The 69,137-nt window shown below is 50.1% G+C and overlaps 3 protein-coding genes across 7 annotated transcripts in view; 2 read left to right on the forward strand and 1 right to left on the reverse strand.

Moving 5' to 3' along the window:
- Positions 1-287: 287 nt before the first annotated feature.
- MMGT1 (membrane magnesium transporter 1) lies at positions 288-5,367 on the reverse strand. The gene is made up of 4 exons (XM_076346936.1): positions 5,272-5,367; positions 4,539-4,591; positions 3,494-3,597; positions 288-2,538 (listed from the first exon to the last, which is right to left on the reverse strand). The coding sequence occupies exons 1-4, from the start codon at positions 5,351-5,353 to the stop codon at positions 2,376-2,378; spliced, it is 402 nt and encodes a 133-aa protein (XP_076203051.1). The 5' UTR covers positions 5,354-5,367; the 3' UTR covers positions 288-2,375.
- Positions 5,368-6,831: 1,464 nt separating this feature from the next.
- Positions 6,832-32,575, forward strand: SLC9A6 (solute carrier family 9 member A6). The gene is made up of 16 exons (XM_076346937.1): positions 6,832-7,123; positions 13,562-13,761; positions 14,143-14,220; positions 14,895-14,971; positions 15,924-16,036; positions 18,391-18,496; positions 22,131-22,272; positions 22,500-22,605; positions 22,828-22,916; positions 23,139-23,252; positions 24,852-24,963; positions 25,426-25,579; positions 25,759-25,789; positions 27,041-27,120; positions 28,025-28,130; positions 29,158-32,575. Exons 1-16 carry the CDS (start codon positions 6,847-6,849, stop codon positions 29,431-29,433), a joined length of 2,061 nt encoding a protein of 686 aa, XP_076203052.1. The 5' UTR covers positions 6,832-6,846; the 3' UTR covers positions 29,434-32,575.
- A 15,060-nt stretch (positions 32,576-47,635) lies between these two features.
- FHL1 (four and a half LIM domains 1) overlaps positions 47,636-69,137 on the forward strand; it is a 33,750-nt gene continuing 12,248 nt past the window's right edge. For 2 of the 5 annotated variants that reach the window (XM_076346939.1, XM_076346941.1), the window contains exon 1: positions 68,426-68,600. In XM_076346939.1, the coding sequence (XP_076203054.1) occupies positions 68,579-68,600 (22 nt within the window). In that variant the 5' untranslated portion in view covers positions 68,426-68,578. Of the gene's footprint in view, positions 47,706-68,297; positions 68,393-68,425; positions 68,601-69,137 lie in introns of those variants that run through there. The other 3 variants (XM_076346940.1, XM_076346943.1, XM_076346942.1) reach the window with 3 other exon arrangements.

The following is a 69,137-nucleotide window of genomic DNA, read 5'->3' on the forward strand; positions in this document are numbered from 1 at the left end:
AGCTCTGCCAGATACATTGACTAGGAATCTCAAAGACAGGCAGATCCCCAGCAGGCTGGTAACATTTCCCTCCTAAATGTTTTGTTTAGCTACTTGTAGCATGCTATTTTGATTCCCCCTACTGATCTTATCTCATGGCCAGGCACGCACTTTCACACAGAGCTGCCGTCATTAAGGCAATCACTTCTTGTCAATGCTAGGCCGTCACTTTTAAACGTTCAGTCATCAGGGATTTGCTGCAGCAGGCTCCAGGATGGTCAGAAATAAACAAATTAACTCCCAAACACTTTAAGGATATCGATTTTTATTGGACATTGCGAGATCAATAAGAAAAAATAATTTGTACAGCTTTGTGATATAACCATTGCTGCTGAAAGAGTAAGGCTACTTGTCACGAGAAGAGACCCGATGCAGCTAACAGGGTGTTCCTGGCAGGACCTGCTCTGAGAAGCAGGTGATGTTCTCCGCTCACCCTGTCCCACAGCAGCACCTTCCGCCTCGGGCAGGTCCACGTAGCCTTACGGTAGCACAAATGGGGCTTCTTAGACACTAAGGGTGAGCAGCCCTGCTCTAAGAGACCCTCTGCAAATGGCTCACTGCCAACCACAGTTGCAGTATCAGTCTGGTACAGTGGTTACTGACCTTCTGCCTTGCTTCTCCCTCCCTCTGCTAATTCCGTCTTTCCTCTGCGCCTCACAAGGTCACCTGGCCGATGTTCAGCCATTTCCTCCATGCAGCGACTGCCGCACAGCAGCCCTCTTCCCCAAGGAAAGAGCTCTGTCCGCAATAGAGAGCTGACTTACTATTTTTGAGGCCTTTGGTGACAGCAGCTGGCATGAGCTGATTTGTGACACCAGCTAGGGGGGAACCAGGACACTTTAGGAAGTAATCCAGCAGCTCAGACGCTTTCAGCTGGCAGAGTAACCCTTTCTAACGAAACCCAGATGCTTAAGAGTGATTGTAGAGCAGCAGCTACGGATATTGCTCTAGCACTGGGGCACCCACTCCATAGGACGGGCAGAGCTAGAAAAAGAGGCTTCGGTTTACATAGTATTTTTGCTAAGCTTTTTGCCTTTGACAGTTCTTAAGAGTTTAAAAAAAACCAGATGCTAGGACAAAAGGCTGAGTTTCCACGGCGGCAGTGAGACATCCTCAGACTAGGCAAAATTCTAGTTGGCCCCATCAGTATCTCGAACTACCATCCCTTTGCTATGTCAGGTAGGTGAAATGCCAGACCGTGAGAAATTTTAGCATTGATTCAGCCCCTAAGGGGAGATCAGAATTTAGACGTCAGTAAGAGTTACGGACTGTATCATCATGAAATCAAGACAGTAATCTTAAATCAACGAAGGGCTCAGCTGGAAAAAAGAAATCAAATTGAAATGCTCTGTCGGCAGAAAAGGGGGTAGTTGTACCATGACCGGTTGATTACCTGTACTGTGCTAGTGCCAGCAAACAGACCTAGCTGCTGGACCCTACCCCTGGACCACTGACAGAAGGGGTATTTCTTACTGACAGCAAAATACTTCTCATAGAAGATGACTCGGGAACTCGTGTCTGGTGCCAACACAGCACTCGGCCATCTGATGAACATTCCCGTATTCACAACCAAAGAGAACATAAATACAGTGGGTAAACAAGCTGAGCATGGCAGATTATCTACGTGATCAGACGTGAGCTGCCTCCCCCCCCACAGGCACCAAATGTACAACCACATCCCAGGCAACTTGGGGCAACACAGGGCAGTTTACATTTAAACGAAGGAGGGCAACAAGGATATAACGTGATAATGAAAAACTAGGGAAAAAAAAAACCAACCAAACCCTTCACACAACTATTTTTCAGCATCGTAAAAAAATAAAAATGAAAGCAATCTTTTTGACTTCCCGTGCCTACACCATGCAGGTCTCCTAGGCATTCTAGGAGTAGGAGACGCTGCCCCTTTTTCTGCTGTTAAGTGATGCAGTGCACACAGTATTTCTGAAGGAGTTCCATAAACTGTAGTGCAAGCAAACTGAGAAAATAAATAGCACTCGAACATTCTCTCTTGTCAAAGAACATTAACTGCAGTAAAAACTAGCTTGCTTTTTGTTTTAACTGAAGTTAACTCAGCTGCAACTTGCTTTAATATATGAAAATTTGAAGATGTGTTTCACAGCATAACTGTAGAATAATTTACACTGCATTGCCAATTCACAATTCAGTCATTTTCATTAACAGTGTACAAAGAAGGTCCTTAGTTTATATATATATATACTTTATAAAGTCTGGAAGATCAATATAAATACTGCTCCAGAAATTAAAAAAGTGTTTACATCCCCGACTTGAATATTACATCTCAGTGTCCTGGATTATTATTATAATCTGTAAAAGTCTTAGCGGCGCAGAGGTTCAAGTTTTCGAAATTTCAGTGACGAGCTGGATGACAAAGCATCTTGGTTTGAAGAAGAATTCACTGTGTCTGGGGACTGGAACAATACTCTACCACGATGATTAAATACATAAAAAGACGGATGGTTCCTTAATGTGTCAAACGTCCTTCAAAATAAATGTAAAAAGTCGACGTTAATACTCTCTTAGAGCAGGGGTTTTAGAAGAGTCAGTCTAGGGTATACCAACTTTTACAGACACGGAAATACAAGTTTTGAATCCAAAACTCTTGCTCGTTTTATAAGTTTCCTAAACTGAAACACAGAGGAAATACAAAGCCAAGCGTGAAAAATACCGACTGCTCAATACGCAGAGGCTGTCCACCCCACAGACAAACTTCACCTTCCTTCCTTGAGCTTAGGGGCAGGCCTGTGGATTACTGCATGCACACGTACCAAATGTGCCGGCCTTGGTTCAGCTGTCACTCCTGTTAATACCTTGACGCTGTTTACTGTCAGCTTTCTGTGCCTGAAGCTAAGGGTTTTAGGTAAACGCTATGAAATACAACAATGTCAACTTGTTTACTTTCCATATTCCCCTGTGCTTTTTCGAAATGGCCAGAGGGGCTGCGTCTGCCCATCCAATTTCATATCCTTTTCAAAATCTCGATTCAAAATCCCTTATTTTCTTAAAGTCTGTCAGATATTCTGCCTTGAGTAGTTCAGTGTGAGGCTCAAATAATTCAGACTCCTGTAGAGAAGCAAAGACAAGCAGGGCGAGCCAAGCATACTGCCCCGTAGTCTATGAGACCATCTCAGGACAGCAGTTTGTGACTGCTGAGCTCTTACTTCCCATGTAGACATTTCATTCCTCTACCAACTCTGCACAGCAGGATTTTGGATGAGGAAAAGCAAGAAGTTTATTTAATTTGTTCTGGTTACCTAACTCTCTCTGAAATCCAAGACATTCTTGGCTTTCCCAGGTGTGGCTGTCCCTCTCAGTGTTATTGTCTACAACGTGCATTTGAGAAGAACTGAGCTAAAGAGCGAGCTATTTCACAGTGTGCAGTTTGTATAGAGAGTAGCAGATACAGGTGTTTATGAAAAGAAGAAATAAAACATACTTATTTTTTAGTTCTGAAGTGGCATCCATGTCTTTAAATTCTCCTGCGATATGTACTATCCCATAGCAGGTAACTGCAAAGGCTAACAGAGTCTGAAGAACTATCTGTAACAGAGGGAAGCACAATGCAACACACTCATTACTTCATGTTCTTAATATTTACCAGAGAATCTCATCTTTCAAACAGTGTCTCTTGTGCCTTTCATCCAGTGACAGTAAGCGCTTTAGAGAGGTGGGCAATTCAGCAGTAGGGAAACTGAGGCATGGGAGGATTAAATACGCCGCCTACTTAGCATGGCAAAACGGTGGCAGAGCTGAGAAGAGCTTCAGCTGCCTGACAACCGGTCTGCGTTGCACGAATTGAATTGATTCACGCGGCTCCTCAGCAAGATCCTTGGAACAAAACACTGTGTTCTTGTGCACTTAAGGATCTAATACGCTCTCTGAGAAAGGAGTTGGCTGCCAACACATGCCGTGCAGCGGTGGCAGCTGCTGCTCGGTCCAAACGCCGTGCCTGGCTGTCGTGGGTATTTGACCTCCTCACCCTTCCGGTTAAGCAAAAATGGAACAGATAATAGTCGAAGTGGAATTTAAAAACCAAGCAAATAAAACAAATAACCCCCCCCCCCCCTTCCTGAAGCAGGTTGTGCTGGGATCAAATGGGCACGCAGCCACACTGGATAAACAAATGTCAGCCAACAAAAGCCAGAGGGAGGAGGATGTTTATGCTGCAAAGAAGGAGATGAACGCAAAAGCTCTCTGAGCTCCGTTCAGGGAATTCCTGGAGAAGACGCTTCAGGGTAGTTCTAAAGAAGGAGAGGGAGGTCTGGACCTGGGGTTTGCTCTCTCTGACCGATAAAGACACCGCAGAAGTTGGGGTAGAAAATACGGTTCTTTTTTGACAGAGGGAGCTCAAATGAAAGCGCAATTTAAAAACTACTTTACCCTTTATTCTTGCCTATCACATTAAGAAAAGAGCAACTGAGAGAGACTAAACTATCCACAGAGCCTTACACCTTTCAAACGCTATAAAACCTCAAACTTACATCTATGGGCAATGTTTCATCTTCCTTTTCTGTTAATCTCATATAAGAGCGATCTGCAAAACAGAAACACACGCACGCATCAAACACTCTGTGTGAGCAAATAAACAGAAGAGCAATACAAAACCCCACAGGAACTCGCTGTAGGTCCTAGACGCGCGTCAGTCCCGATCATCCCCCGGCAGCTGGGCTGCTCCTGGTCTTGCTTTGAGTCTCTGCTCCCCCAGGGCACGGCTGACCCCGAACCCCGGGCAGCCCCCGTCACCACCTCCTCTCCCCGCGGCCAGGAGGGCTGGATGGCGGCAGCGAGGACGGCAGACGCAAGGAACGAAGTCGCGATCGAAGTCGCGATCGGCGGCCGGCAGCCCTCCCTCCCTCCCTCCCTCCCTTCCTCCTTCCCTTCCTCCCTCCCCTCCCCGCCCCGGCTGCTGCGGCGCCTGCACGGGGCGAGCCCCGCGCTCCTCCCGGTAAGCGCCCGGCGAGCGCCAGCCCCGCTCTCCCCGCAGCCCGGCCCGCAGGGGCAGGGTCACCCCGGCCGGCGGGCTTGGCGGCGCCGCGGGGCTCCCCGCGGGGATGGGGATGGTGATGATGATGCCGCCGCGGCCCGGCCCGGCCCCCGCCCCGGAGCTCCCCCGGCGGCCGGGCGGGGGTGACGGGGCCCGGCGGGCCTCCCCGCGCCGCAGCCCCCGCCAGGCGCCGCCGCCGGTCCGGCCCCCCCCGCCGCCCGCTCACTCACGCTGCGCCGCCGAGAAGGCCGCGTGGGCCAGGGCGAAGAGGCCGATCCCCACCAGCCCCTTCCACACCGAGGCGGCCGCCATCGTCGCCGCCGCTCGCCCCGCCGCCGCCGCCAGGGGCGCCCGCCGGCCCCCGGCGCCCGCTGATGGCGTCACGAAGAGGGGCGGTGCCAGGCCGCGCCGGAGGAGGGGCGTGGCTTGCGCGCCGGGGGCGTGGCTTTTTCCGCGGCAGGGGGCGCGGCCGCGCCGCCGCTTTCCCACGCGGGACCGAGGCCATTGAGAAAATCCGCGGGGGGGGAGGGCGGACGCCGGGAGCCGGGCTCGTCCCCGGGGGGACGGCTGAGGGAGAAGCGAACCATCGGCCCCCGGGCCAGGCCCGTTCCCTCCCGGCTGAAAGCAGAGCGTGGGGCCATGGGGGCCCCGGGGTAATTCCCACTTTCCACGTGTTTAACCTCAAAGCCCGAGGAACCCGTGCAAGAAAAAAACGGCGTCAAGGGAGGCACGGCGTGCGCAGGAACAAACGCCCCGACCCCGGGCCGAGAAAGGCCCGGGGCAAAGCAAGGAAACCCGACCTGCCCCGCACGGCCAAGCGTCCTGGGTCTTCCATGCCCCCAAGGCACAAAGATAAGGGGCACAAAAGCAATTCTTTGAGGGTGTTTTCTACAAATCACCTTTAAGCTGATCACTGTGGCATTTATTTCAGCCCTCGCCCCACGGGCTGCACGAATCGCCCCTATTTCTTGGTAAACAGGGTGGGAAGTTTACCCCGGTCCCACCTCGGGTCTGACTGCGGCTCCTGGCACCACCCGCGTGCCTCGGCACGGTGTGAACGCACCGCCGCCCTCCAGGATCCCTCCCCAGCCCCAGCTCTGGGGAGCAGCGTGGGCTGCTGCTGTCCCCACGCGCAGGGCCCCGTCCCCCCAGGAGCCTGGGACAGGGGTGGGCTGCAGCACAGCCCTCCAGAGCACCCCAGCACAACACCCTCATCGGCTCCAACCGCTCCCGTGCGTGGCTGTGCAAAGCCAAGGCCTGTGCAAAACTTCTTCCTTGCAGCAAGTCTGTTTTGGGAATTTTTTTTCCTCTTGCAAACCTCCTTGCACTCCCGCCACCTTCCCCCCTGCAAACCCCTTTTTGCACCCTTGCAACCGGCTTCTTCCCTGGCAACCCCTTTCCCAGCGCTCCTGCAAGCCTTCCCTTGCAGCCCGCTGTCCCCTACACCCCTGCGGCCTGATCCCCCCCCCCTTTGCAAGCTCGCAGCCTCCTTCACAACCAGGCAACCTCTCCTCTTGCAAACCTTTCTCTGCTCGCTTGCAACCCGCTTTCCCCCTTACGAGCTTCCAGGCGCCGCCTTCGCACCCCGCCTCGCCGCCCCCCCACCCGCTCTTCTCCCTTGCTGGTTAAAAAAAAAACCCCAACACCCTTTTCTCCGTCGCAAACCTTTCCCTCAGCCCGGCGGCACCGCTCTCCCGCCCCAGCCCCGTCCCTATCCGGGCTCCCGGCCGCGCTGTCCCCGCCCCGCAGCGCCTGCGCCCAGCGCCGCTTCCTGGTGGCGGCGGGGCCGGGCCGGTACCGGGGCGATGGCGGGGCCGGGGCCGGGGCCGGTGCTGGCGGCGGCGGCGGCGGCGGGGCTGTGGGCGCGGGGGGCGGCGGGCGGGGAGGTGGCGGCGGCGGCGCGTCCCGGGGCGCTGGAGGAGGAGATCGTGTCGGAGAAGGCGGCGGAGGAGAGCCACCGGCAGGACAGCGCCAACCTGCTCGTCTTCATCCTGCTGCTCACCCTCACCATCCTCACCATCTGGCTCTTCAAGCACCGCCGCGCCCGCTTCCTCCACGAGACCGGCCTCGCCATGATCTACGGTGAGGGGCGCGGGCCCCCCCCCCCGCCCGACCCCCCCCGCCGTCCCCGTCCCCCCCCTCCGCGGGAAGCCCGCGCGGCGAGGGAAGAGCGGGAGCGGCAGCGGCAGCGAGCGCCGCCCGCCCTGCCCTGGGCGCTGGGAGCCCCGTCCGAACCAGTCCCGGCCGTGCGCCGGGCCAACGGGAGCGCCTGGGCTGCGCCCAGCCGCCTGCCTTCGTGGCACCGCCGTCCCCTTCGACTCGCGGGGCGTCGCGCTGCCCTTTCTCACTCCCTTCGGGTGACGGCCCGAGGGTGCAGCGAGCGTGGGCGCCGGCAGCGGGGACTGGCATCCCACCGTTACCTTCTCCGGTGCCTAGTGGCCCCTTGCCGAGGGGCTGCGGCAGGGCTCGTTTCGTGGGCATCCGCGTGGGCGAAGGGGTGCGGGGATGCGGGGAAACACGCTGCATCCCCTCCCAGCTGCAGTCGGATGCTCCCGTCTCGCTGGGACGGCCGGGCTGCGTGTCCCGTCCTGGCTCGCCCCATGCTGAGCATTGTCTGGGTGTTGCTGGAGGGAGGGTTGGTTGTTTTCCAAACCCTAGATATTGAGGGCAGCGTTACTCAGAAGTCTCCGGCAGTGAGGAACTGGTTGGGTTTTCCCAGGCAACCTCGCAGGGCGGTTGCAGCACGGGTGAAGCTGGCGGGGTCGGGGGCTACCACATGCCAAGCGGCCTCGAAACCATGTCACCGAGCACCAGCAAGTCCCGCTTACCTGCTCCAGGGCTGAGAGTGGGGACTTGGGGCAGCATAGACCAGGCTTTGCACTGGTCAGGAGCCTTGCATCCCGCACACTGGGGCCGGAGGTTGTGTTTCCACCCTATGTTTAGGGCACCTGAATTTCCAGAAGCTGTCCAAGAAGAGCGGAGAGGCCATTTGGGGAGATGCTCCCACCCTTTGCCGTGCTTAGGGACCTGCAGGGCCAGCAGCCTTACGTCCTGCTGCTCGGGGACCTGTGCACACGAGCTCCTACTTTTGGGGTTCCTCCTCCCGCTGTGACAGGACCTCTTGGTGAGATGCCCCACATATGTTCCCACAAGAAGTGGAGCGAGGCCGTGGGTCAGGGGAGCGGGTCCATAGCTGGTTGGATTTTAACGGTGGCCTGTGATTTACTGAGGTGACGTGGCCTCGTGAAGTGGCCTGAACCATTGTATGAGGACGCCATACGTGGCTCTGCCCAGGTTATTTAGCATGACCTGGAGTTCAACCAAAGTAGGACTGGGAGTTGTGCTGGGGGAGTGATTAACGTGGCCACGGATCCTTATCTAGACAAGATTTGTTGAGTTTAGAATTGAAAAGGTGTCTTCTGCTGAGTGCTGTGGTTAGCGTCTCTTCTCTGTGCTGTTGTGCCCTTGCTGGTTGTGGGTGATGTGTGACCAAGCTTGGTCAGAGCAGCAACATGGCCGAGTCCCCTGCCCAGCAGAAAGCTTTGCTCTGAAGGCTGTGACTTGACCCGTTTGGGCCGTTGGCTTTTGTGATCCTGTTTCAGTTAATCGGAAGTGTCCTTCCAAGTGAAGGGGTGGAGACACTTGCGTCAGCCCAGAGGCACAGAATACTGGTCTGCCTTTTCAGATTCCTGCAAGCCACCGCTGAGGCAGGTGCAGGCATTGCTGGCCTCCTGCCCGGGGCAGGGGTGGTCACCTCCCTGGGACGGGAGCTGTGCTGTGGGAGCACGTGCTTCCAGCACGGAAGGTCTTCCTTCCGCTGCCCCAGAGCTCACCGACACGTGGACTTTCTATTCCCTTCATGCTTTCAAACTTGCCCTTAACCTTTTTCTTCTCCTGGAGTTTTCTTCCTCTTGGTCCTCTGTTCTCCCTGACCCACCTGAGTGCTGCCCTTGTTCTCAGAGGACGACCTGGGTCGTTTCGGTCTCCTGCTGACCCGTAAAATGCATCTTTTCTATCTGCTCTTTTGCAGACTGTGCTTAGAGAATTGCTGGCGAAATTGGTAACGTCACCCATCTGGTCATGCAGAAAATCCCGAGTTTTTCCCTGCTATCAAGGCTTTTGGTATTTGCTTCTCAGGTTGTGACAGCTGCCATAGGAAAAGGGATGTGTAATTTCCCAAGGAGTGGTGAGATGCTGTTGTTTTACAGCGACAACTTAAAAGCTGCAGGGAGCAAAGCAGGTACCACTTCTGCTTCGCTGTCCCCAGCCCCCTGCGATGCTTTCAGCCCCTGCGATGCTTTCAGCCTCGCCTCGGGGAAGTCCGCTGAAAATGTGGAAGTGCTGCAGCAGGCAGGCTGCAAAACAGACCCTGAAATCTGGGCAAGAGAAGCAATTTGTAAAAGCTTGTCTTTTTCTAATTAAAAAAACCCCCCAACAACTAAGTCAAATAAAACTTTTGCATACGCCTCTTCTTGCTGAAATACATGAAAGTTTCCTCGGTGTCTGTGTTTTTACTGTAAGTTGTAAGCTCTTGCTCCGGGTGGATTTGTATCTTACAAATCCCGCTGTCGGCTCAGAGCTGATGTTCAAGAGCTGGGCACAGGCTGGAGTGATTTCATGGTGATAGACAATAGGTGTTTAGTAGCCTCTAAGCTTCATTTCAGTGTTTAAAATGAGGTTCCCACATCCGAGGTAGCCAACATTTAGGATGATTAATTGAACAATCTTATTTCAGTTCTTCTTGGGGTCTGATGGTGGATGTGGCAGGAGCTTCTCTAGAATTTTAGTTTCCTTGTACTTGTTCCCACTTGGCCCCTGGATTGCGTATGTCTAAATTGCTTGTTGTCAGGATGTCTTCAGTTGCTCACTACATTTTTCTTTCCTTTTGGTGTCCAGATTAATGCTCGCCTGGGGAGCCTGTGTGCTTCCATTGTTGTTAAGTGCCTGAGCGGTAATATATTAGTCTTCATTTAAAACCTTACCTTGGAAATGTTCAACAGCACTTGAAAAAAAAAGCCCATGGGCTTTTGTTCTTTTTAATGAAGTTGGGAGAAATGCAATGAAAATAATCTCTTGCACTTTGCATAAAAGAACTCAATTAATTTACCAGCTTCGCCTTTAGCTTCTCTACTCCTTGCAGCTTTCGGCTGGCAGCTCCCTTGGTGTCCGGTTCCCTCTGCTCTGCTCCCTCCCAGGGCTCAGTTTTGTACAACTTTTGGCTGCGAAAGCATGTCGATACTGGCGGAGCGGCTCACGGGTTGCTGCTAGGACGGCCCTTCAAGCACCAAGAGTTTGAACCATTTCCTAAGAGGCTGGACTGACTCCTGGTTAGAACCAGGAGGACCTACGTGGTCCCCTGGGCTTGGTCCAGGCAGTCTGAGCCCAGGACTGGGTTTGGTGTCTGAAAAAACTTGGCATCCGAGTCGGGTTTGTCCCAGGTGCCTCCAGCGAGCATCGTAAGGTGGGGAGGGTTGATTGGAGATCCACCGTTGGGCAGGAGGGGCTGGTGGTGGGGTCGTCTTAATGTTGGCAGAGTAATTGGCTTTAAGCAGAGCGGCAGCATGCTTTCCCTGTAAGTAACTCTGATGGTATCTCTGTGTCGGGAGCCGCTGGCGCCTGGTTCGCACACCAAGAGCTCTTTGTGCGGCTGTGTATTTGCACGTGGGTGTCTTTTCCCATCCAGGTCCAGAGAGCTCTGGGAGCCTCCCAGGCGGTGTGTTACAGGGCAAGATAAAATGCCTGATTTTTGGAGCCCCAAGCACAGAGGTCTTGGCAGATATTGTAGATTTATATGTCCCTTTTTGCTTATCCTATTCCTGGCCAGAGTGAGAATTCGGCTGCGGCCGGCACGTGGGTCCGGGAACAGCTGCCCGGGTGAGCGAGACGGCGAGGACGAGCAGGGGTGCTATCAGATGTAACGCTGCTTTGGGAGGGGGATTAAGAGTGGAGAGGCGGGTGAGTCAGGATCCTTTCTGAATTCCCAGCAGCGATGTCTGTCCATTCCTCCTGCCTCTCATTGCAAAGCGCTGAGCCTGGGCATTTAAAGGGATCGCTGGATGGGTTTCCAGCTGAGAAAAGACAGGCAGCTGCTGGAGGTTTCTGACTCCTGTGTGAAGCTCTAAAATCAACTTCTTTTAAAAAAAAGACTTTTTAAAAGCCACCCCAGGTAGCTCTGGAGGGCTGCAGCACGCGGTGTACCTGGTGCTGCCTGCTCCATATGAGAGGAGGAGCAGTTGCAAGGGTAGAGGGTAAATGAGCTCTCCAGTCTGGCTTTCCTCCCTTTCATTTGAATTCTCACTGTAACTGTTTAAAGCTGCTTAATAGTCATAAGCAGATGTAAATAGCCCTCTGAAGCTCGCTTTATCCCAGTGAAGAGTTTTGGTTGTCTCCCATGGTACCTCAGGGGTCATCATCTTCCGGGTGAAAGGAAACCTGGGTGTTTTGTCCCGATGCTGTGGTGCCATGCACCCCCCTGCCACATGCTCATGTAAATATGTGCTGTGGCATCTCAATGTTCTTGACATCCTTGCTTTCATTTCCATACTTTTATTTCTGGAGCACTGAAAGATCACAGGAACAAAGAGGCGAGCAGAAAAGTAAGCGAAAGGATTCCTCTTTGGTGTCCCCTCTTAGTGATGCTGGTGTGAAAGCAGCTCTCAGATGCTCTGCACAGTGTGACGTTCCCTGAAGCAGCTCTCCTTGCTGGAGCTGACCGTGCCTGGTTGTGCACTGAGAGGGACCTTTTCTGCTGCTGTCGGGGCGATTCTGTGCCAGCGGTGCAGTGCAGGATAAAGCCCAAAGCATGTGGTGAGCACATGGTCAACTGTACATGGCTTAAAAGCATCGGTAGCTTTGCGAGAGCAGCTCAGCTGTGCTGCAGAAGTGCTGTATTTGACCAAGGGCTGGGTTTTGGGTGCAGGTCCCGGGTCTGTCAGATGAGCCATCTGTGTCACTGGTGCGATGGGTTAGCAGCGGTGAGTCTGTTTGCAGCCGATTCTTCTGCCTCTGCTCATGGCCTGGGTGTGTGCTTGTGTGGTCCTGCTGTGCTTGACATCCCCTGGGACGGGAGGTGGGGGCTTTTCTTCTGGCTGTGGGCAAAATGAGCAAATCTCGTTCTGGAAAACTGCTGTCAAGGGAAGAGAAGGCAAAAAATGGGCGGCAGATTGGGAATTGGCTGCAGGGGACGCTGTATGTGCCGGGGTCCTGCTGTCTCCCGCTCAGCTGTGGCAGAGCTCCTGCCCAGGCTCTGCTCCCGTGAGACGGTGGTGGAGGAAGAGTTTGGTGTTCCCTTCGGTCGGGGTTGTGCCCTTCCTGTAGGAAAGCACAGAGCAACATCTTAATTAAGGCAACAGTAAAGAAGCAGGAGCGTCCTGGGAGGCAAATGGAGAAGCCTTCCGAGTGTTGCGGTCTCCGTTTAGTTCCCACATGTCTGACAGCTTTTCATAAATGTGTGGTTCAGAGATGGGGTTAAGATCCAGGATTTCTGTGGCGGCTCAGCGCTGCCTTAATCGAGGAGTTTCCAATCCCTTTTGTGCTGAAGGCTATGTGGAAAGGTGTCTTGTGGGACATCCCTTCTCCCCAGCCTGCAGATGTCAAAAAGCTCTGCCAGGAGAGCACTCGGCACACTGTGCGGATGAGAAGGAGCCGGAGGAGCCTGCACCGTGTGAATGCCATTAATCTGGATGCGAGACCTCAGAGCGCAGCTCATCAGCTGTGCTGCAAACGAAAAGTGCCATATAAATTGCTGACTTGCAAATTAACCCCACGATACTCCTGCGCAGCAGCTGAGCCAGAGGCAGAGTTGGCTCGCGGGGCTGCCCTGGGGCTGCTGCTCGTGGTGCAGAGCTGAAGCTTGCAGGGGGTGAGGAGCAGACCCGGGTGGTTGGCCTGGACTGGGAAACTTTCATGGTTTTTATAAAATGGGGATTGCTGCTGTGTGCTGCGAAAGCTCCCTGGCGAGGGAGGAGGCTGTATGGTGCTGCAGCATCTTATGAAGGATGCTCGCCATCCTCAAAGCGTTCGTGATGGTTGCTTGGTACCTTTTTTGATCCCCTGCAAAAATGAAGGGTTTAATGTATTTCTGTAGCGGCAAAACATGATGTCGTCAGGTTTCCAGGTGCAACGTGCGTAGTTTGGGCACATGTGAGCAGCTCCTTGCCCAGGTCCTCAGCTATGTGCCACCAATGCCGGGGTGCTCGCCCTAAGAAAACCAGTGTGCCCTCATTGGCAGCTGTTTGCTGCACTAGAGCGAGGGTCTGACCGATTGCTGGGTAACTAAAAGCCTTCAGGACCAGTCCATGCCTGGTGTTAGAAAGTCCTCACGAGCGCAGAGCGTTTGCATGGCTCATGGGAGGATGCGGATGGTTTAATACCACTCAGGCAATTATTTGGATGGTGGTTGTGCTCAGCACCTGAGCAGAGAGTCAGGATCCTGGCATGCCTGAATGCTGCATCCGTGCTCAAAGAGATCATCCTGGGAGTTTGCCGTGGCTTGTCTCACCGATGCGCGTCCCTCCCCAGGGGTCCTGGTCGGCGTGGTCCTGCGCTACGGCATCCACGTCCCCAGCGATGTCAACAACGTGACGCTGAGCTGCCAAGTGCAGACCAGTCCCACCACGCTGCTGGTGAATGTCAGCGGAAAGTACTACGAGTACACCCTGAAGGGGGAAATCAGCGCCCAGGAGCTCAATAACGTCCAGGATAATGAGATGCTGAGAAAGGTAAGGGAGTCGGTGATTGGAGAGGTGAGCGATGCTCCCCACTACCTCCATGGGGACGGGTTCTGTATCTGCTGGATTAAGTGATTTTTATTTATTTATTTATTTTTTTAAACTTCGGTCAGATTGTGATCAGCTATAAATTATAAGTTGAACACAATGTAATGAAACTCTAGTTTCAGCTGATCTTTATTTAAGCTGCTTAGACTCTAAGCTGTGTCTCCCCGAGATCCTGGACACATCCTCAGTGTTCACCCGACAGCCTGTCATCTGGCGGGGGTACAGGCTTTCCTCCATATATTTTATATGACATTCTTATTTGTGTTTTGTCTTGCAAAGTCTTAACAAACCATTTTACTGTTGGGTTTTTTTTTTTCTTAACAGGTGACTTTTGATCCTGAAGTATTTTTCAACATTTTGCTTCCTCCAATTATATTTTATGCAGGCTACAGCTTGAAAAGGGTACGTGCCTTTACAGCGCCTACGTTTTTAGTTCCTCTGCCTCCAGAGCATTTTTAATACTTGAGAGTGCTTTAATGCTTGCTCAGCAGGCCAAGGCTGCGGAGCTGAGTATGGTTTTCCCCACTACATGCAGGATTGTAGGAAGCAGGGCTGAGAGAGTGCCCCAATCAGTCTCGTCCGTCCCTCTGCCCCAGGAAGGGTCAGCGACTTCAACCGTTTCTAGCATGGGTTTGCACAGGGGTTTTTAAGGCCAGCTGGGCCATTTCAGCCATCCTGACTTTCAAAACACGTAGGAGGGTGGGAAGGTTTTAGAAAGCAGCAGTTCTCTGAAATGCTGATTTGGAGGGAGAGGAAAATGATCCTGTTTAGCTTGTGGGAGAAGGAAGGAGGAATGCTGCTGGGTCAGGAAATCAGTTCCCAGGGCTTGGAACAGCACCTTATTAAATAACATGGGTACAAGAAAATGATATGTTCATGTTTATCAATGCTGCATTAACATCTGCTGGCCTGGCGGTGTACAGCGTTGTGCTGGGCACCGTTCTGCCATGCTTGTCCAGCTCGTGGCATTTGAGCTAGGTGCAAGCTGCTACAGACATTGCGTGGGTGCCTGTGCAGGCTTGAAATAAATTGTTAGCAAAATATAATTCAGTTGTTTTTTTTTCTCCTCCTTCTAGAGGCACTTCTTCAGAAACTTGGGATCCATCCTAGCATACGCTTTTCTCGGCACTGCAATTTCCTGCCTGGTGATCGGGTGAGTAGTTGGAGCTGGTCTGGTCCTTCCGTGGGGGTTTGAGCCGTGCTCGGAGGCAGTGCTCTGAGCCCGGTTCTGCCGCTGCTAATCCCAGCCCTGAAAGATCACACAGGCTCTCTGCTACCGCTGCTCAGCAGTGGCAAATAATACTATTTACTGTCCAAACTTTCGCTGTGTGGACAGGGTGATTGCCGTCTAATTGCATAGTGCTTTCTCAGCATCCCATATAGAATAGTTATATACACGGCAAGGAAAGTTTCACACTTCTCTGAAGATTGTCTTGAAAAAACAGGCAGTAACTTCAAGTTATTTGAAAGCACAGCCCTAACAAGCGTGAGACGCAGGAGGGGCAGGAGCGTAAACGCATGTCCTTGTCCTTACTTGCTGGAAGCAGGTGCCTAGCGAGCACGGATTGTGTTTCAGATATTTGTCCCTGTGCGCAGAGGGAGCTAGATGATTCCTGTTCTGAACAGTAACACGCAGGCTGGCGCAGGGTGTTTTCCACTGGAGAGTCCGGTGGATTCAAGCAAACTCAGCATCCGCATTATCTGTTCCTCGCTGAAAGTTTCAACCATTTCAAAGTCAGGCCAAGGTCATCCCACTGGAACGTGTTAATGTGAAACGCTGCAAAATGATTGCGAGACCCCGCGAGCCTGGCTGCTGCTTTTCTTTAGTCGTGTTATGCTCATGGAGGAGTTTCGGTCCCGGTTCCTCACCGGTGCTGTGTTTGTGGTCTAGTGCGGCGGGTGCTTTGGTGTGTGTGGTCTGGCACTCGCCTCCGAGACCATGGCACTGGGGTTTCACCAGGCTCAGCTCATCCAGTACAGTTCTTCGGTGTTCCGGCGTTCGGATAACTTTAGGGGTTAATCTGGTGAATTCAGGGGAATCGAGCCCATTTGAATGTCATTTTCATTCACTGCAGAGATGAGTAATTGCCTCTTCTAATCACCAGCTCTGTCGTGTATGGCTGTGTGGCGCTGATGAAAGTCACTGGGCAGCTCGGGGGAGACTTCTACTTCACTGACTGCCTCCTGTTCGGTGCCATCGTATCGGCTACTGACCCAGGTATGTTAGATGGTTATTTTCCCCCTCATTTTACCTATTTGATCTGTTTTGAGTTATGGTGAAGAGGGGAAGAAAGTCTGAACCCTGTGGAAGTTCCCTCTTTCTGAATTTTGGAGTTTATTTGCAACATTCCTAGAGGTCAAATTGTCTCCATGACTTCTTATTTCCTTCCAGTTACATGTAATATACCTTCCAAACCTCTGCTTCCTAAATCTTTGTTTGCAGTGAAGTCCTAGCAGTCTCTCTTTTGACTTCTCTGGGTTTTGGGACAGGTCCACTGTGCTTCTGCCGTCCTGTGCCAACGGCTGATGCAGAACAAGATGTGTAATGTGGGGAGGGTTCAGCTGGTAGTTTTAGTTAGTTTAGCTGATTTCCTTCCGCTTCCATTTGGGTGGGATTTTGGAAGGTGCTAATCTAATTGAAAGTTGATCTTCATGAGCAATACCGGGGACAGTAGTGACAGCTTGATCTGCTGAAGCACTTTGTAAATCAAAACTATGAAAAAAATGCCTTGTCCAACTGAATTTCACTTTGTTCATGAATACTTTTACACAGTAGCTGTTTATTTGCGTATTCCAGCTTCGCCTAAAAACACAACACCACAGAAAGGCCTCTCCTTCCTCCTGCCCTTGCTGAACAGGGCTTGAATTTCTTCCTTTGCAGCCTGGCTGCTACATTTGAGACCAGCGTGGTGGGACTGGGGGTCGGCAGCATTGTCCCCCCTCCCAACATTACAGAAGCTTTGGGGGATCTTTTTAAATGCAGATATTGGTCAGTTTTGCATGGAAGGGAGAGATTGCACGCCTGGATAAGCCTAGTCTTCTGCCCTTTTGAAACAAGTGCCAGTGGCTGTTGTTTCCAGATGAATTGGGACTTTTACCTGCTCATCTTGACAATAAGTCATTTCTGTTTTCAAAGGCAAAATCAGGAGCATTGTTTGTATATGCATATATGCAAGAGTAACGCTGCAGAACATAACCTGCAGCATAACGTGGCAGTAGCCACATCTGTCTGCCAGGTGGAGATGCAAGATGTGCATTCCCCATGAGTTTTTAATGATTTTTTATGTTTGCCTAAGATTTGCCAGGTATTGGTGTGGCTGTTACTGCTGATATTTTTATTTAAAAAAAACCACCTTAAAAAATAAGGTAAAATGATCTCCCAGCTTCTCCAAACGTGTCTTGGGTGGGCATGCATTCAGGCCACCGGTTCCTTTAGCGGGGAGCTCTTCCCATGTGGCTGCGAGGTGGAGCATCCTGCCCGTAACTTAGCCAGGGTGTCGACATCGAGGAGGGGGCACGTTTGCAAAGTGGGCAGCACCTCACAGACATGATGGCGGTGTGGTAGATCTGGTGACAGATGGGCAGAGCCCAGGCAAGGACCGTAGGTAGAAGTAAGGCTTAGAAATGCTGCAGATGAGCTGCCGGCGTTGCGTCTCTTCTTCAGGCTTCGAAATAGGAACAAGAAGATTTCACAGGTAAAAATGGAGCGTTTCCTTGTGCATAAATGGGTTAAACCCCTTCAGTGTGCACAGATTAGTCCCTGAATGCTGTTTTAAAGGACTTTCACAGAAGTTGATTGGAATTAGCTCAGCCCTCTGCAGCAGCCTGAGCTGTGCATGATGCACCACGGGTTACATCTTGCTTGCTTTAGATGTTGTGATGTTTTTGCAAGGCTGATACGTAAAACCTGCTGCGTTTTCATTATCTTCTTGGAGCCGCCGGATTGCGGAAGGGCTTGAGGGTACTCCGATCTCTGCCATGTGGCCATAAATCACAAGAAACCCCCACATGGGGTTTGAGCTGGCTTTTTCCAGTTAGGTTTGAAATGTTAACACATCTGTGCTGGCACTTCCAGTGTGTCAACCTGTGCTGAATTTGAGGATTTCTCTTGGAGTATCAGGGATGGAAGGAAAAGACAGCCATCGTCCTGGACAAGCCCACATCCTCCTGGCCTTTTGCAGGTGGAGGAAGGCTCTCCCTGATGCTCCGAGCTAATGGCATCCCAAAAGCTGGGTGGCTCGTGTCAGCATGGTACCGTGGTCCAGCCCACGAGCTCAGACCCTCAGGAAGCTCAGAGCAGAGTTTGCTCATGTCTGCCAGCGAAAGACTTAATAGACCTAACGCCCAGGATGTGTTTTAGTAAAAGAGGGATGAGGGAAATGATAAAGCAAATCCAAATCTGAAAGGGCAGAAGGAAGACTATCAAAGTGAGCATGGAGGGTGGCTGGCACCATCGCAGCAGAGTGGCACAGACGTGCAGGAAGGCAGATTTCTAAAAAGGGGCGTTTTGTCTTTGATTACACCAAAATAACAGCACCTTTTTGAATGTCTCTCTATTTTTCTATTTGTCAGTGACTGTTCTTGCCATATTCCATGAACTCCAGGTTGATGTTGAGCTGTATGCCCTTCTCTTTGGCGAAAGCGTCCTCAATGATGCCGTTGCCATAGTGCTGTCTTCGTAAGTGTGTTCTGTTTTTATTTTTAATTGTTATGTATGTTACATGTCGGGCGTTGGGGGGAGCCACTCGGCCTTGCTCCTGTAAAATAGGAGCATCGGTGTTTGCAAGAGGAGATTTCAATATTAAGCGTCCCCAAAAGCTGTAGTGACCTTCTGATGCATCTCCTCATTGCAGACCACAGCTTAGGATTGCGGGTTGTCCTTACAACTTCCCCCTGCATGATGGATAGTTTTGTTTTGCTTTTATGGCTGGTTGACCCAGCCAGAAGGAAGTTTTTATGTCCCTCTGAAATGGGAAAAGCATCGTGTCTGCTTTTCAGCCACAGGATCCCACTGAAACCCCTTACTGATGGCTTTGCTCCTGCCTGTCTTTCTTCCCATCCACAAATACCTGCTTTTGTTTAGGTGGAAATAGTTGGTAAAACATCTGTTTCCTTTCTCTCCCCACTTTCCGTGCATCAAGAGGATGGTATTTCTTACAGCTGGAGTTGATACCCTGGACTGAACACATGGGAAAGTTGCTGGCTTTCTAAAGAATGTTTTATATTCTTTAATGTTTTATGTCCTCTGCACGTAGGACATATTTTATCTGGGTTTTCACTGTGTTGTCATCATGGGAATTTGTTTGGAAATATATAATATCTGCAATGGTGACAGGTTAATGTATAGCTAAGACTAATGCAGAAAATATTTCTGGAATACTTGTCACTCCAGCGTGCTGGTTGCGTGGGTTTTGCTGAGGTGGAAGCAGCAAGTAACATATTGTAAGCTGCATATCACCACCCGCATGAGTTGTATTTACGGAATTGAATGTTTCTGTTGATGTTTCTGGAACTGTTTGCATTGCTTGCTCTGGCTTTTATGCTGGATGTGTCGCTGCTGGTGCAAGAGTAAATGCTGCACAGCTGGGTCGTGTTTAAGAAGTGATCCTGAGTGGGGAGGAGACAGGGTCTTCCAGCCTCTGCTGGGAGGTTCTGGGTGGCAGTGGATGGGTTCAGCATCAGAGTAATGACATTTGTGGTGGATCTCTGCACACGTAAGTGCCTGCACCGTGCGCGGTGATTTGCCTCTTGCACTGTTTCAGTACCAGCTTCGTAGCTGTTGCTCTGATTTCCTGCCTTCCTCTTTCCACAAGCTGAGTTCAACCCGCCCCCCTTCCCTGGAATAAGATAATTTGCACCAAAACAGCAGCTCCGAGCTGCAGTCAGCAGTTATTTTGCCGCAAGGCTTTTGTGCAGACCGGCCCAGCAGCTTGCTGACTTCTCAAGGGCTTCTCAGCAGTTAGCCCGTACCCATTTTAAAGCTTGCCGTGGTCTTTGTCTTCGCGGTCACCATAAACAGCGTAGGGCAGCCCTGGTCAGCAGGACGGGTATCGGTTGGTGCAGGTTTCTCAAGGACAGCCTTGAGTCACCTGGGCACAACCACATCTCGGGTGCAAGGAGGAGGTGAGGGCCTCTTGCTCCAGGGAGGAGAGCTCCTCCAAGAGCAGTCCAGAGCTCCTATTTATGGTTCCCCTTTTTTAAATTTAGTTTGGTGTTTGCCTGTGTCACAGCAGAGGTGTAAGTGGGGGAACCGCGTGGGGAGGGTTCTGCTCCCACAAGCAGAAGACCTGCTCCCCAGTTAGGAGATGCAGGGGTGAGTTGGGAAGGTGGGGAACCAGGTGGTTTCTGGGCGGGCGGGCTGTGTTGATGGAGGAGCTGCTGCCTGGGTGACAGCTGGTGGTGGGTGCTGCCTCGCCCCAAGGGGTGAAGGGGGACTCCAGCCGCAGCTGGCCGAGTGTGCGGGTTCGGTGATTGCCCCCAGAAGCGCCGTCGGCTCCTTGCACATGATGAAAGCGAGCGCTGTGGGCACTGTCCCTGCGCCGGGGGAGGACGAGGAGCCAGGGGCTGGCGCTGCCCCGGGCTGGGGCTCCTCCATGGTTTCTGCCAGCAGCTCGGTGCCCCCTGAGGCTCCTCTCCTCCCTGCTTTCAGTCCCGGACAAATGTCCGTTCCCGTGCTTGGGGAGCAGAATCCGTGCCTTTCTGTTCCTGCCGTGTGCCGTCCTGGCCTGGCCTGGCTTGACAGCAGGGAACCGGTTGCAAGATGAAGAGGAATTGAACCCAGAACCGAAAGCCGGTGGGCAGCGAGGTGCCGGGGCTGCGGTTCATGAGCGGGGGGTAAATGCAGCCGCAGGGCCTCTACCTCTTCCGAAGGGAGGTTTCACAGGGGCTAAATGCCACAGGGAGGCCCATGGGCAGGGACAGGGGAAATAAAGCACACAGAAGGCAGTTGGCAATAATGTCTTGTTCGCGATGCAAAAAGCAAAACCAGAAGGAAAACTGTAATGGGTTAAAGCACACAACCGACATCCACACAGTTGGTTATGGAGGGGAAACGAAACCAGTCTGGATTTAAAAAAAAAAAACCAAACCCCAGAATAAGAGCATGTTGGTGAATGGGAAGTAGAGGATGGGATTGACAAAAAAAATTAAATCACAGAGAGAAATCTGCGGCTTGCAGTGTAAAAGACCATGCAGAAAAATGAAATGTATTAAAAGCAGGGAAATTTAGCAAGGGAAGTGACCCGTGATGTGTTGGAAAGGGGAGGATTTTCATCCATGTTGCAGAAAAATGTTGGTGTGCAGTTAGGGGAGAAAGCTGCAGGACGCGTGCGCGAGGCAGTCGCTTTCTGTTCCAGCATAACTCGGGAGGTTAAACAGCAAATGTTTAAAGTTCACATCCAAGAGTTTTAACAGAGCCAGCTGAGGGATTGCTAACTAGGAAGTTAATGTTTTCTGTAAATTTACACCGAAGAAAGCGATGTAAGAAGTTGACATTAAAATGGGATTTAGGAGATGGATAGTGGACCCCTGTATCTCAGCCTTTCCAAGTAAAACAGTGGGATGGCTGATGCAAGGCTCAGGAGTTAGGAGGGAGCAGATTCAGAGATGGGATCAGCGCGGTAGACCTATTTGCCATCTCATCACAAAGGTCTGTTGAAGTTTGGTGGATGAAGATAATGGCGTCGCTGTAGTGAACCGGCACTGTTCCGTTTGCCTTGCTACCCTGTGATATTTCACTTCAGAACTCGGAGCAGTGCAAAATCAATGTAGTGCATGTTAAATGCGGTAAAACAGCATAACTTACAGTTCTCCAGGGGATATTCACATCAGCCGCCTCTGGAGTCGACGGAGAAACGTAGGCTTCCCACTTGAATGCTTTGTGGTCCCAGAGCGCCTGACTTTATAGAGAGCTGATGCCAAACCCCCAAAATACCATCATAAATGACGGTCTGTCACCTAGCAAATGTATTTGCAGGAGATCATGCAAGAGGTGGGCTTTGTTCCGATGCTCTCTAATGCCTAGAAGGAGCAAATGCAGAGCCTTGCCTAGGAGGGGTGGCTGAGCTCCAGAAAGCCGGCCAGGAGCAAAGGGGATCCCAAACTCCTCGGGACGGGGTGAGCACGCTGCTGCTGTGTGCTGTGAACGTGGGGGGATTGCAGTGTGGGACTCGGGTTTTGTCTCCCTGATTTCTCAGGCTCGGTGTTTGCAGCGGTCGTAGCACTTTGCAAAGCTCACGTAGCACCATGGAGGTGCCTCTCCCTCCAGACTAACAGTGTTTTGTTCTTGTGTGTGCTTTTCCTCCCTCTTTCAGTTCAATTGTTGCGTACCAGCCAGCAGGCGACAACAGCCACACATTTGATGTCACAGCGATGTTTAAGTCCATCGGGATCTTCCTGGGGATATTCAGTGGATCTTTTGCAATGGGAGCAGCTACTGGAGTTGTGACAGCTTTAATATCCTTTTTGTTGTTTTTTTCCAAGTGTTTGCATAACAGCTTCTTTTTTTGCTGCACTGCATCTCACGCAGATGCAGTGTTTCATGATTTTTTGCCTAAATTAATGAAAGACAGTGCCATCGCCTTTTTAGGGGCAGGCCGTGTAGTGTTACTGTGATACACAACTGGATTTGGTATGCTCTTAGCCTACAGTTTCTCTCCAAATTGTCCTTAACCATCTGCAACGTCACCAAGTTCACCAAACTTCGGGAGTTCCCGTTGCTGGAGACCGGCCTGTTCTTCTTGATGTCCTGGAGCACGTTCCTGCTGGCCGAAGCGTGTGGCTTTACAGGCAAGCTCCAGCACAGCCCTTCGTCTGGGACGGATATCTGCAGGGATGATGGGCCTGTTGAGTTTTGCTTCCAGTATCGATTGCAGCCGGGGCTCTCCCTCTCCTTTCAGAAGTTTAATAATCTGGGTTCTGGGGTTATTACATTAAGTCCCCTACACTACTGGGGTGCAGATCAGTTCCCTTTTCATGACCAGGAGTCTAACGTGATGCTCTGCTCCCCAGGTGTGGTGGCCGTGCTCTTCTGCGGGATCACGCAGGCCCATTATACCTATAACAACTTATCTACAGAGTCCCAACACAGAACTAAGCAGGTGAGAGCTCCTCAGCCCCCCTTAGCCTCTCTGAATTTCAAGTTCACTATTTTTTCCTTCCCTCTAGTGAGAGGTGCGTTAGGTGCATCTGTCTTTCTGCAGATGGATTTTACTAGGGTTGCTTCTGCAGAAGTATTTATTGTGTGATGGATGGGCTAACATGTTTTTCTTGTTAAATCTATGTTAAGTCTAACTCGCTTTTAATTTGTTTTTCTCTTTCAGTTGTTTGAGCTTCTGAATTTCTTGGCAGAAAACTTCATCTTCTCCTACATGGGACTTGCACTGTTCACCTTCCAGAACCACGTCTTTAACCCTACCTTTGTGGTGGGGGCTTTCGTATCCTTTGGAGCCCATTTTATAAGACAAAAAAAGAAAGGGAGAGGTGCCTCATTTCCCACTTGTGTTTTTCATTCAAATGTGTGGGGTTTTTTTTCAGTCAGTCTAGTTTTATTTTTAAAAGGGGATTTCTCCCGTGTAGTGGTGCCTTTGCTGGTTATTTTAAGAAGCTGGAGATTCTTTTCCCAGCTTTTCTGTTTTTTTTTTTCCCCCTGTCTTGTCTCCTTTCCTGGGCATTCGAATCAGCTGCTGCAGGGACTCGGCGTTTGATGTGAACGTGGTGCTGAAGCACCAGGCTTTGTCATGTGGCAGCGTGGCACCAGGAGTGGCTTTGCAAATGGGGACCGCCTGGTATAGCCGTTTATTTCCTCTTTTCTCTGCTATTCCATTTGGTTGACCCTGAAAAAAGCTTTTTTTTTTTGTCAAATAGCACAGTTAAAGCTACAGTAGATGCCTCTGAATGATGTAATGAGAAAGGATTTCCCCTTCTGCAGGCTGATGCTAATGGAAACAAGCTATCAGCCCTGGTACGTCTCAGAAAAACAAGGATTTTGAAGGAACTTTTTTCATATCACAGGGAAGCCAGTTCAGATGTGCAGAATTATTTTCACCCGTTGCAATGAAGCAGGTTTATACCAATAAATAAAATGTTGTTATCTTTGCCAGTGCTGGCGCATGGGTTTGCAGCGGGGTCTGCTGAATTTCCCCAATGAGCTTTTGCAGGGCTGCAGTGGGGTAAAGGGAGTGAAGAGCAGGGAAATGCCGTTTGGGTGGTTAGATTGAAATTTTGTGCTGTGCTGTGCCTCTTCAGTAAGAACTGGCTAACGGGCTGATGAAATAGCTCATTCATCAGAGAGATCATGAAATACGTCTCTTATGCAAATTCATGATGTTCAGGAAAGAACATAAAAGCTGGAAGCATTTTCCATATTATTCAAGGCTGCGCTGAATACTGGCTCCAAGATTATTTTTGCCATCTGGGTGCTGGTATTAAGAGACACAGTTACAAAGATAAAAAGCAATATGAAGGGGCTGGTGATTCTTGTATCTCGCAGGCTATGAAAACAGAAAGAGTATTAGGGTTTTTTTTTCCTTCTCAACTGCTGCTACTTTCATTCTGCTGAATAATCTTTGGGAACGGGACTTGGCTTAAAGCTTCAAACCCAGCTGTGAAGTGTGGCGTGCCAAGGAATGTCAGAGGGGTTGTGGTAGCTGTGATAACTTGAGCTTCGCAGAGGACAAATAATTCTTGGGGTGGAAAACGGACCCGGCAGGGGAGAGCATACAGTGGGAAATGGTGGTTTTTCTCTCCTCTCACCCGTCTAACCTGCCCTCTCATCATTTCCCTTGTTTATTTGTGCTTGTCTCTGTATGATATTCCTGAATTGCAATGTGTGCTTTGCTCTGGTGAGGCAGTAGCGTGCTTTTCCCCCATTGCTGTAGCACTTGGAGCTGGGTTATTACCTTTTCATCCAGAGGACCGGTGTTTCTGAGACTCCCCAGTGTTTCCGTCAGGCAGCAAAAACTGGCTCTGTGTGCAGAGGTGGGATGCGATGGGAGAGATACGAAGAGCAATTTCCTTAACGTGTGCAAATACAGCTTGCTATCTTCCTAGGAAGAGCTGCCAATATTTACCCACTGTCATTTTTACTGAATTTGGGGAGAAGAAATAAGATTGGAACAAATTTACAGCATATGATGATGTTTGCTGGTATGTTATTGCATCCTTGCCTCCGACCATGTGGCCCATCTACACTTCCGAGCGCCTGGAAATATTCCTTATTCAACTCTAAATCTCTTATGGGCAATGTCTGGAGAAGAGGCTGGGCAGGAAAGGGCTCCCTTAGGCTCGGTGGTGTGAATGCCTTGGTTTTGAGACATAGGAATGAGCTCCTCCTGCCCTGCGCTTGAGTGCACGGCGTGGGGCAGGAGGAGGGTCTGCCTTTCTGGGCTGGGAAAGAGTGGTGATAACCCCAGCTTTCACAGCGTATGCTTAAGCTTAAATCATCACTGTTAAAGCGCTGTGGCCTCCTCCGGTGGTGGATGTCCCGTCAGAGGGACAGGACCGCACGTGGGGCAGTGTGATGCGAATCCCGGGTGGGGAAGCCTGCGGTGGGGGCGGCTGCCTGTGCTGTGGGCTAACACAGCTCCTCCGCCATCCCTTCCCCGGCAGGGCTGCGAGGAGCCATGGCGTTTGCCTTGGCCATTCGTGACACGGCCACCTACGCCCGGCAGATGATGTTCAGCACGACGCTCCTCATCGTCTTCTTTACAGTGTGGGTTTTTGGCGGTGGCACCACGGCCATGCTGTCCTGCCTGAACGTCCGGTGAGTGCGGCATGCGTGGGGCTCTCCTGGCACGGCACGTCCTCTCCCTCGTCCCACTCTTAGGTTAAGGTGCTCGGTTTTAAGAGACAAGAGGAAGATCGCGTCCTTCCCCCTGAAGCACGGTGCCTACCCGCCTGGCATTGCTTGTCCTAACCCTGTGCTCGTTTTCTCCTCCGCAGAGTCGGTGTGGACGCAGATCAGGAGAACGTGGTGAGTGCGGCGCTGCCGGGCAGCCTCTGTAGAGGAATTTGCGCTATGCTCGTCAGCGCAGGGGTTACATCGGAGACCCTGTGAATGCCCGGCTGTGCTCCGCTCCCTCCCAGCTGTAGGAGGGTTTTTAGCTCCTCTGGTGAAAGAGTTTGCAGTCAGTGGGAGTCACAGCTTTTCTGTGCTCTCTGTGGCTATAATGAGGTTTGCTTCTGTTCAGTTGGAAAGAAGGGCATAGAAGTAACGCTGGACTGTTTAGTCAGTCCACATTACTGCTGCAATAGATTTGGTCTCTCCCTTGCTGGGTTTGAAATAAATACCAAAATGTGCATGACATGGAGGCTCTCTGCCTCATCCCAGTGTCCAGGGCAGTACAGAAATGCCATCTACTGACTCATTTTATGTAGCATCTGCTGTCCCATTTTTACCCATGGGTACCCTCAACCTCTCTTCTGCCCCCATGTTTCCTGTGGGAAGTGATGTTGCAGCCCAGGGACCACCGACTGCGCTGAGATAAATGCTGGAGCCCTGTGGCATCGGGATTTTTCCTGCCTGGTAGCCCTGAGCTGTCGCACTTGTGCATCTGCAGCCCGGTCGTGCTGTGGCTGTGGCCCTACTTGAATTCAGCGTGGGTTCTGCACCTTGGAGGTTCATTTTATTCAGAGACATTTATTGGGCTGTTCACCTCTTGGAGAGAAAGCATCAAATGCTAAGGGCAGCCCAGAGCCATAAATTTGAAAGCCAAATTTCTGTGAAATATGTAATTGTATTCATAGTCCCCTCCAAACAGTTTTATATTTTTTCTCCGACTAAAAGGAAGCCAGGAGTCCCCATAATACACGATTATTTGCATACGAAAATCTAAGGTGAGATTTAATGGAGGTTGGACCTGTCAGTCACTATTAAATGTGATGTCTGGATGCAGCCACTGGCTCCGAGGCACTTTAAACCTTGGGGCCAGAAACTAGAAGGCTCTAGAAGAAAAATGGTCACTCTGTGCTTTGATACCGCCTCCCTAAGGCTGTTGTACGCTGCTAAATGCAGAACATGGTGCTGGAAGCACCTTCAGCCTGTCATGGTGTGAACGTCCTTATACTCACTGCAACCCAAAGGTTTCTTCTGAAGAGGCAGTGGGAAGGAGTGTGTCTTCTTACATCCCCCTGGGGATAACCCAGTGCCCCGTGGGGGCTCCTGGCCCTGATCCAGGTCGTGGCACATTGCCCTGCCGCTGCTTAATGTTTTGGTCTCCCACAGGGCGTCCCGGAGAGTGAGAGGAGGAGTACGAAGGCAGAAAGCGCCTGGCTCTTCCGCATGTGGTACAACTTCGATCACAAGTATCCTTGAATGGCGGTCGGTGCGTGCTATGCCAAATCCCATCTGTTCGAGCAGCTCCATTGACTCTAGGACGAGAGGAAATGGCCTCAAGTTGCGCCAGGGGAGGTTTAGATTGGACATGAGGAAAAATTTCTTTACTGAAAGAGTGGTTAAACATTGGAACAGGCTGCCCGGGGAAGTGGTGGAGTCCCCATCCCTGGAGGTATTTAAAAGACGTGTAGATGCGGCACTTGGGGACATGGTTTAGTGGGCATGGTGGTGTTGGGTTGACAGTTGGACTTGATGATCTTAGAGGTCTTTTCCAACCTCAATGATTCTATGATTCTATGACTTGCTCCCCACTTAGCAGAGGAGCCAGCATTTGCTTTCCCGTCGCACCGCTGATATTTGATTTGCACCTCCTCGTGTCTGTGGCTGTGAGAAATGACCATTTCCACCGGCTGTTAACTGGGAATGCAGCAGTAGCTCAGTTCAAAGCTGGGCTTTCCAAGGCTGGAAGCCCAGGGGGTCCTCGATCCCTGTGGCAGGCGGGCAGGAAGGGCAGAGGGTCTTCTCATTTGTAGCCCTCTTGCTAGATCCGTGCCTCTCCTCCCTTGCAAATGCTTTGCCATGAATTAGTGGAGGAGCGATTTGCCAGGCTGAGAGGCACAGGATGATGGGACAAGTGATGCTGCTAAGCCTTTTCTTACCGGGACTGTGTCCTGGTCCGCTCATGTCCTGCTGCGTTTGGTTGCATTCATGTTGCTCATCCCTGTAATTTTTGTGCTTCCAGGGCCTTGTGTTTCTTTCCTTCCTGTGATTTCCTCGAGACACCGAGTCCCTTGCTGCTGCCTCTGCATCCGACCCCTCGACTTACTGACATCGCCCTATTCCTCTTTCTTCCTTAACCCTATCTATCTGTAGCTATCTAAAGCCTCTGCTGACGCACAGCGGTCCTCCTCTTACGACCACACTCCCGGGGTGCTGTGGTCCTATTGCCCGGTGCCTGACGAGTCCACAGGCGTATGAAGTGAGTCCATCGGTGTCCTTTCTGTCACGGTGTTGGTGGAGTTTGACATGTTTACGTTTCTGCGTAGCTTTTGGATGCTGCTCTGCAGCATCGAGCTGGGAGCCTGGGGGGAGATCAGATACGGGGGCTGATGGATGAGCTAATTCCTGTGAGCATTTTGCTTTTCCAGCTGACTGTTTGGTCATGAAGGGATTCGTGGTGTATTCATGGTGGTTCCTCAGTGACTGGCTCAATGAGGCTGTCACGGCTGTCCTTCCCCAGGCCCAGCTGCGAGGACACACAATTTCCCTATCCCCTGCTTTCTTCCAGCCTTGCAGCTGAGCCGTTCCTGCAGCCCCTTCAGCTGCATCACTCGTGAACAAAAAGGTTGCCAGCATCCAAACCGGGGCTGATTTTCTCCTGAAATGGTAAACAGCCCTTGTTTACCATCCGAGCAGGGCAGGGAGATGAGAGGCAGCTTTGAAGAGCCTGTAGGCAGCGACATCTTCCGCCATCGCTGCAGAGCCTCTGTGCACCTGCGCTCTTCGAGGAGCTGGGTTTGCTGGTCAGGTTTGGCCTCCCGTGGCTCCGCGGGTGGCTGGTGCCGGCACCATGGCACCTTGCCGTGCCCAGGAGGCCCTTGCAGCGGCAGCTCTCTGTGGCAGGAGTTTTCTTGCCCTGCCTGCCAAGTATCAGCATCAAGTTCCGTGCACAAAACAGGGATGGCTCTGATGGGTCGGCGATGCGATTCCTGTGGTCATGGGTATTTTAGTCCTGTCAAAGCCACTCAAAACTGCATTCCCCATGTATCTGGCTATGGCATCAGAAAGAAGAGCTGAGAGCGCCCTTTTAGGTAGTCTGTAGAGAAGTTAATGCGTTGTGCGAGTCTCCTGGGCTCAGAGAGGTGTGTGTGGCACATCTGGTTATGGTCATGGTGCAGGAGAGTCTGATTCGGTGCCTTTATCTCCTTGTTCACTGCCACTGTGCAGTTGCAAACGTGGCTATTCAGGAAGAGTTAAACAGCACTTTCTTCCTCTTTGTTGCCCAGAATCAAGAGCAGCTGAAGGACGATGACTCTGACCTCATTCTGAATGACGGGGACATCAGTCTGACCTACGGGGATTCCACCGTCAACACCGACTCTGTCGCATCCAGCGGCACGTCGCGGCGGTTCGTGGGAAACAGCTCTGAAGATGCGCTCGACCGAGAGCTTGCTTTTGGGGACCATGAACTTGTAATCCGGGGAACGCGCCTGGTCCTTCCCATGGACGATTCGGAGCCACCGTCAAACGTCCTGGATAACGCAAGACATGGTCCAGCATAAGGTTGCTTGGTTTAATTGACAGTAGTATTTGCATATATGATCAAGAAATATGTACTACCTAAAGTCTAATGCATGTCTCAAAATGTCTAAGCTGTATAAATATTATTTATATGGTGTCAGAAGAATATAAATATTCTCTGCCAAGCACTTGTAAAGAACAAGCTGCAAATTTAAGTTAAAAACTGTGTTGACTGCACTGTGTAGGGTGGAACTGTTTTAGCATAAGAGTCTTTTGCACACAGTGAGCTTCTTTAATGTGTGATTTGACGAAGGTTTTAGTTCCCAGTTGGGTAAGTAAAGGAGCTGACTCCCTGTTCATCCTTTGAACCTGGGAGAGGAGGGTAGGGAGGTGCTGGCGAGCAGTGGAAATCGCTTTCTATTCAGATGAGGATTTTTTTTTTTTTCTGGTCTCTGATCTTTGGATAGTCACGTTTGAAATATCAGTGAAAAATCTGCCCACAGACTCTCTCGCCGGGCGGCGGCCAGTGATAAACTTGTTTGCTTTGTGGGAACCTGATCTGGGACCTGGAGACTTTCTGCTTTTTAGTGACCCCCTTGCCCAAGCCCTGCTTTAGCGGGCTAACGGCAGGCACCGGCCAAAGCTGATAGCAAGGACTGCGGGTGTCTGGCTGCCCCGATGGGAGCGGGAGGGGAGGGATGGTTTGTGTCTGTAGTCATGTTTAGGAGAAGGAGGTGATCCCACAGAAACTACACCAGGTGTGCACAGATTTTAGGGTTGAGTCCATCTTTCAGTTGCGGCTCAAGCAGCTTTCTAGAACCAGCCATCAAATCCTCAACTGCCAACTAAATTTCCCGTTTGGGAAGCGACCGTGTCTTTGTGCGGGCGAATCGCTTCTCCTGCAGTCACAGACGTGGCTGAGATGTGCAGAGCTACCGCAGTTGCACGTGGGGCCGTGGAGCCCGGCCAACCTCGAACACAAGCTTTACAGCTACAGATTGACACGGTACCTCCGGACCTCTCCAGAGGTATTGAGCATCTAGGTGGTACTGAAGGGGAGTTGTCCGTCCGTCCTCCTGTATAGTCAAAAATCATTGCACTTTGTTTAATAACTCCTTAGTATGCTGTGTGTCTGTAATCCCCACCCCATCTCTCTCATGTCTCTTACCATTTAATGAGAAATGTTTGCGAGTTGATTTTTTGGGGTTTTTTTTGTTTTTAATTTTTATTTTCCAAGGAAGGGCACAGAACAATTTGCGATTTCACACTAGTGTTAAAGGATTTACTCTGTAGTTATGGGAATGGCTAAAGGTGCAGTGAAATTGTTAACCCTGACATCCTTCTTTTTCTCCTGAAAAGGGGGAATCACAGAAATTTACTGTATGTAATTTTATTGTCTATTTTAGCTGCAGTTTTGCTATATAAACCTTTCAGGGTTACTGGTGCACTACAGGCCCGTTCTGGAGTTAACCCTCTCCAGAGGGCTTAAACAGAGGTGTTTAAAAAGAGAATATATGAAAAAGAGCTGGGTGAGTCCGAGCACTCGCAGCTCCCGTTAGCTTTCCTTGGAACAAAATCTGCATCTCTCAGGATCCGACCCTGAGACCTCAGAGCAGTTTCCCCGTGGCTGTTTTCCCCAGCACCACCTGAGAGTTGGAGGAGACAGGGAAATACTGAAATTTTGAGTGTATATGTATAGTTGAGAAAATAAATTTAAATTTTTTTTTTTTTCATTTTCTCAGGTCTAAGTAACATTGCCTTAAATTTACGGATGTGAAACTAATTATTTTGGCAGTTTATCCCCAAGAAAATGCTTTCTTTTTCCTTCTGAACAAAACGTATAAGTGTTGCCATAGGACTCCCCTAGAAGGGGGGGTAACGCTCTGTTTATATTTAGATAGGGCATCTTCCTTGCACCAGTAAATGGCAGTCTCGCTGTTAACATAGCTGTTGGATTAGCGCTAGCCTCTTTGTTTCCTGCTATGCAGGAATTCCATAAAGTGTGCATTTTATATGATGTCTGTAACTTAACTTCATGTGTTTAAGAAAACAAACAAACAAAAAAGTAGGTACCTGTTGACTTTAGGTTTACTGCGTCACTTCTACATCCTGTTTTTTGTTTGTTTTGCCTTTTTGACGAGGTATGATAAATAACTACCTCTTGTTTTTTCCTGTGTGATCTGACTATGAATTCAATTTACAGAGCTGGCGTTGGTGCAGCCGGAGGTGCAGAACGGTTCTGCTCCCCCTGAAAGCCTGTGGTCCCATCGCCAGGCCCCGTGCACCGGCGCAGCGTAAGGGCAGCGCAGGGCTCCCTCCCAGGCAATCCCCAGCTGAGGTGCAAATTTGCAGCCGAGCGCTGCGAGATGGCCACAGCGTAACGTTCTACCGTAGCCTTGGTAGCATTCCTCTCTTTCGCTGACCCTTCGACTTCAATAATTTATCCACTCTCTTTAAGCTTGCCGACACATTACCATAAGCCTCAGCTTGTGATGCCAGTGAAAGTTCAATTAGTACATTAAAGAAAAAAAAAGTTAACAAACGATGATTTTATGGGTTACCTGTGAACTCTTACGATCCATACAGAATATAACCAGGACTGTTTTGAATAGTCTTGGTGAGTGAATGAACCTAAGCTGAAATTCAGGAGTGATTTAATAAATGATTCAGATTCATCCTCAGCTGATTATTTTCTTGTCCTGCTGCAGCAGAGAATACACGAGTGCCTACAGAATACATGGTTTCCAGATGCGGAGCCCTGATGGCTTGCATGCTGCAGATGGAGAATCAGGCCCCAAGACCTTTTGCCAAATAGATAAGACAGCCCTCAGAAGGCAGTTTACAGCTCCCACGAAGATTTAGAGAAGGTGCCCTTCTTCTGTAAATTGAATTTTCATGGTTTTTGCACATGAAAAAGCATTGTAGGTGAAGTTATGATTTGTACTAGTACTGTCAATTTGTGTGGTAATGGCATTAACTCCGTAGTTGTGGTGTTTGTGCAGCTGATCTGTGATAGCTGATGATCACTATTGGACCTTCTGTTTACACTGACTAAATCCTTTACTGTTGCGTTGTACTGTGAAAGAAGGATTATGGGCCTATAAAAGATTTTTTTTTTCCCCCCCCTGGAATTGTGTGTACCGTTTCATTAATTCACACAGAAATAAATCTGTAGCAAAGTGACGACGTGCCGCTTGACCTTCTCAGACTAGTTTGTTCGCGGCCTTTGGCCAACGGGTAAGGCAGCAGCCATGGACGCAGATGCTGAACCCCGTGGGCTGGAGGGGCCATCCTCCCTTGCAGGAACAGGTGCTGGGGAGCGGAGAGACGCTGATGTCTGCTAAAAGCCGCTGCAGCTCCCGGGCTCCTCCACGAACAGCAAAACCCAGCTGGGGTGGTGCTGCTCACTCACACGCATCCTGGGGCGGTGGGTGGACCTGCACAAGAGGCATCACTACGGGGTGTTTGTAAAATTGAGGCTCCTGAGCTTTCGTAGGCTTTGATGTCCTGTGTTTTTGTTGAATTTGCAGTTGGGCTCGTGGCAGCTGCTCTGCTGTCCTTCGGAGGCGATTCTGCCCTCCGTCTCCCGTCTGTACCCTTTTTTTGGTGCCATGTGCTGTCAGAGCAGCTGAAGAGGTTTGTTGTTCAAATGCTTTACAGTCCTTCAATATAGAGGGCATCTCGGAAACTTCAGGAATCTGGTTTTGAGAGTTTTGATTCACAAAGGACAACCTTCACCTTTCAAACGGTATAAAAATACATTCTTCGTAGCTCTGCCTTGCTGTGGGAGGACAGGCCCTGAAACTTAGTTAAACACACTTGTCTCCCATTGATAGCAGCGGCCAGCCGAGGGGATGTCTGTTCTGCTTTCCAAAGGGACCATGGTCCTCACGTGGGGCGGTGAGGCCTGAGCTCTCACGCTGGGCTTTGCCAAAGCTGACAAAAATACCGTGAGTCTGCAAGCGAGAAGGGCTTGTCCAGCATCACGCTGGTCATGGGTGGCCTGTGCTGGAAGTCACAGGAGCGGGACAGGAGACAACGGTGTTTATTTTCTTACTATGAAATGATGCTAATTCCACCATGCACTCTCGCACCTCAAAATCCTGACAATCAGAATAAACACCGCTAATCCCGCTGTACGCGTGCCGTCCAGCCCAGGCTTAGGTCATACGTAACTAAAATAAGCAAGGACGTAGTTTAGCAATTGAACAAATGCCTTTTGGCAGCTCTTTACCCTCACAAACCCTCAAAAGAAGTGCAGCACACCCCTTACAAATGAATCATTTTGTTGAAATATGGTATGGTTCAGGCCCTCGGGCTCACCAGTGGTGAGGGCTATCTCCAGTGCCCAAAACGTAGCCGGGACCAGCTGGCGTGCATCCACCCTCCCCAGCGCATGCGGCTGCAGGCAGGCATCCTCTGGGTCGGGCTCGCTGTGCTGTGAACTGGCGTGTCGTTTCAGCCGTGCAAAAAGATTTTGGATAGGTGCTGCTCAGAGGCACTGAAGGAGGGAGGAGGCAGATCCCTGCGTAGTCTGGGGCGGGGGACTTGCACCGCTGGTAGGTGCGTAGAGCCGCCACTTGCTGAATAGTTCCCATTTTATTAGTTCTGTTCAATTTGAGCTGATGAGGGACAGCTTTCAGTCAAGCTGTCGTACCACCTGGCCATGTTCATGTGGGGATCAGTGAAGCACTGGGAAATGGGCCAACGCCAGGTATCTACAGCCTCAAAAAAATCACAGGGCTGTTTTTAGAGCAAGCCTGTATTCTCATGCCCAAGGCACAGACAGTCCTGCGCACTTGGCTCTCCGTCTCCATGTCATGCTGGGGAAGCATTTATGTGAGGTAAAATTAAAAAAAAGCAAGCTTTTGATTCTTCTTCCTTATCTCATCGTGGCCTGCAAGGAGCTCTTGTCCTTGCTGGGTCCTCTAGATGGCAATATTTGAAAGGACAGTAACTGTCCATCACTGCTGTGTCCCTGCAGGTCCAGGCAGTGCAGAGGCTGCCAGCCCATCCCTGTTCCAGAGACCCTCTCCGTCCCCTGCCACGTTCGCCATGCCTTATACACCATCCAGCTCGAGTCTTTATCTGCAGAAAGGAGAAGAGACTCCATTGCAACACCGACTGCTCTTACACCCTGAGCCCCTTTGCAGAAGCCACCACCTTCTCAAAGGAGGTGCTTGGCTTAGCCATGGCCTTGTTGCTGCCTTTGCAGTGAAGAAAGGGAGGAATTTGCTAACACAGCCTGGATCTGGCTTTCTCAGCAGGGTACCTGTGGGTAGGCATCAACACCCAGGAGTCTGGAGGTGGTTGAAGTGACCTTGTGCTCAGAGACTGTACATCTATCCTGCATCTTGCTTTCCTCTTTAAGGCCAGCTGCTTGTTGACATTTTTTTTCCCCTGTTAGGTTTTTAGAATCAGGAGTTTAATTAATGCTAGTGGTCACAAGCTGGTTGCAGGATCAGTTTTAGCCCCTCAGAGATGAGATGCAGCCCTTGCTGGAGCTACTGACAAGTATCAGAGCTGGTTCAAACTCCACACACAGCATCGAGCCTGCAACGCCACCTTCCTCCACAGTGCTTCTCCTTCCAGGCTCCCCAGCTCTCACAGGTAGGACATCATCTGGGCTTTAAGCCATTCCTAGCACCAGAAGTTGCTGTCATCTGCAGCCAATTTGTGGTCACGATGGCTGTTTGCACTGTTGCAAGAGGACTTTTCTCTCTGCTTGGCTCCTCCTCATCACAGTCCCAAAACAGTGTTTGTCACCAGATGTGGTGAGTATTCTGGAGGAAATATCTTGGCGACATTAAGAGAGGAGGTGCGGGTGAAAGTGCCTCTCAGATGCGAGTGGGCTCAAATATATTCTTATAATACTAAATTGCAAAAAATCTTTTGGCCACATGTGTCTGTGGTTGGAGAATAATTGGAAGACGAGGCAAGTAGAAGGGAAAAGAAGAAATGGTGTCTTTGCTGACAATCGTAACAAAATCTGCCAAGCCGATGAGAGAACCCAGAGGCTGTGGGAGTGTTTGTGTACTCTCTGTGCTCAGTGGAAGTGTAGCAACACTGCCCAGCACAAACACCGCATGTGCCCGCTGCTTTCCATCTCCTCTGCTCTCTGCTGAGCTGAGAGTGATGTGGGTGTCACAACATAAAGGCATTCACAACTCACCTGGTGCCTTCAACCATGTTAACATCAAAACTGCTTTGCACCTTGCTGGCAGGAGCAGCACTGGGGACAGCCCAGCTGCCGGTGCCCTGATCTCTCTACCATTATAATTTGGCTTAAGGGAGAGCAGCACAGCAATGCAGCGGGTCTGATGTCCTTTAAGGCTCCTGGCCTTGGAACAGGCCCGATAACAAGCAAGGCAAGGTCTTGGTGGGTTGGCTGCTGCAGAGGTGAGACGTCAGGGGTGAGGCTGTGACTGGAGACCCCAAAGCTGGGGAAAGCAGAATTCAAGCCTGTCGCTGCTTGGTGTTGCAGGATGGTACTAAGGGTGTGCAAAGGTCTGCTCTCAGAATGGAGTTTGGGAACCAGGGGCTCTGGAGCATGTTACTTTGGGACATGCAGCCCTCGCACAGGCCATCTTGGTGCTTTTCCTTACTCTCGTCCTTACAGTCCATGCTGGGCACTTAGAGCCTGGGTCAGAGGCTACAAGATCCCTTAATGACTGCAGGAGACTCTGTAAGGTTCAGGACTCTGGGGTAGCAGAGCCTTGAATTTGTTGTCCAATATTTAGACATGCGTATATACAAAAAGATTCGGTCTTTATTAATTGGCCTTTCATAGGAAATTCCACCAGCTGTCCTCCTCCGAGGGGTGCCAGCGATGCTCCAGCCCCAAGGAGTCCATATATGGTTGCAATCTTCTAACCCTGTGTGTTTCGCAGAATAGTGTGGTCATAGCTACTTTTAAGGATATGTGTGAACACTGCTCCCTTTCCTGTATGCATAAGCTCCCAGGAATGCAGACAAAGATAAAAAGTGTATAAATTAAAGCTATCAGCTTTATGCAGCATGTCAGCTCTTCTACCTGCAGCAGCAAGGTTAGTTATTCTAGCCTACCCACATGGGTGCTGTGCTGAGCTGGGAAGGCACCACGGTGCAAAGGATGCTTTGTGAATAGGAAAATACCAACCGGCCAAGCATCAAAGCATTTCGCAATGTAAATGTGCCTAAGCTGAGACAGCAGCAGAAATATTTTCCCTTGCCCTTCCTCCTCCTATAAGCAATGCTAAATTACAGCCAAGAGCTGCAGGTACCCGGCAGCTACCCCTGAGCCCTTTTTGTTTGTAAGGGACTTCTGTATCCTGAATTCTGCCTGATCCTTCTGCCAGAGACATCTTCCCCTCCTCCTCCTCCCTGTTTCTGTGGCCTGGTGTCCACAGCCCATGGCTAGCTCCTGCTCTGTTCATTCTCCAAACGCAGCAAGAGGAGCTATTGTCCCCTTCAGTGTTGGTAGCAGTAAATGTCCTGCAACCCACTGACCTCCTCCTCTCCCCCATGCTAGCTGCAGCCCCTTTGCCTGATTTAGGATGGGCTAATCTCAGAAAATCAGAGGGGGACCACAGTAGGCATGTTCCGTACCTGCATCCCATCTGCAGCATCTCCCTTGTCCCTCCTGCGGCACTGGCCTGTACCAAAATGCACCTTTTCTGCTTAGCAGCGCCATGGGCATAACCCTAAAGACAGCTAAGGGCAGTATGTCTCCCACATCCCCACAGCATCCTCATTCTCTGCAGCGCCTTGAAGTATCTCCTCTGCACCCTTTGGTGATGGAAGGCTAAATCTGCTCTTCTGTGGTATGGCTCGCTCCTAAAACTCCCAGAGGTAGAAGAGGAAGGGGAACAACAGATGCAGCATTGCTTGCTTTTCCCTTTTCCCAGGCAGTTAATATTAATCACCGGTGCTTTTGGATTAGCTTTGTGAATTCTCCCAGCCTCTGAAGCTTTTGAGATCTGTAATAAGAGAGAATTGGAAATGCCTCTGGATCTCACTGACAGAAGGGCCAGATTAAATACAAACTTATTCCCTTCATCAGATACTCTGCCATATTTTTTAGCTTTGGAATAGACACGAACATCCTAAAGCTATTTAGCTAAATTATGTCTGGTTGAGTGGTCTGAGGTCACTGTTTGCATTGGTGTCCATTTCTCAAGGTGCAAAATCAAGGATTCCTCTGATGAGGCAGGTCAAGTGATACAACGCTGGAAATGCACAAGGTATGTCCGGGTTATGTTTTCCACCCTGGGACTTCAGAGCTGTGTCCGCTGCTCACACGAGAATGCCCAAATTGTTACAAAAGGCAAATGAATTTCCCTTGTGACTTCATTTCTGCTCTGCATGGGCTGGTTCACCAGCTGGAGCTTTGTTGCTGAGATATTTGCCGTCGATAAAATGCCTTAGCTCTGGGTCAGATGCCTTAAAGGGCTGAGTGCTATTGTCCCGCTAAAGAGAAGCCAGTGCCATTTGGCACAGTTACACGCCTAAACTCAGCTCCCATCAGTGACTTGTTGCTTCAGCTGCAATCTGTCTGTGCTCTGATGACAGAGCTGATAATAGACTGATGGCACTCGTGACAAGGGTGTAGGGGTTGAGTAAAAAATTCCCTGGAAAAAACGGATCATCCTGTCTTTACAGATATTTAATTTGAGATTCCATAGCCAGCACTGGGCCTCAGCAATGCTTGCAAGACTGAATTTCATTGCCCTAAGGAGGAGAGCCCAGCTGGGGTTTAGGCGGTCGTGCCCAGATGGCATTGGAGCAGTTGTGTTTGCAGCAGCACAGAGCTGGCTGGGCTGCAAGGCTCCGCTGATCTGGGGAGTGGTGGGCAAATCTAATGCTGCAGATATACCAAAATCAGAGCAGGATGCATTGGCACCTCGGGCTGGGAAGCGGAGCATCCGTTGGCCTCCCCGGGAGTGGGACCCAGGACACTGAGATGGTGGGGATTATGGTCCAGCTGAAAGTCCGGGACCACAACAAGCAGGACAGTTAATACCTGGAATTCTGTGGCTGGCCGTGCCCCTGATGCAGCAGAATGAGTAAAGCCGAGGCGCGGTGTGTAAATATTTATAGTCCAGTTACCAGGTTTCGTGTTTGGCCGGTCTCTCTTGGCTCCTACGCTTGATGTTTGTGGCTCTGAGTTGCCAAGGACACTCGCAGGGTTGCTCAAGGGGCAGAAACCTCTCTGAAGGGGGCCAAGGGCATTGCTGCAGCACTTCTCCGAGGCAGTGTGGCTGGCCTGGCAGCACCCAGGGCACCGGCCAGCTTGTTTCGGCAGCAAGAGCTGGTCCTGGCTGCGGTGCCACATCACAGCAGCACCCACTGCACCCACCCAGCACCTGCATCCCAGCCAGCAGCACTGGGAAGGGGGACACAAGGCACCGATGAGCCCCCAAAAGTCGGCCTAGCAGCGTTTTTCCCTGACCAGCTCAGGTGTGCGTGAGGGAGGTGGGAAGTGAATGCACAGCACCCAGAGCCCTTTTCTGCTTGGGGGACGGCTCTGTCACCCCTTGCTGTAGTGTGTTTCTCTCCTGAGAGAGGCTCCTTCATCAAAATCTAAACAGCCTCTGCATAACTCTCATGTTCTTCCTCAGATCCAGAGTCTCTAATGCCAAATATTTTTCCCTGCTGTTGGTTCAGTTTCTTCTGTTCCCAACCCTTGCTTGAGCTGCCGAGGGGAAAAAACCATCACAATCTGTTTTTACTGGAGATATTTATTTCAGTTTGGAAGTGGCTGGAAGACAGCTTCTCTATCTGAGATCTTTCTCTTGGGTCTCTTTCAGCTTTGACTTCAGACCACCTTTAAATCACTTTTCTTCAGCAGAATTCAGCAAAGAAGTGAGCTCTCTCATTTTTGCATAAGAGATGATTACCATAAAACTTGGTTTAAACCAAAGAAAACACACCCATGCTCCCTTCGTGCCAGCTGAACTAAATCAGTTGAAAATCCCATCTGAACTGGAAGGAGAGCAAAAGTCCAGCACAGACAAATCTCCTTCACAGCCGGGTATCATGTCTAAAATCTTTTGGTAGAGAAAGCTGCCTGACAGCTATTTACTGCAGCTCCTTCAGCACACAGCTCAGGAAATTGCATTCATAATTTCCTTAGTGCCAAATGGTTTGTAATTTTCCCATGACTGTTCCTTTTTTTTTGTTGTTTGTGAAACAAAGCCTTTGAAAAGCATACACAGATTTACTTTTTGCCTAACTATGAAGCTAACATGAAGCATACAGTTTAAGGGGATACTGTTCACTTCATTTGTTTGACATAGGGAATAAAAAACCCCAACCTTATTTGTGACTAAGCCTTCCATAAATAGCCTTATAATTTTAAATCAATCTTTTTTAGCAAAGAGAAAATTGATCTGATAGAGAAAGTAAAAATACCTGTATAGCCAGTGCTGTCGGACACAAGAAGGAACAAGCAGAAAAAGCAGAAAGGTGCAACCTGGCTTCTCTGTGTTATCACCAGCGTAGGCCTGAGTAGTAAGTATGATTCCCAGTGCATTTATATACAAGAAAAAGACTTGACTCTGATTTAGCCAGAGGCGCTTGGGTCTGGTGGGCTGGGCTGGAGTTCAGCTCCAGCCCCTGGGACAGATCACATCCATGTCCTTGGACAAGCGGCTTCTTTCTCCGCTTTGCCCCTGGTGTAGCAGTGGGCACCACAGGAGTAGTTTAGGTTGGTACCTTGGAGCACACCAAATTTAAGCCTCTGCATAGCTTCAGCTGCCATTAACTATCTTACTAAATAAGACTTTCACCGGCATTAATTGTGAGTCACACAAAATCACTATGTGAAGAGCCAGCAGAACATTTATTAAGACCCCCAGCTTGAGGCTTTGCATTCAGAGAGACGTGGACGCGCTGACAGCGGGCAGCAGAGAGGGCTGGGGTGCAGCTCTTGCATCCCGTCCCACGTCTGAGCGGAGCAGACTGGAAGAGGCTGTGGCAGCAGAGGAGGTTTCTGTGAGTCTTTTGCAGTGATGCCATGTCTCCAGCTCTGCTTTTTGAACCTGAATCTTCTCCACGGGGTGCTTTTATGTCTGAAAGCTTGTCCTCTTTCTACCTGTCTGTTGTAGCAAAGCCTGCATTTTAAGCAGAAGCCAAGCCGCTCACATGTCTTTGATAACACGCCTCCCTTAGGAAACATGTGGGAAGCAAAAAGTGCTATTACGTCTTCTTGTACCCATGGGAACCCGAGGCACAGTGAGACAAGGTGAACCCCTCCAGCCTGGCGATGTAGACAGGGCGAAGGCAGCCACAAACTAGCTAAGCAAGGGGCTGCAGGCACTGAGCACAACTGCTCCTTTCTGGAGTACGTCCACAGCGTAGCCAGCAGCCCTGGAGCCAGGCAGGTAGCGCCTGAGGGACTGATGTTATGTGACAGCCAAAGTCAAGCAAGAAGTTTGTACCAGGATGAGGAATTTAATTTTGGTCCCCTGAGCTGTAGGCAAATGCTGTAAGTCCCAGCCCATGCTGTGCCTATCGCTTCTCACGTTCATTGCAAACATCTAATCCAGTTGTACGTGTTTCTTCATGGTCCTCAGCTTTCTAACGGATTTGACTTCAGCTGCAGACTCAAGCAAAATGAAATTTGTCATGCTTCGAAAACCTCCTCTGCTATTAAAACACTTATTTTACTTATGTTAGCCTGTGGGTACCTTGAATTAATTTTTTTCTGAGACTAAAATCTAAAGCTAAAATTAATAAAGGAGCCTAATTTTGGTCTGATGCCTGGAAGCCATCTTTTAAAATCTGGAACATGAAACTCCTGGCGAGCCTGACACCAAGGAAAAAGACCACTGTTAGGGTAATTATGTATAGTAAGATAAAGATAAACGTGTTTTAGGTGGCCATAACACATACTATCACAAATCCCTTTGCTCTGTTAAAAGTAAAACCTTATATTGCTATTGCTTTACCTCATTGCTATTAGAATCCTTTGTTTGTTGAATCTCTCTGGATATGTATCCACCCAGTCATTGATAACTGATAAAGACCAAGCTGACCAAAAGGTAAAGACCAAGAACGAAACCTTGTCTCAAATTTTATCTGTTTTGCTTATGCAAATACTCAAATATTTGATGGATTTCTGGTGGTGTTGAATGGCTGGCCAAGGTGTTTGCTGGAAGGGCCAAAGTCTGGAAACACTTAAGCAAATTGTGACCCAGCAGTTGTTGAAGTAAAAGGAAACTTACTTGAATTCAGCGGACGGTGGCTGAAAAATTTTAGTCATAGCAGTAGCTCTGTAGGAGCAAAGTTATTTGTTTGCCCAGGCTATTCCCCATGCTTCAGTTTGTGGGCTCTGCTCAGGATTAGACAGGGTTTACACAAACCATGAGACCAGATGAGGCTGGTGTGCGGGGATGGAGACGCAGAGGTGTGCACGCTCGCGGGGCTACCATGTCCCATGGGTGCGTGCCCCGGTGGAGCGATGCCCGTGGCCGCAAGCTGCCTGCTGCTCCCACGTCCCTGCCTGTCATCCAGCAGGCAGCAGAAACGGCACCGGGACCCAGCGCGTGAATGTGGACGGAAATGCTGAGGTTCAGATGACCGTGGAGCAGAAAACTTCAAGCCCTACCCTTGGCAGAAAACCTGGCATGTTTGAATAGCCCCCTGCAGGCTGCAGACAAATAGCTGTGACCGGTGCCAACATTCCTTGAAAACTTATATCGTTGCTGGAAAGGCGGTTGGAAACCTTCGTTTTTGTTGCCTTTTCAAAATGTAGCCTCGCTGGGGCTGGAGAGTCGACAGATGGGTCCATTTTTGCGGGGCCCTGGTACATGATCTTTTATAAATGGGAGTCACCTTTGTAATTTTCCATGCACAAGAGGAGCGACTTGTGCTGGGAGGAGCATTTTGGCCTCTGCCAAAGGACGCCAAGCAGGCTGACGCGGCTGCTCCTCTTAATCTGATAGCTGAGCCATCCCTGCAGTTGCTTTTTAAAGGCGGGAACAATCTCTAGCTAGATCCTCTCTCACTGTGCAGATTCTGGTGTCACTCAAGAAAATCTGAGTAGCGGTGATGCCTTGAATAACACAGTCACTGTAATTACTCACAGGCTTACTTGATAGTGGCCTTTCAGCAGGTGATTGTCCGGTTTTTGAAAATCTCTTTTGACCCGTTGATCCAGAGTTGCTGATGGTATTATAGGGCTATGCTGCAGACATATTTTGACACTAAATGGTGGAAAGCTGAGTAGTTTTATGCACGTCACCCAATACAACCACAACCCTTCTTTTGCGTCTCACGGTTTTGCCCACTAAATTCAGAACTTCCTACTTCGTCCTTTGCTGGTTTGCACAACCACTGATGAAGAAGGATCCATTGACGCCCCTCAGCAGCAATTTAACCCCTCAATCCCATGCATGTATATGATTTCCAAACCACACTGATAGGAAGAATTACAGCAGATGCAAAGACAGCGAGCTGACTGATGCCTGTTTTTTGCAGAGGTGCACTTAGCAGCCTGGCTGCTCCCCGCCAAGGATCGCAGCACCCCTGCGGTACGTGGCCGACAGGCTGCAATGCTCTCGTTTGCATCAACTTGGAAAGCAGCACGTTATGTGTTTCAGCTCCATGGAAAAAGGGTTTACATCACTGATGTTTTAACCACACCGTTATAAAACCCCCCATAGCCCCACCCTTACTTGCTCCTGAGAGGAATGACTCTGAAATGTTTCAGTTTTTCCATTACTTCACCTGCCTGGAGACTTTTTGCTAATGGCCTGCGAGGTAATTAGCCGGTCACAGGTGAGCCCCAGCTGCCTGCAGGGCGGGGGTTCAATTTGGCCACAAGTTATCCCCCAGGGCAACAAAATGGTGGGATGGTTCAGGAGGGTGGAGACTGCTGTATCTCTTTTCTTGTTTTTCTCCCCCCCCCCCCCCCCCCCCCCCCCCCTTTTGTCTTGGGTCTCTTGAAATGCCTCACTGCGGGGCACTGTGTCTCCCTCTGTGCATCTGGGGCTAAAAACAGCCTTTGGAGAAGTCAGAGGACAACTGGAGGAGTGAGACATCACCAGAGCCTTGAGGGATCAGCTTTCCAACATGACTCTTCTCCTTTCAGCTGTTTGTCCAGGAGCCCTGTGTGGGCCATGGGTGCTCTGTATGCCAGTGGGAAAACAACCAGCCCAAATGAGGGCATACCTATGGCTTCCACATGGCATCGTGGACAGTCAAATAGTGCAGAAGCAGCATGGGAGCATCCAGCACGTGTGGCTGCCTCTGCTGGGAAGGTTTCCCACTCTTGGAGGCTGGTGGGAGGAGGTGGTTGCATTTATACAGACAAAGTCTGTCAATTAGGCAAATAATGGGGCAGTGACCCCGGGGAGCTGGTGCAGATGGGGAGATGAGAGGGTTTGTGATGGTGCCTTGTCCCCCAGATGGTTGCATCCCTCAGGCTGCAATGCTGGAAGGAAAAAAGAGCCCTTCCTGGCTGTTTTGGGCGAAGGGGCAATGTTGGTTGTGGGAAAGGAGGTCTTTCTGGAGAGGGTTAATGAGGGGGAGTGGTAGTTGCCCTCACCTGGAGCTGAGGAAGGAGTGGGGGCAGCTGAGGGGAAGGGCTGATGTACCAGCCCTGCATGCTGGGAGAAGAGGGCAGGGGGGCTCTGAAGGGCTTGTGTGGGGAGGTTGTCCTTGTTGGCGTGGAGAGCTGCTGTGGCTCTGTGTGGCCATGGTGTCCCACAGAGGACAGGTGAGTGGGGCAACCCTATACCCTCACATGGGGTGGTTCATACCACTGTCGGCCCTGGCCTGGGGACACCACGTGTGGGGTACGTCACCCCCAGTCCCAGACTGGCATGTGGAAACCAGGAGGAGAGCCAAACCCACCCAAGGGGTGCATGAATGTCATTCTGCATGGATTCACCCCAAAATGCACGTGGCTTCCTTCCGCAGAGCATCAACTTGCAAAAATGGGCCCCATTGTGTAGAAGACTTTCCTCCCCTCTGTGGCTGCAGAGTGATTTAATGAAAACAGCATGGAGACCTAAAAGATGATGCAAAACATCCCTTGTCACCGGTGTGGACAAGCCCATGCTCTGAGGTGAGCCCTTTGCTTTGGGGTAGTGTCCTGCTCTGTGGGGTTTCTTGCAGAGCGCTTGGCCGTGGAGCAGCCTCCCTGCACAGCTCTACGAGCTCCACCATTTCCAAATAAAGTTTCTTAGCAGTTAGATTTGAGGGAGTAATTCAGCCGACTCAGTTTTAAGTGCTTCTGCTCATAGCTCATTTTGTTTGGATAACTAGTCAAGGATATATTGGAGCATTGGAGTCTTTTTTTTTTTTTCTTTCAAATTTATTGTGTTTGCTGAAAATCAATGCACGCGGTAACTGATTACCTTCCTTAGCAAGCAATGGTGATAGCATGGGGTTGACTCAGAGTTGTCTCAATCCTTTGAAATGAGTTGTGTCATTCTCACAGTTTATTCTTGTTTAATCCAATGCTGTGGCAGAGATTTTTATAGTGCTATATTGCATCTGTAATACGGCAATGCCGGAGTGCCTTTTCCTTGGCTCTAGTTGCGTGCTGTCCTTGCTCTCTAAATCATCCTCCGTTCTTTTCCAAACAGAATAAAGCTGCTGTCGTGATATGCGTGAGGTTAAGAGTGCTTAAATTCTTCTCTGTCAGGTATATTGGTCATTTTAAATCTGCAGATTTAAGGTCTGATCCTGCAAATGCTCACTCGCTGTCAGGAGCAGCAATATTGAAGGTGGGGTAGAGTAGTTGCTCTGTGCCACATGCCTTTGCAGACCTTTACTCTGCTGCTTTTTTCTGGATGTGACATTGTGCCTGCGGGGCCAGCCAGGAAGCCAAAGGGGATCTGGAGGATGCAGCAAGTGTAGGATCTTGAGCTGTAACCCAACGAGAGCAATGAGTTGCTCAAATAACAACTTGCTCTGCTGTAATCAGTGAGAGGTACGTTAAATAGATCAATTTGTTATTTAGCTGCTACTCTATTAGGCCGACAGACATACTGCCTTAGAGTTGGTTTTGATGCTGGCTGGTGTTTGGGATTTGGCAGTGAAATCTCTAGTTTGTGTTGTATGTGGAAGGCATCTAATATTTTAAATAAGAGGCAGAGGATCCTGATAGCAGCCTGATGATGTTCCCTGCAGATATGGGATGCTTGTTACACTGCTGGTGGGCTGCAGGTACCTGTTGTCAGGCTTGTTTGCTTACTAGCGCACCTGTGCTTCTCCAGGATGCGTAATGTGGTTGTGATCTTCCAAGATGCATCTGCAAAGGTGCAGGGTCAGTCCCCAAATACTCCTACGGTGGCAGGGGCAATGACTGGTCTCTGGTGAAGGGGCACTAACTAAGCTCCACCGGTACAGGGGCTCCTGGAGCAGGGCCCTTGCTACTCTCGTGTCCTCCTACTTCTGCTTATGGCCAGAAGCAGGAAGGCTCCTTCCTTTGAAGGAAACAAACCCCGCAGGAGGTGGCTGCAGAGTAACTTGCCCCTGGTGATGTTTTTCCTACAGCTGTGCAACACCTAGTTTGTCTTTATATCCCCGCACTTTACAACTCCGGTTTCTCCTGGAGCTCTTGGCTTGATTTATCTAATTGGAAATGTTCTGTCTGAATGTCCCATCCTTGAGGGGTCTTAGTCTCTGTGATTTCTCACGAGTCCCAGAGCTCTGCAGCTGCAATCATGTAAGCAACGTCATACCTCAGGGGCAGGGGGCTTTTGCTAACGTTCTTGTTGGTCTGATGGTTGGTTACAGACAGCCACTAGAGAAAAGCTCTTGCTGATGGTAAATAAGTTTTATGCTTGTTGGGAGAGCTGTTGAGAAAAATGAGCTAGAAATGAGTATTTGGATTCCTTTGAAAATCAAATGTAAACTTCAGTCCATAATGATAAATAATGTCGGTGTTTCACATCTGTATTTTATGCATGCCTGAAATTGCTCTTAGCAAGTGGTGACAGTCCGAGTTTCGAACCTCAGGGCAACTCAACGTTCTCGTCCCTGCTAGGAACGTTGTTAATATGGATGATGCGGTGTTGGAAGAATCTGTGGGACTTACCTGTTGAAAGACGAGACACACACAGAAATACAAATGCTTTTGTAAAGAGAGTGTGTTTGCTCTTACGCAATGTTTGTTTCGTTTTACTAAACAAACAGAAATTCCTTGGCCCAAGTATAATGATCTGCTTTCCGGGGATGCCGGTGGGGTATCCAGCGTACCCACCAGGATGCCTAGCCCATCCTGCCGTTAGTCAGAATCTCTGTGGCTCTCCAAGGCACCACAAAAGCCTATTTGTAGTGCAAGAGCTCTAACCCAAGCACCTTCTGTTAAAAAACAAACTAACTTACTTGCTGGACCACATATCCAATAGCAAAAGCATGAAAGAAAGTAGGATAAACTTGGAAGACATAAGAGTAGGGGAGAAAAAAAAAAAAAAGGATAAGGGATGGAGAAAGGAGGGGGAAAAGAAAACAGACGTGAATGTTGCCAGTTTTGTCTGGTGTGGTGCAGCACAAACAGGCAGATTTGCTTAAAAATAGGAGTGACTTGCTACCTTATAGTACTTTTTCTCATGTCTGCTTTGAAGAAAATACTCGTCTTTTGGCACAGTTTTTGCTGTGCTCTCTTCAGCTGGGTTCCTTCCCTCCCTGCAGGCTGCTGACTTGAAGCGCATCCCTTGTTTGTTTTCTGTCCTGGAAACTGTCTATGAACCTGAAGGTGACACATGTCGTAACAGAGCTGCCAGGAAAAGCTTTAGCTTTGAGAGAGGGTAACTTGGACAGGATGGGAGGCTGGTGACAAATCCGCCCACAAAGTTTTTTGTGCCGCATTTTCCTTATGTGAAAGAGTCTGGGAGTGCGACTCCTAGCACTTTGGGTGTAGCTGGGCTTTGCTCAGCCTGGTGAGTCCCATGGGTCCCAGCAACAGCGCTTTGCTGTTGTGGGGGAGCAGGGGAACAGCTATGCTGGCAAAGTGCCGCCACTGGTTGGGGTTTTCCCCCCATGGACCGTGCAGAGGCCCTGGGAGGAGCGGGCTGTTCCCCCCCCTCCAGCTGCTCCCCAGGCAGGAACGGTGCTATTGGCTAGACTAATTTTTTTTTTTTTATTGCAATGCGCCTCCCTGCTATAAGTGGCAAAGCAGCCGCTGTCCCACCAGCTGGACACCCCAGCCCAGCCGTGCTGCCTCCGCGAGGCTGGAGGCACGGCCCTGGACCGAAGCGCTCCCACGCCCGTCCCACTGCCGAGGTGCTGTGCACAGCCGCACGCAGAGTTCAGTCCATCCCTTCCCTCCTCCAGGCAGCAGCCGCCTCGCAGCAGCTCCCAGGCTCTCCGGCAGCCAGTAAGCACATGCCTCTGTCTCTCCCTCTCGAGCATCACCTCGCTGAGCAGGGCAGGGAGCGTTTCAGCATCCCGTGCTTCGCAGATCTTCGGATGTCAGGGCTTGTGCTGGGTCTTTTCTCTGCCTTGTGACTGGTCTGCTGGGGAAGGGTTTGTGAGAGCAGGGCTGGGGGAAACGGGAAGCCTGTGGGTGTATAATGTACTTCTAAAACACTTTCTAGCAAGCAGTTTCTTCATGGATCACTGAGTTAACCTCAGAAACTGCCTCTGTTTTATGGGGTGTTTTGGGGGTGGAATTTATCTAAATTCTTGCTTCTGATTTCTCTTGCGTCCTCTTTTTCTGATACACGTATTCCCTCCTGGAAGGTGGTGGCTTTGAAAGTACAGACAGCCACTGGGGTGTAAATATAGTTTTTCTCTTTGCTTCCCAGCCGGGTGGGTGTTTAGGGAGCGTTTGCAGTGGTACAGAGCTGTGTAAGAGCTGTCAGACGTGTGTTTTCCCAGGCAGGTGATCAGATGTGCCTGTTCAAAGCTTTTAATGACAGCTGGGGAGGAAACAGCTGAAGCAGTGGCTGTTTCGTGGGCTCTGGGGTGATGTGATGCTCTCGGAAAGTGAGGACTGATACCCTCTGGACTGTGGGAGCAGGCTGGCAGTAACAGAATTGGGGACTATATAAATGCAAGCTTTTACCTAATAATTATCACATCTTCCTCTTTCTTTCTATATTATGGAATATCAGGCAGCTGCAGAGTTTCTGACGAGCCACACTTGCAGCTCTCCCCATGTGAATGCAAACACCTTTATCTTTATACAAATACTGCACCCCTATATCTATGTAGATTTGTGGAATCACTTGCATGAGTGAAACTATTTGCCCATGTGTTTGCAAGATGGGTGTTTCTGTCATTAAGCTTTTCTTTAGCAACTAGGCAAAAGATAAGTTAATGCATGTGACTCTGGTCTAGTTTGTATTGTGTAAGCAGGAGCTAGTCTGTGGTTTAGAAATGGATGTGGCTGCTTTTTAAATCACTGAACTCTAGCACGTGAAAGGGGGAAAAAACGATTAAAACAATCCACCTACTAATTAGTCTTTTGACTTGTTTTGAGAGGAAGAGTGTTTTTTAAAAACAACAACAAAAAAAACTTCTGAAAGGAAACTGATTAAATTCTTAAGCCATGATGTACAAAGCAAATAGCTGATCAAGCAACCAAATATGGCTTTAAAATCTAAACTTTCTTTTTTAATGATAAAAGCACCCACATACTTCACTTCAGTGACAACACCCTCCTCTCTTCTCCCTCCCCTCCCCCCCAGTACAGCATTCTTGAATACAAACCAGTTCTTAATTTCTCCTTAAAGAGCTCGCTATATAAAAACTCATTCTTGACTAATACCTGCTAGAAAAATGTGGGTTAGGTGTTTCAGAGCTAACACCACAAGTGCAAACTGTCCCCCCTCCCCCTCCCAAAAAAAAAAAAAAGCTCAGTGCAAAAGAAAGTTAATTGCTCAGATTTTGGATTGCGGCTCTGAGGAACCAGTTCAAGGCTGGGGTTTTACCACTGGTTTCTGGCTTGCGCTGCTCTTGGAGTTTTGGCTGGGGGAGGTCTGTAGGGTTGGGCTCTTGAAGTGTTTCTAACAGGAAAAGTTATTCCCTGCTGTGAACGATGGCTTGCCTCCACGTATGTTGGTATAATTCTCTGCCTGGATGTAAATAATGGCAGCTGTTCAAAAGGAGACAATGTTTAGGGTACTCAAACACTTGAAAATAAACACTCTCCAGCCCATCTTGGCTGGCCTTTATTTCGAAAGCAGCCTTTCCATCAAACTGTACCATGAATGGAAAATCCAGACATATGGTACGAAGCAGCTGGTGGAAACAGGTCCCTGTTTGCATCCATGAACAAGGGAATGATGCTGTAGGATGCGCTTTATCTCTGATCTAAGCCCATATCCTGTGAATGTGACTTACAGTCCACACCCATTGCACTAAGATATAACAAAAGCTTTAAGTAACTGCCTGCCTTGCCCCCAAGAAGAAAGTTACTTCCTTTTGAGTAATACCTATGTGAAAAGAGGGTAGTTCCATGTTATAGGATAACCCATGGCCCCTTCTGTGCTTTGTGCACGCTGGTGGAAACTTGTGCTCCTTTGGTGCGGTTCAGGAACCACAGTTGTCATCACCTTCCCATCTCCATCTTGGAAACACATACTCGCTGTCAGTACATACAGCTCCTAGCACTGGGTGGGAGCTGGGACATGGCTGAAGCTTCCAGTGCTTCAGTGGAGAAAACTAATGATGTGAGCCAGGAATAACACTGTCCCCCCAGCAGCAGCCTGTGTGAATGATGTCCTTTTAAGTTTATTCCCCCTCCAGGAGATGCACTGTGGGGGATTTAGGTGCCAATTCCTTAAAGAACCTTGGAAAATTCCTCTGATCTTTGCTGATGAGACGATCCAGTCCAGCCTATGTTTAGCACTTTCCCTTTTTGTGGTGCTGCTTAGACCTGAAGTCCCGGTGGCGTTAAATGCAGCAAGGTAAGCCACACCACCAGCAACGTTCAAAGTTTGCTCAGGCTTTGGGTGTGCTCCTAAATCAGAGCAACTTCCTGGAGAGCAATGGGCAAGTTCTGGCTGGCTGGTGCCAGGCGTCCTCTGGGGTCACGCTGAGATGCAGGTGGCACCAGCAGATGTGTGGAGAGCTGAGCCATGCAGCTGGTGCCCGCCTCTCACCCTCGTGGTCCCCAGCCATTGTCACCTTGTGCTCTGTGTGTAGGAGTGCAAAGGTAGGAAAGCTGAGATTTCAGATGTGATTCTGTAACTTTAGCTATATGGAATCACTTTTGCTTGAAAAGGTAATGGAAATAATGTCTATACAATAACCTTCCCAGACCCGACCTGGGATTTTATAATAAAAAATGCATTGTAAGTCAAAATACTTCAGCTTGATTCCTTGGGATCTCTTTTTTTCATTTCTCTATTACGGAAGATGAAGACAGGGAGAGTAACAAAGCAGAAATGTCTGAGATCAGTCGTTTCATGCCTGATTTTGGCAGAGGGAGTGTAGGAGGAAGAAAGAGACCTCATGTTTCATTTAGATACCCTGATTTGGAGAGGAGTTTTAAGCAGATGGCTTTTGAGACACTAGGACTCTAAAGTATGAAATGCTACACTAGATAAATGCATGCTTCCACTTCTGCGGCATGGTTTTAGGACTGTGCCATATATTCTGGCTTCAGTTCTTTTATCCCTGGGTCCAGTAAAAGCCCTGTTTGCAGCCACTTGGCCAGGTGTAGGAGCAAAGGCACTGGGGCTTCCCTGGGGTTCAGAGATAGGATATGAAACACGCCCAGCGTGTTTCAACTCCCTGATGTGCTTCGACTGGGGCTTTTTGTAGATGGGCAGCCCAGAGCCAGCTCTGGGGATGTCACCCCAGCTGGCTTCTGTGGGAATGAATCAGAGCTGAGAGGCCGAGGCTGGTCTGTGATGAGTATTTCTCCCTGCCAACCCTCTGCCTGTGTCCAAACGGAGCCTGCAGATTCAGCAAAAATACTGTGGAAACTTGGGCTCTGAAACAATGTGTAAATTGGTGGAATAAAGTCCCTTAAAGAAGGATTATGCGTTGCTCGGTGCAGGGAAGTAGTCCTGCGGTGTCTAGAGGCAGTCACAAAGTTGGGCTAAAATGAGGTCTACGTGCTGGGAATGGAGCCTGTGGGTGGGTGCTGCTGAGCCTGGGTGCTGCTGAGCCCTGCAAAACAGACAGGGTGCAAAGAGGGGAAGAGTGGCAGAAAAAGAGCCCTGTCCCAGCTTCTTACCCTCAGTCCCAGGGGATGCAAGTGCTGTGCATACTGCATGCTCACCCTCCCCAGGCCCGTAGCCAAAAATCTCCTACCAGAGATTGACTCGTTTTGCTGCTTGAAGTATTTCCCACAAAGGCTTTGCTCTGCTCCAAGCTGGTGTGTGGAAAGCCACAAAAAAGCCTTCTTGGCAGGGCAGCATTCACCCTCCCTGCACATCCGTGCAGCATGTACTGAAGCAGGATTTGGCCCTTGATACTTTCAGAGTGATTCAGGTGGGTATGGTGGTGCCAAGAATGCTGCCAGAGCAAATTCCTGCTGTCAGAGCAAGAGAGTGCGGTGTTGTCTGAGGGACGGACGGACGGATGCTCTTGTGCTTCTCTAGCTCTTTCATCTCCCTCTGAAGAGATGGCAAATAGGGTTTGTGTCGTATGGCAGGACGGGGCTAAAATGATGTTTAGGGCTTTGGAGCTATTCGAAAGCAGGGCAAGGATTGCATTATAGCCGTGCTGGAATGGGACAGACAGGGTCCTGAGGAAGCACTCTTTCAAAAAAAGGCTGAACTAAAGAGCGCCCTGGAAAAGGTTGGAGAGCCAGGACAGGGTTCCCGGCAGAGACAGAGCTGCAGCCCAGGGTGGAAAGGCTGGTATTTTGCTGTGCGCCTGACTGAAAACTTTAAGGCAGAGTTACAATTTTGGTTTGGATGCTGTTACAGAACTGCGTTGTTTTTGTAAATAGGAAATTCAAAACCTCTTGACTTCAGATTGGTGTTTTTGGAAGACCCACTCGTTCCACAGATGTGCCTGATCTTTTTTTGTTCCTTGAGGTGACCCTAGTGATTGATGTAATTTGGGATGCATCTCTCTTTCTCCTGCTCGGCAGAGCCGGCTGCTTGGCACGTGAATAGGCAGTCAACAGCCGTTAACTGGGGGATTAAAAGTGGTGTGACACGGCTGCATTTGTGGTCTGTTGGGATCAAATGCAGTTGTCACCCAGACCTCTAATGAAGAACAGGGAAAAACTATTCCTGCTGGGAATAAGCTATGCAGGGGCAGCTTTTCACCTTCCTTGTTTCTAATGTCGTTCCATCCCTGGAAAGGGGAAACCAGAGCAGAGTGGAAAAGAGGAGACTGAAATCTGCCTCACAGGAGGCTGCCTGACAGGTATAGCTTGAGGTTTAATAGTTTGGACCAAAATGTTTCAGAGCCAGTTTACTTGTTGAACTGCAGAGCTACAGTGAAATGAGTCTGTTTTGATGTCTCTAGTGTGATGTAGATGGGGAGGAAGAACAGGAGAAATAGCTAAAAAAAAAAAAAAAAAGCTTTCCCTCCTGGAAAATCCTCCCACTTGTCTTCAAGACATCAGAGACCTTCATGCTTTGTGGTGCTTTGAGATAGGGGGAGTTTCAAATCAAATGACGGTGGGTTCTGGTGGTGGTGTCTATCTACTGAAATGACGGGTTTAAGAGACCGCTGTTAACAAGGAATTGGCTGTGCTAGATATGCCGAGGGACTCCTGTTGGGAGGCACGGTTGGTACAGAGATCCATAATCCACCTATTTTGCTTCAAGCTAGCTTTAATGCTGAAGCAGCTGCCCCAGTATGTGAGGGTTCTTGTGTTACACCAGTGTCTAAGCAGCAGAGGACTTGGAGCTTCTGGCAGAGCAAGAATTGCTCTCCACTGTTTTGCTTGGCCAGAGACAGCGAAAGATGCACTCAGTCCTCCAAAACTCTGTCTTATGAACCAGTGTGCTGGACGTGCCTTTCTTCCTTCACTAAGAAAATTAGAAGTGGTTCATCACACTAAACCCATGGCTGGTCCAGCCCACAGTGGTTGTTAGTTGGCTTTCCTGCAGGGAATCGGCTCCCAGCTCTTCCCCAATGCCTTCATTTGGGAATATTCAGTTTTCATGTGCTTCCGGTGGTCTCTGACCAAAGATCCCCTTAAGAGCAACTATGAAACCACCCTAAATATAGCTCCCCCACTGCTGATAGGATGCTGGGGTGGGAGAAAATAATGTACTTTCTTTTAAAGAAATGCCCCAAGTTGTGGGAACCATTCTGACTTGGCAGGCTACTTGCAAGGCATTTGCTATTTGTTTAACTTGGGATTGGCTGCCCCGTCAGTTGTTACCATCAGCCGCCTTTCTTATCTGCTCTTTTCTATAATAAACATTGGAGCAAAGGTTTGGAATTAGTCACTTCTGAGGCACTGCCTGCCTGCCCTTCCAGCTTCTCTCTTACCATCTCATTTTTGGATTCTCAAGCCTTTTCCACTTTGTTCTGTGCCTCTTGGTTTGCCCCTCTTCTCTTTGAACTGACATAGCAAAGAGCTCTTTAAAATACCCTGTAGGTGTGTCATCCCCAGGACTGCCTCCATCCCAGAAGACATGCTGCCCTGGGACAGCTATGTGCATTCACACTGCTGCTGGGTACTACAGAGATTTTTCTAGCATGACTTACCTAATCCAGTGGATGGGCTGGATGAGTTGTTCTGGCTGATGTCTGTTCAGATGAACAGCCCGTGGAGGCAGCGTTAGGATCCTGAAAGCATCCTGGGGGCCTGGCACCGTGTCCTGCTCTTTAGTACAGAATTAACTGCAGAGCAGTCGGTGGTTCGAGGGAATGCAAACACAGACAGCACCTCCAGAAGCACAGGGTTGTGTGGTCCTTGTTCAGAAATCTGAGTAATTCCTACTGATTTGCTTCCACTTAAAAATTCCCTGGTGATCTCTAAGTGTTGTCTTGATGTGGTCTTGCTTCTGACAGCACCATAAGAGAGGCAGTAATGAGCAGTCCAGGGTGCAAGAATCTCTCTCTCTCTCTCTCTCTCTCTCTCTCTCCCCCCCTCCTCATCTAACTTTAAAAATACACAGAGCTATATATTTCACTCAACACATGCAAATACTGTTTCCTATCTACCCTTGCTCTGCCGACTGAAAGCCAGTCACGCTTCCCCTCTGGGACAGCCTGCCAGGTAAATGCCATTTGATGTATAACATATTCCAGCGCTGCCTCTGGAAGTGGCCCGGGTGACGGCATTGGAGCAGGACGGGAGAGCAGCCCACGTTCACCCCGCAGCAGCACAAAGGCACTCAGTGGGGATGAAAATCTGTTTAGTTCTGTCCGGGTTTGCTTTGTTGGATGCATGAGCATGTCATCCACCTCTGCCATAATCTTCCCTTCTCTCCTTATACCCTTATCTCCATAAGGATTTTTAGCTGAAGGTGGAAACTTTGACTCTGGATCCGTCTCTGTGGTGGGATGGGTTTCTTGCAGTGGGTAGGGGACACAACCTGCCTGCTTTCATTTCAGAAGGCTGGATTGGGGGCTTAGCCATGAATTACATATCTTGACCAACATTTCAGCTTGCTGGATTGAGCTGGTCAGGGTAGAGTTTTTCTTTCTTGCAAAAACACATTCAGTAAAAAAAAAACCAACCTCTGTTAAATGTAAGAGGTGATCTGGGCAACTTCTGAGCTGTATCTTGGCTCAAGTCTAGGTGTGACAGAAAAATGGATGCAGCTGATCTCTTTCAAGCACTCTACCTGTTGCAGATCAGAGCAGGCAAATACCCTGAGGTTAGTCCTGCTTCCCTGGCTTCTCAGTGCCCTTTGTGATGATGAATGGGAGGAAATTCCTGCCCAAGAGCATAAACAGGCAGCAAGTCCTATAACTGTCCTGTGTCCTCATAGTCCTGACATGTGAAATGAAGCTGATGATGGCTGGTGTTAGTGGATATGCTAGTGTCAGACCCCTACCTGTTTCAGCGAAAGATTTTTTTGATACCAGGCCGGAGAGGATTGCAAACAGCATCTCCCTGGTTACTCTGTGCTGGAGGAGGCTCTAACACCTGTCTGGTGGCTGGGATGGCAGGGGGCTACCATGCAGGGTCACCTGCGGTCCGTGTGAGCGAAGGCCATGCCTCACACCTCCTTTTCTTAGTTTCATGTTGCTGGGGTCAGGCCCGAAGTCAGCTTTCCTTCTGACCTCCAGTGCTAACACAGCCCATCTCCATAGCGATGGCTGTAAATACCGTCCTCCGCGCTTTTATACCCCAGGCTGTGTCGGTGCTGTAAGGTGGTGAAGCTCTCTGTGTACTTCACTAGACACTGAAACAAACAACCAATAAATCTGTTACAAACCAACAAGTAATTTGTTTTGGTTACCAGGGAGATTGCCAAGTGCAAATTCAACCTGAAATAGCGATGAGCTCATCCTCTGAGCAATGTCGGTGCCTGAGCTGAAGCAGCCGGATGGAAAGGGAGCCAGCGCCAGTAATGCTGTCTGCTCCACTGACATTTGGATGCTGTGCAAGCTGTTTCGCCAGAGAGCTTTTGCCTTGTAAACGAGATTGTGCAGGGGATGGTGCGTGAGGCTGGCTGCTGAGCCTGGGCTCTTACAATTCCTGGAAGTGTGACAATGACATTCCTGGTGGGACCGTGGGCTGGAGAGCCCTGGGGGTGGGTTAAGGTGCTTCAGAGGTGGCCTCCTCCACCGTCTCCCCTGTCTTGGAAACCTCTCCCTGTGCAAGGATTGTGGGGAAAACGGAGATGCTTGACTTGCAGATAAGGGCTAGTTTTAAACATCTAGTTAGATAGAGGCTCTGCCTGTCAGATACACCTCCCCTGCTGCTGCTCCAGGGGCTGGAACAAGGACTAGGGAGAAACCTCACCCTCTTCTGCAACATACCTGGGGCAGGAGCTTGAAAATTTGGGCTCTGCCATTATTTCACCCTGAAGTGTCCCCAGTTTAAGTAGATCAGGACTTGACTTTTGAATGACTGATGCTAGTGGCAGGGTTTGGCAGCTTTCTGTGTCTGTCCATCCCTGCAGTTGCTTCCAGGAATAAGCCCACAGGAGACACTAGGTGTCAGGAGGACCTGCGCTTGGACAGCCATTGGGGTCACCTCCTGCCAGGGCACAGCGGGCAGTGTGGGAGCAGCCACTGCAAGCAGAGAGATGGCTTTCTTGCTCTGTGCTGCAGAGCCGAGACCTGGGTGACGGAGGTTGGGGTTGGAGGGGGCTCTTGCAGGGCTGCTGGCTGTGCCATCGGAAAGGCAGGACGAGGAGGCTGTGCTGCACTTGGTCTCTTTGGCAGCCCGGCCAGAAGGGTCCAGACAGGGCTCCGATAGCATCCTGCACCTTTCTCTGCTAAGGTGGAGATGTTTCCAGATGTATTTGCATTCAATGAATTTACATTTTCTGAAGAAATACAATTTTTAAATAAAAAAAAGTCTGTCTGTAGGAGGAAGTACTGCCTGTCCCTCTGCACTAGGGTGCTGCAGGGGGGACGCTGACAAAGGTGTGGCAGTGGTCTCTGCTGCTCCCTTTTCTTGGTTTTTGCTCCCCATTGCTGAGTTGTCAAATACATGAAATGATGTAGAAATACATCAGCATATCACCTGGCAGCTGTCTTGATGAAGCAATGCATAAGGCACTTGCCAGAGGCCTACTGATGGATTTCACCGAATCTTTTAAGACATAGTTACCAGTGACTGAAAACAGATAACAATTATCAACAGCACAATGCAGACAAAAGCTGAGCCCCTGAAATGTAATCCATGAACCCACTCACATGATGCAAAAACACAATCTTTTTTGGATTAACCTCATGGCTTTCTGGAGCAAGGGATGAAGGTTGCATCTATAAAAAGGGCATTGGTTTCATTGCGGGTATTTTTGTATTTTGGAAGTCTTTTATTATAATTTTACAAGCACGGAATCAGCTGTCTCTGTGTTCTTGCAAGTCCTTTCCAGGCCTGTGGGTGGATTTCTTCCAGCTCCTTTCTGGAGCCATGTGGGAAATGCTTTGGTGACATGGCCAAGTCCCTCAGCATCACAGGCAGCTCTGTCACGGCCACCGCTGCATTCAGCCATCACCCCAGAGAAGGGCTTCATGAAACCCTAATACATGGAGTAGGTCAGCATTTGAAAGAAGGCTGTTTTAACGTAAGGAGTTATAACTAAGTGAGATTTGGGTGAAAGAGGCATTAGTTCACCTGCACGCATCTGCCTTTTATAGCTGGCAGAGAGCTGGTAGTGCTGTGAGCGGTGTGCCTGGGCTATCCCCACGGCTGGTTTTGAGTCCGCGTGACTCTGCTGTGTAGTGCAGCTCCTTCCACCGTGTCCCCCGTATTGCCCATAACTGAGCTGGCGGGCAGCTAACGAACTGCTCCACGGCATTTCACCTTTTGCTTTCAGCAGCTCTTTGGAGATGAGGCACAGCATGTCTAACGTGTGCGCGAACTGTTTGCATGTGGTGTTTGATGTTCCTTTATGTCACCTCTTTAATATGGGGCATTAGTGTTTGGGAGTGGGATTAGGCATCCCTGCAGGCCTGCAATGTCTCTCTTCCCCATGTCCTCCCCCAGCAGTGTGTCCCCACCCCAGTGTTTCACCTACTTGGTATCGAGGAGTGTTTGCTTTTTGGCTATCTCTGGGCAACTAAAAACACTGCTGTACTTTGCAGATCGTGGACTTGGCCAGGACCAAGTCTAACCTTGCTCAACGCTGGCATAAAGCAGGCAAAGCTTGCTACTGGGCTTGCTCTAGCACAGCTGAGAAGACAATTTGGCTCAAGAGGTGTAACTTTATCAAAGGGACGGTAGAGTCCTTGCTATTGCAGGAAAAGTCTTCGATGATTTGGAAGCCTCACCCTTTCCCCATTGTCCTGCATCATTCCCAGCGGGACATGGGTACTTGTGGGCTCTCATGCAATGTGGCTGCACAAGCTGGTTTTAAAAGCAAGCAAGCCACTGTTTCACATCTGCTTTAGCTTTTTGACAGTTTTCTCTGGCACTTGTGTGCAATTAGCGCTGCTTTTTTGTCACTTGGAGCCGATCTTCTAATAGTTTGATTTGGACAGTAGTTTGACAGCTAGCAGCAATTGTATTGAGAAGGGCTATTTCTCTTTGCAGACTGTGTTACTCGTTGTCCCTGAATTTATTGTCTCACTGCTACTTGAAAAAGAAAACAAAATCATTTTTTGGGCCTGGATCCAGCCGCAGAGCAGAGGATGGCTTAATGAAACACATAAGTGGTTGTACCAACTCCAATTGGTTCATTTCTATGTTTAAAATCAAGCACTCAGTTACTAAGTATCTTATTTTTCTTATTCCAAGGTTTGTGTTTAATAAATGTAACAGCCCATAGACTTTGCCCATTGCTCCAGGAGCGAACACCGATAGAAATGCTGCAACGTGCAGTGCTGCTATGAGACCCTCAGTGGGAGCATGGGAGAGGAGAGGGGACCTTCTCTTGCCTCCGAGCACCCCGTCCCGAACCTGTGGAGGTGGGGGATGAAGGTATTTGCTGTTTCAGCAAATGGGAGGCAAATTAAATTTAGTAGCTTAAATAACCTTGCCTCTCTATACTGCTTTGGGCTGAACTGTCTCTTGCCAAGTATTAGTCTACTGATCTTAGTATTTCCAAAGACTCAAAAGCAACTGAAATTTTGCTCGGTTACCCAAAAACTAGAGTGGGAGGGTGTTGTGGGGAGGAGAATTCCCCTGCCCCCCACCTCCGAAACAGCCTCCATCCTGCAGATGAGGACACTCGGCTGGGATGCCGCAAACCAGGGCTGAGAGCCGTCCTGGGCTGGGTCTCTCTGATTTTGGCTGAAATTGAATCTTTACTCTGGTGAAAGATTTAAAGATATTTGTTGCCTTTTTTTTTTTTTTAATAAAATGAGAATCAATGTTTTCTAACCAACCCTGTGGAGAATGCTTTTTAGTGTAGACCTTGTCCAGCTCTGATCTGACATGATTTCCAGGGAGATCTGGGATCCTTATCACTTTATGAAAAATTAGATTTACATTCCTGTATCACACAGGCACTTTGAAAATATTATCCCTGACTCCAGAGAAATGGCTCATACATTTTAATGCCGTTATTAGAAACTGAATTGACAACACTTATCCTCAGTGGAAATTGCTGTGCAGCTCGGGGGGAAAAGTGTACAGAAAGCACTGGTGGAGACTTCAGAGAGCTCTCGTCACCCTGAGACGTGTGTGCTTTTGGTGCAGTGTTTCTGCTGAACGAAAAGAGCGAGGTTTGATAGATGCCAGAGAAAGGGGAAAGCACAAGTGCGTGGGCCAGCAGCATGGGGTGAGACAGCAGTGGAGCTCAAAGCATCAAAACAGCTTCTGGACTGAAAGGCAGAGTGCACCCAGGCCTTGCACGGTGGTGGGGAAATGTGGGCTGCTCTGGGCTTGTGTGTCCCAGGGTGTTGGGGAGATGTTGCACACAGGTGCTTTATCTGCTGTCTTAATAAGTGTAGAGAAACTAGCTGGATGAGTGCTGGCTTAAACTGGTATATGAATGAAGTGCTATTGAGGTGCTCAGATTGGTGAAAGATGCCCTTGGGAGGAGAAGCAGCAAGGAACTGAGAAAAAAAAAAAAAACCAAATCAGGTTGCGTTTACAATAAATTCTTTTTTTGTGGTAAATGAACTTGCAAGAACCAGCTGATCTCTGCTCCTCTCAGGGCACATTGCCTCTGAGGAGGACTTCACATTTGGCTGCAGTGCATCGAGGCTCTGGAGTTGCTGAGCTGGGAGTCCCTCGCTCCTGAGTGTGGAGGGAGCAAGAGGGACACAGCTGGAAAAATACTCCTTTATCAGGGCTCCAGGCTCTTCTGGAAGTCTGGCTGACTTCTCTGGTTTTGCCTGAGTCCTTAGTCTCTTGGAGGTCAGTTTGGGAAAGAGAAGCCAAAGCAAGTTCGGTAGGATCAGTGCGAATGGTTTCCTAGTCTTCCCTGCAAAAGCAGAGGGGCAAAGAGCCTGGCTGAGCAGGGTGATGTGTGGCCGTTAAATGAACAGGGCTTTAACGAGAGACTTGGGCTAATTTGCAAAATATCAACGTGAATGGTGGCTGAAGTCAACTCTGGCCACAAACTAAGCCTGGGCAAAGGGGAAAGTTAAATGGCATCTGTTTCAGCAGAGGAAATGTGTGATAACGCAGGACCGGAGCAAGGTGTCTTAGAAGGCTGCACCACGGCTCCATCTTACAAGTGAGCGGGTGCTTGTGGGCCTGCTCACCCCCCTCCGGTGGGTGTCTTCTCCCTGGCTTGTCCTGGAGCACATCCCCTGGCATGGACAGCGAGTGCCCGTGTGATGCGGTGCCAAAAAAAACAGTTGTGAATTTGAAGCCACTCCAAGGTGAGGGGTTTTCAGCGCTTCTGCCCTTGCTGCAGTTGGTGCAATGTGGCCCAGCCTGGCTGAGCCTTCGTTGTAAGTATCAGGGTATGAGGAAGTTGACCCCTTCCTCCATTTTAAAACACGCTTATCTGAAGTTGGAAATGAAATCAAACCCTCCCAAAGCAGAGATTTCTGAGAATAACTTTTGTGACTAATCCAACCCCATAGGCCTCACTGGAGGGGACTTTGCAGCTTTGTTTTTCCTTGTAAAGAATGCCCAGCATATGTCCTGACAATTAGTCAGAGTGCCCAAAAATACCCATCAGCCCTGCAAGCTGATCTGCTTCGGCTCTTGGAGCCGAGACAGACACGGGGTTATGCACTGTGGGGCTTTGGGAAAGGTTATTTTTAAAATGGCCACGTAACAAGGGTGATTTGGTCCTTTCAGCCACCAGTGCTAACAACTGAAGGTGTAGATAGCCAAATGCTAATCTTGCTCGAGGCAACTGTCCTGCGCCCAGGGTAATGGGCTGGTTGTCCTGCTAAACCCATATGCCAGGGCTGGCTTCTGTCAAATCTGTATCAGCGCTCAGGGCACGGCCCCGGGGCCTGTGCCAAGTTCAGGCACTGCTTTGATGGTGTGCTGGATGCCAGGGAGTCTTCCCAACTGGCATGCCAATGCTCGGGAGGGCATGTCCTTCTCATTGAAGCGGTCGCCTGTCTTTGCCCTTAGCCAGGCAGCGTGCTTCTGCCCAGCCCTTTGCTGAGAAGCCTTTGCTTTACCCATCTCTGACCACCTGAGCTGAAGTTTTCTATCCTCAGCGTCTCCCATGTGCTGAATTTCTGGAGGGTGTTTTGCCAGAATCGCAGTCCATCCACAAACAGCCCTTTCCTCTCCTCCCCTGAAAATAAAGCTCTTCAAGGGGAAACGCCAAGGCTCCTTGATCTTGCAGAGCACCGCTTGTGTGGGGTTTTGGCTTGGCCCACTGTGCTGTGGGGGCAGAGGAAGGAGGTCTGCAGAACTGTCTGCCCAGCAGCTTCCTGGGAACATGACGTTTTGCTAGAAAACATCACACCAAAAATGTTCCCAGCCTTTGGGGGAAGAGCTCGGGCGTAGCCTGCAGCGCCCACCTTGAAAGTCCTTCTTGCTGCCAGGTCCTGTTGAATGAACGCGGGAGGATGGTAGGGCTACTGGAAACCCGTGTGGGGGATGCTGGAGAGCATGTGTGTTGTAGCTGATGTCTGGGTAGCTGCTAGTTTCTGACTTGTAGTGGGTAGATTTCCAGGGAAGGTGAATGACCCAGCTTTCAACCAGTGATGCAAACTAATAGTTGAACTTCCTTCCGTGCTCTCCCCAGTTTGCTGTTTAACTTCACTGAGGGAGAGCATCGCTCAGCCAGCTGCTGTGCCTATGAGAAGTAATTGAAAGCAATTAGGAGTGCAGAGAGCATAATGGAGGTTGTGAAATACTATTTCAGTGATGGCTCACTAACAGCTTGGTGAAGCCGCAACATAAGCACTTATTGTATGGGTATGGTAAGATTATATTGCTGTGAGTTGCTCGTCAGACCTTGTCTTTCCTGCCATGCTGGGATCAGTGCGGTATTTATTTGGCAGGGACTTACGTTACTTTCCTCAGCTCTGAAGCCAGAGCTAAGCTGTGGGGGGAAAGCCATAGCTGGCAAACCTTTGCCTCACGTTTGACTCCAACAGTCATTCCTTCTCCACGTGACTGCATCTAAACTTGAACAAAGACAGACCCCTGCAGTCAGCCAAGATCGCCCTAAGGAGCTCTGCTGTCCTAAGCATGAAGCTTTGGGGTAATAACATGGGGAGTAACTGAGTTGCAGTGCAGCTTGTTTGGCCCCAGGGAGGGCTCCTCCAAGGACCACATCAGCCCTTGGTGGAAGTGTTGTTGGTAACTGAGAGGCATCCTGCCACTGCTGAGGGCACAGCGCTGCGGAGCTGCAGTGCTGCAGCCGAAGCTCTCGGTGCTGCGGTGAGCAGAAACCCCAGAGCTCCTCATGGGAACTTTGAATGCAGGGGTCTGGCCAGTGTGGATGAGACCGTGGCACTGCTGGGGCCCCCAGATGCTCACCTGGAGACCTTGCCCACTGCTCCCCTGTGACTGGACACACAGGCTGCTTCCCCCGTGCCTGCTGGCCCATCTCCCCTGGTAAATGCTGCAATGCCTTATTGCTGCAATGCCTTATTCCTGCACCCTTCGCTGCTTTTGTGGTAAACGAACTTGCAAGAACCAGCTGATTTCTGCTCCTCTCGGGGCAGAGGATGTCACATTTGGCTGCAGTGCATTGAGGCTGCTTTGCTCAAACTGGCACTGCTGGGTGGATCTGTGCACGACGCAACCATAAGGCTGCTGGAAAGGAAGAGGTGAATGCTGTGTTTGAGGCTTTTTAGCCCAGTTATGGGCTTCATGCTCTTACAAGGCATCTGAATCAGACCAGTCTTGGCAGCACATGTGGATCTTTCTCCCAAGAGGAGCAAAGGAAGTCTTTGTGTCCCCTTAGGGTTGGCTGATGTCCAGGCACATTCAGACCTGTTGTTTTCACCTTGCAGTTCATGCAAGGGGGTTGCAGGCAGCCTGACGAGCCTCCCAATCTGCTGCCTGCACACTCACAGCTCCCTTCTGCAGGCTGAGTCGAGGCAGAAGGATGTGGGAGACAGAGCTGGACAGAGAAACACAGCCCAGGTTTAACCTAGTGCATTTAAGACTAATACCTTTGTCTTTCTAAGAGAGTTAAAAAAAAAATCTTCAGCCTTTTGGGACTGTCCCTTTTTGATCTTGTACTGAAGGTCTAAATCTAACTGTAGGGACCACAGCGGGCACTCGGCATCCTTGCTGCTGGAAGATATAGTCTTGGCATCTTATTTGTAGTACAGCAAAGAGCCACAGGGAGGAGGGAGCAGGGATAGGAGGAAATGGACTTTCTTGTGCAGTTGATTCAAAGCCAGCCCTGTGCAGCACCTAATATTGCTGCAGCCTCTTCTCACCTCAGTCCTCTCTGGAGCCTGTATGTCCTGGGGCTGCTGCCATGGGTCTGCATGGTGCCTGTGCCCACCACGCTGCGGCTTCTGTCCTCCAACCCTGACATAGCCAGGAGGGGGGACAGGAGCTGAACAAAGCTTTGGGTCTACAAAGCAGCTCTTAATTTATGCACAGATGCTCCCCCCAAAGCTTCGGTGTCACTTGGCTTTCAGCAGCAGCCAAAGGTCTGCCATGTCAGCAACAGGTGACGGGAAGAAGTGCCAGTCGGGAGCGTGTGTGGAGGGGAGCCGCAGAGCAGATGGCAGCAGGGAAATAAATTTGGAGCTGCCATGGGAATAGTCCTGGAAACAGTCCAGCCTGTGGATGGAGGCAGATGGGAAAAACCTGGTTTATATCTCTTCCCAGTTTTGCTATTTTTCAGATGCCTTTGTTTCCAGCTCCGTTATCTCTTGACCATTCTTTCCTGTCTGTTACTACATGCTCATCCTTATTTTTTTTCTCTCTTCTTATCCTTCCTTCTTTCCCCCCTTTTGTTCCTACTCGCACTATATCTGAGTTCATGAAGGGTTACCCAGCTTGTGTCCAGCCTCCTTATAAATCTATTCCCCGGTCTTCTATCCCTACCTCCACAGCTGATCCTAAAAGCTTCCCTTGGCACTGAAAGGCTCAGCACACAGATCTGACCCAGCTGTGGGCTGGAGTTCAGGAAGAAAGGAAAACACCCTGTGCGCCTTCACCATGTGCTGCCCATTTCCTTCTCCGCCATCCCCTCTGAGCCGGTTGCCTGAGGCAACCTAAGGGGCTTGCCTTATGGCTGGTATGTTCATCACCACTGCAGTGATGGCCTTGCTGGCTTTGCTCTGGATGCGGGTGCATCCCTTTGAACCAGGGTGTCTCTGTCTCGTGTTCACGTGAGTGCCTGCAGGATGCTTCAGGGGTGCGGAGGTGCATCCTTGTGTGCCGAATGGGGCAAATGAACCAGGGTTTGCATCTTCTGAAGTGTTTTTGTGATACTTTGAAGAGAAACTGTTAGCTTTTGAACTGAACTGGCTTTTTTCCGCTCTTTGAAAAGACTAGGTGGAAACTCCCTATTTTGGTTCATGGGTCGCATGCAGGGTGCCTGGCTGGGGGCGGAGCAGGGGCCATCCCCTGGCAGCCCTCTCCAGACGGTCTGCAAACACTGCTCTGCAGTGCCTTTCACCAGCGCAGGGCCAGTGCTGGGAGCAGGAAGCACGCGGGATGCTGAGTGCTTGGAGAGCTGGATCAGCCCCAGGTGGCACTCCCGGATCCCGAACCTGCCCGGTGTTCCTGTGGCAGTGGGGCTGCTGCCTCCTCCGTCCCACTGACGGACCAGCCGCAAGTGCAAAGGCGGGCTCTTTCTTGTGTCCTCTCTCCTCTTAAGCCCAACTCCTTTATTGGTTGGCTTCTTGCAAACTCTGTCTTATATATATATATTAAAAAAAAAAAAAAATTTTTTTTTTTTATTTTGTTTTGTTTCTGCCTCAGAAGAGCCAAGGGATGTTTAACTGGGGTCTGCAATAGGTTGGGCAGAAGGAGTGCTCTCTGCTGTGGGAGAACACACATTGCATGCAACCTAAGACAGATTTAAAATAAAAAAACCCCTAAATCTGCTGTGCTGTTACTTAAAAAGAAGGAAATGTTTGTGCAAATGGCGGGTGGGAGCAAACCTGGATGAGGAGTGCAAACCCCCATGCTGCCTGGCGCAGCCCTGGCCGATGGGACTGTGCCAGTCCTGTGCTATCGCAGCAGCAGCAGCAGCTCGAGCTGGAGTGAGAGTGTGGAGAGAGTCCAGCACCTGCCAGCGCAACAGGGAGGGTAGGGAGCAATATGGGGCGCTCGTTTTATGGGGAGCCCGGTGAATGGCTAGTGTGCTTTTCTATGCAGCTTTACTGTGCGTTGCTAAGCAGTGTGTATGGAAGCAGAAGGTACAGCGTTACCCGAAGAGGTGGACAGGTGCTCCCATCCTGCTCGTACTTACTGCTGCCTGCTTCTTTCTTTGATGATGGTGACTAATAGTTCACCAATGCCTGGGTTATACTGGCTCTATTTAGGACTTTCTGCCTGTTGAGTGACAGCAGGATGTGTGAGCAAGCTGAGATGCCCAGACCTTTTCTGGCAGGATTGTTAGGGCAAGAAAATACTCTGGAAACCACAATGTGAATCATTTGTCTATCCGAGTGGATGACACTATGCCCCAGCCATGCCGCTTTGCAGTCAGACCTGTGCGGTGGGATCAGCATGTCCAGACCAGCTCCCTGGAGTCCTGAAAACCTACAGGACAGCTTTAATGTTAAAAACATGAAAACCCAAGCCTGCACACCCTGCTGTGCACTCACCGACATGTTTGTAGCACTCTTTCCTCTGGGACCCACAGGTGCATGGTGCCTGGCCAGCAGAGAAGGTCTCAGACAGGGCTGGCACACCCCCATTCTGGAGCACCTTCTCTTTCCTGGAGGTTTCTGCTCCCTGCCGTGTTTCACAGGGCAACGATGTCCTTCCTCGGCACTTGTGCTATACCTTGCACCACCAGTATGTTTAATTACCTGGGCTTGTGCAGACGAAGAGGGGTTTGGGGAGGAGATGGGAATTGTCCAAAGTCATATGGCTAAAGCCAGCCAAGAAACCAAGAAGCAGCCCCGTCTTCTCAGCAAGGGTTGTTCCCCAGCCCATCCCTGCTGTGCTGGCCCAGGAGGCCACAAATTCAAACAAAATGGCCTTTTTATTACAGACTGCTCTGGGGAATCACCAGAGGCTTTGCAGAGTGAGCTGTGCCATGAAATGCTTCTCCAGGGAGTTTCATGGTGAAGCTTCGTGAGCATCAGTGGGGCTGGGTCTTCCTCCTGGTTTTTGGCCAACCTTTCTCCCTTCCACCTCCTCCAGCCCATGCCTGTTGTCATGCTGCAAACACACATGCATTTGCGCGTGTGAAACATTTTGATGGCCAAGTGTCCGTCCCTACTCTCCACGTGCCTCTGCAATGCTGTCAAACCACTGCTGAATTGCAGCCGCCTCTGCGGTGCGACGTGGCAGCTGCTGATATTGCACAGCAATGCTATTCCGCTTTTTAGGATGGGGAGCAAAGGTTACTCTTTCTAATTGAAATAGGAGGGTATTCTGGGGGAAGTAGGAAATGACTGCCAAGCGGGAGGGTGCCAGCGCTTTGTGTAGGGAACTAGAAAGGAATGAGAATGGTTAATGGTGCAAACTCTACGTGCACTGCCAAAAATGAACTCATGTCTGTAAATATTACACTGCGCGCAGCAAGATTAGCACAGGAAAATACCAGTTGTTAGGGTTCCTGTTACCATCTGAATTATGCAAACAATTTACTTGAGTTTATAGATTAGCTGGGGCAGAATAACGTTAGGTTTTTCCTAGCCAAAGTGTTTCAGTGTGCTAGTATTTTAGCATGTTTCCCAGCCTCAATCTGCTATGCAAGTGGATCCATGCTGTGCTCTTTTAGGATGGCATGCTGTCAAGTGTGGCCTTTTCCAGGCCACGTTGGAAACTTTGAGATATCAGGATGCTGGTGAGATGCTGACCTTGCACGTGTGCTACCTGGAAGCCCTAAGATGGGTGTGAAGGCCCAGGGAGTCACCGAGGCTGGGGCTGGAGGCTGCATGCGCCCTGCTGCATGTGTGCGGTCAAGGAGCTCAGGACCTCTGCAAGTGGAAGCGGAGATGTTCCCGGTTCCTGGCTCTAGCAGGGCTAGTAGGGCTGAAGATGCCAATTGCTGTTCAGAGGCCAGACACCACCACGATGGGCTCTGTGGAAGGAATGATAAACATTGGCTCTTCCCAGTGGCTGTCAGGGAGGTTAACTGACTTTCCCACGGCCGTGCAGTGAGTCAGTGTCGAGGCAGGATTAGCAGCTGGGCATCCCTGGCCCCCAGCCCTGAGCGTGCGCCGCCGCCAATTGCATAACCCGGAGCGAGCGCGCAGCCGTGGGGCTGCCGCAGCCTGCGTGTCCCTCTGGGAGAGAGCCCTGAACCAGGGCTCCCTCCGCTCCCTGTTGTGACTTGGGTGGAAATAGGTCAGTTGGAGCCGCGGAGCTGGGGTCTTCCAGGGAGCTTTGTGGACGCCTGAGTAAAGAGCCAGTGCTCTTTATAAGCCACGTGCTGGGGAATGAGCCCCGCCATACTGTTAGATGCTAGAGAAGCCCCGTAATCATGAAACCCGGCTTTCTAAGTGCTGCTGTTCAGGGACTTGCTGACTTTGAACAGTTACTGCCTTGAGCTTCCTTAGGGTAAAAGCTGGAGGAGGACCAGGTACGATAGTTTTACTGGCAGTAAAAGCATGACCCTCATGTTAAAGGCAAGTCTAACCTCTCCATGAACGTATCTTCTGGCACTTCTGTGGGCTGTCAGCTGGGGTCCCCAGGGGTACAACCCATGTCCTCTCTGGGCCCTACAGCCAGGGGACAGCCCCTTGCTGGTTCCTGGGACCACAGCCCCTCCGGCCCATGTGGGGCTGTGATCCACCTCTTCCCTTCAGTAATGGCAGTGCAGAATTAACGTCGGGTCTGTAATTTAGCTCAGGACTGTTATGAGGCACAATCTAGCTCTAAAGCCAAGGCCAAATAGTACTAGCGTGGGGTCAAGTTCCTGAGGCACACTCTGCCTTTGGGACTAATTTGGGTGCTGAGTAGCCAGGCAGGTATTTACATGTTGCCTACAGAGACCTAGAGGTCTCTGGATCCTATTCTTCTCCCTCAGATCACCTAAAATGGTAAGAATTTTCAAGGGGGATTAAGGTTGTGATCTCTGGGGAGGGGAGTGGACATCTGGTAGGAGTCCCGTCTGTATTAATAGCCTCCGTTTAAATGTATGTTATCAAACGAGGCAGCTCCTAATCGGCCAAGAGACTGTGAACTCTGTTACCTAAGGGACTGCTGGTGGCTTTGGGCTGCTAATCATGGCTTTCCACAGGCACACAGGTAAAGTGGACGTGCTGCTGTTTGTTGTGGGAGAAGCCCTGTGTGCAGTGCCTTTTGCTAACAGGCTCCTGCTCCAGCAAAATAACTCTTTTGAATGCAGTCTTAAGCCTCAGCAATCTGCAGCTGGAACTAATGATGGCAAATGGGTTTATAACCAGTGTGTGGGACTGGCGCTGGGAGCGCGGCGGTGGTGGCGGCCTCATCTATTTTGTAAAATGCATTGGGTGGTACTGCTTTTGTATCTGCTGCTGGGGGAAGGCTGGGGCTCAGCTGTTATTTGAGGAAGACTAGGTGAAAATGGAGGATGATGCTCCTCCTTGCAGCAAGCTTGCTATGGCAGTTATTGCAGTGAGCAGGGGAAACCCATAGCAGAGGGGAGCGTGCAGAAGCCCAGCGTGTAAACCCAGATGGTTTGCTCTGCCCTGGTGGGAGGTTTGTGGTTATTCCCTCTTCTCTGTGTTTGTCTTGTAGATCAAACGGGCTGACCCTCGCCAGTAATAGGAAAACATTAACTTTTCCTTCCCATTAACACTGACA

This window comes from Aptenodytes patagonicus, chromosome 9 (assembly GCF_965638725.1).
Source record: "Aptenodytes patagonicus chromosome 9, bAptPat1.pri.cur, whole genome shotgun sequence".
In the NCBI taxonomy this organism is placed as follows: domain Eukaryota; kingdom Metazoa; phylum Chordata; class Aves; order Sphenisciformes; family Spheniscidae; genus Aptenodytes; species Aptenodytes patagonicus.

Bases quoted from the DNA above. Each gene is read 5' to 3' on its own strand.
- MMGT1 (XM_076346936.1), bottom strand. From the start codon at position 5,353: ATGGCGGCCGCCTCGGTGTGGAAGGGGCTGGTGGGGATCGGCCTCTTC. The intron at 3,598-4,538 runs GTAAGTTTGAGG...CCTCTGTTACAG, and splicing joins ATGAAACATTGCCCATAGAT to ATAGTTCTTCAGACTCTGTT. The intron at 2,539-3,493 runs GTATGTTTTATT...TTTATTTTGAAG, and splicing joins ACTTCAGAACTAAAAAATAA to GACGTTTGACACATTAAGGA.
- SLC9A6 (XM_076346937.1), top strand. From the start codon at position 6,847: ATGGCGGGGCCGGGGCCGGGGCCGGTGCTGGCGGCGGCGGCGGCGGCG. The intron at 18,497-22,130 runs GTAAGTGTGTTC...TCCCTCTTTCAG, and splicing joins GTTGCCATAGTGCTGTCTTC to TTCAATTGTTGCGTACCAGC. The intron at 23,253-24,851 runs GTATCCTTTGGA...GTGCAAATACAG, and splicing joins CCTTTGTGGTGGGGGCTTTC to CTTGCTATCTTCCTAGGAAG.